Source organism: Elaeis guineensis, chromosome 6 (assembly GCF_000442705.2).
Source record: "Elaeis guineensis isolate ETL-2024a chromosome 6, EG11, whole genome shotgun sequence".
NCBI classification, from domain to species: Eukaryota; Viridiplantae; Streptophyta; class Magnoliopsida; order Arecales; family Arecaceae; genus Elaeis; species Elaeis guineensis.
In genome coordinates, this window is record NC_025998.2 from 64,825,674 (window position 1) to 64,897,762 (window position 72,089).

Genomic DNA, 72,089 nt, shown 5'->3' on the forward strand with positions numbered 1-72,089 from the left:
AGAACTACGATGACAACCAAACTTTTATTCTCTATAGTGCGGGAATGTCATTCCTGATTAAGAGAATGTCATCCACGTACAAGATAAGAAATACCATAACTGGACCATTTGCCCATTTATAGATGCAGGGCTCTTCTCCATTCTTAACGAAGCCATACATTTTGATCACCTTATCAAAATGTATGTTCCAACTCTGAGAAGCTTGCTTCAATCCATAAATGGATCTCTGAAGCTTGCACACCTTGGACTCATCTGTGGATGTAAATCCCTCAGATTGTATCATATACACCTCTTCGATCAGCTCTTCATTCAGAAAAGTTGTCTTTACATCCATCTGTCAGATCTCATAATCCAGATGGACAGCTATTGCAAGCATTATCCGAATAGATTTGAGCATTGCCACAGAAAAAAATATCTCATCATAGTCAATACCATAACGTTGACGATACCCCTTGGCAACCAGACGGGCTTTATAGGTCTCCACCTTTCCGTCTGCACCCCTCTTTCTTTTAAAGACCCATTTACACCCAATGGGTTTAACCCCTTCAAGTGGGTCAACCAATGTCCATACATCATTGACCTTCATAGACTCTATTTCAGATTTCATGGCTTCAAGCCATTTTTTGGAATCAGATATCTGTATTGTATCCATATGGGTGATCGGATCCTCATCGTTCCCATCGAGTTCGATGGGATCACCATTTCGGATCAAAAATCTATAGTATCTGTCTGACTGATGTGGTACTCTATCAGATCGCCTTAATGGTGCAGGTACATTGAGCTCTGGATCTGATCTAATCAAATCCGACTTAGGTTCAGCGGTTGGTGTCGGTCCTTCTACCTGTTGAACTTCATCAAGTTCAACCTTAGAGGCAACGGTTCCTTCACCAAAGAACTTCTTTTCTAAAAAGGTTGTCTTAAGGCTGACAAATATCTTTTGTTCATCAACATGGTAGAAAAAATATCCTTTGGTCTCTTTGGGGTACCCTATGAATGTGCATTTGTCAGACCTAGGTCCGAGTTTATCTGTAACTAACCGTTTGACATAGGTCAGGCACCCCCAGACCCTAAAATATGAAAGTGCTGGCTTACGCCCTGTCCATATCTTTTATGGAGTCTTAATTACAGACTTACTTGAAATCCTATTTAATCGATAACAGGCCGATTCGAGTGCATATCCCCAGAAGGATATCGGCAAGCTGGCAAAATCCATCTTGGATCGGATCATGTCTAACAGAGTCTGATTTTTCCTTTCAGATAGACCATTATGCTGTGGTGTTCCTGGAGGAGTCCATTGGGAGAGAATCTTATTCTCTCCTAGGTATGTGAGAAACTCATCAGAAAGGTATTCCCCTCCTCGATCAGATCAAAGAGTTTTAATACTCTTCCCAGTTTATTTTTCTACTTCACTTCGGAATCATTTGAATATTTCAAATGAATCCGACTTATGTTTCATCAGATAGACATATCCATATCTGGATAGAACATCTGTGAAAGTGATGAAGTAGAAATATCCACCTCTATCATTTGTGCTCATGGGCTCGCATACATCAGTATGTACTAGGCCCAAGAGCTCAGTAGCTCTCTCGTCTTTTTCAGTAAAAGGTGACTTGGTCACTTTACCAAGAAGACAAGACTCACAGGTTGGAAGTGATTCACAATCATTGACTTCGAAGATTCCCTCTTGAGTCAACCTATTTATTCTGTTCTTATTTATATGACCTAGCCTACAGTGCCATAAGTAGATATCTGACACACTATCTAATCTAGGGTGCTTGCCAGTAGAATCGACTACGTTAACAGGTTGTGATAATATATACACACCATTGTTCAAATATCCACAAAAAATAATAACATCATTCATAATGATATTACAAACTTGTTTCTTTATTAAAATTTTATAATCATTTTTGGCCAGAAGGCCTACAAAAATAATGTTTAAAAAGAAACTGGGACAAAAATGACAATCATTAAGAACAACGGTATGGGACTCAAATACAAGTTTCAAGATTTCTAATGCTATAACTAGAACTGATTTTCTATCTCCAACATTCAGGAACCTCTCGCCTTGCTCAAATCTCCTATTGACTTGAAACCCCTGCAACAAATTGCAAATATGGTAAGGGCTATCAGTATCCAATCCCAGTTAGTTATATCACAAATAGAGAAATTGCAAGGAGTTATCATATAAATACCTTCCCCAGCAACAGCTTGCTGCTTTCTCTGCCTGTTCGGATCTAGGGAGGCAATGTACTGAGGACAGTTCCTCTTCCAGTGCCCCCGCTTCTTGCAAAAGAAGCATTCAGCTTGACTCTTATCAGGCTTGATCTTTTTGGTCTAGCCCTGCACTGATGTCCCAGCCTGAACTTGCACCTTCTTCACTTTCTTCTTCTTATTCTTCTTCCCTTTCTTAAAGGGTCGAGAACCAAAAGACGAACCTCCCACTAAGTTCACCGACTCCTTGTTGAGTTGGTGATCCTTCTTAAAGTTCTGAAGCAACCCCAGTAACCCATGGTAGTTTACTTCAGGCTTTGTCATTCTATAATGAGTGAGGAATGGGAGATAAGACTTGGACAGCGAGTTCAGTATTGTATCTTTTCCAAGCTGCTCATACAAGGAAAAGCCAAGCTTGCTCAAATGCTCCATCAGCTCGATCATGTACAATAAATGATCAGTGACAGAGGCACCATCCCGTATTTTGATGTTGAAGATGGCACAACTAGTCTTGTACCTCTCCACATCATCGGGTGTGCCAAAGACACCTCCAACACTTGAAGCATGTCCTTTGGCTGAGTCATCTCAAATTTGCAACTGAATTCATCGCTCATGGCAGCCAGCATGATGCAGCACATCGTGGTCCAGTCACTGAGCCACTTCTGATAAGTATCTCTGACTGTTCCACATGCATTAGCAGCTGGCTCCTCAGGTGCAGGATATGTTATCACATATAGGATCTGTTCATGCTCTAGAACTATCTTCAACTTTCAGTACCAGCTACCGAAGTTGGATCCCACCAACTTATCATTGTCCAACAATGATCGGAGTGATAGGGAAGTGGCCATATCTGCACAAAGGAAAACCATAACCTAATTAGTAATTGATTCATTAAACCTAAAGATTTGGACTTTAATCAAAAGGTTTCTCCCACTATTTTATTCGAATTGGTAGCCTCTACCTCCAATTTGAGGAATTACCCTAATTTCTTAGTGGGTACTAGAATCCACTTAGACTGCACATAAGCCCAACTTTGGTTGGCTAACCCATGTACATTTAAGGGTAGGTTCATAACCAATTATTTTTCTAAATAATTTTTAGTAATTTTAGTTTTGCCCCAGTCCCTAATCAGTAGGCTTTGGCCTCCACTGAAAAGGTCTGGTTAGGTCCAACCATTAACATGACCATACTTGATCCATCTAGCCAATGAATGATTAGGCCCAACTTTGGTTGGCTAACCTAACCACCATTTAGAAAGATGCAGTCAAGAAATCATATTATGAATGATAATTTGATCAGTCGATAAGCACCAGGCCTTTGAGCCTCCAATGATTATCTAACTGATGGACCCATTATCATCCACTTAATGAGAGGCTATGATCTAGTTATTACCATAACTATTTCATTTTAAGGACCTAATAATTTTAGAGGATTTAATTGATTTAGAGGATGAGATCAGATGAACCAGCTTATCATAATCCTCCCACTAGCTTCACCAAGTCAACTTAAGGGGGACCATTAAAAGGGCTGGTCTAGAAGCACCTAAATCAGTCACACTGATTTACCTAGCTGACATGGGTCAGCTCGAATAGTCAAGTGATCCAATCAAAATATAATTTCATCAAGAGGCCAGGTAAGTTCGATCGGTGGGAGGGTCTGCCAAAACTTGCCTTAGACACCATCAGAAATAGTCAGGTAAGCAGGCTCCTAATTAAAAACCATCGGTCTGATTTACCTTAGACACCAATTGGTTTAATTAGTTTCGATTAGATCAACCTAACAGTTCATGCTAGACCACTTAGCCAAGAATCAAGTCCATTTGATTCTCATTAAAGACATAAATTTGACCAACTACAACTATTGTAATTGGTCTAGAGAATCCTTGACCTAATCTAAGACAACAATTGATTAGATTTAGTCAATTCTCTAATTAAGTCCATCTTTAATCTAACCTTAAGTCTAACCCAATTAATGGACCTAATTCTCACTAACCCATTAACCCAATGTGTTATGGTTTGTGTCTTAGGTTCTTCAATTCACAATCCTAGAACCTAATCAAAACAACTTCTTAATTTCCAATTAAGTTTTGGGCTGAGAGTTGGGGTTCGGCTTTTTGAAAATAATTTTCATGTTTGTAAAATAATTTTACAACATGGTTCTACCAATCAAGTTGCATGTTTGATTCATAATCAAGATGTAAATAAAATAAATATAAAACTATTTTAGATCTAATCTAAACAGGTTCATGTAATTGAAACAATTTCAATTTTAAACTGTATAAATTTTTCAGACAAAAATATGATGGTTCTTTGTGTAGGTTATATTAATAAAAAAATTTTATTTTAAATTTAAATATTTTTTAAATCTAATAAATCATAAATTTAATCGAGATTACATCTAACAAATTTATGATTAAAGATAGATCTACACGAACTAGGACAACCTTTGCACTGTAAGGGATAAATCTTACAGCAGGACAACCTTGCAGTTCGTGATTGATCTCAAAATTTTAATTTTAGATTTAATAATTAGATTATAAATTAGATCTAATCTAAAAAATAATCTAAGCATGTATAAATAATCATGTAATAAATAACCTAGGCTCTGATACCAATTGAAGGAATCAGATCTAGGGTTTCAGGGTTAGATCTTGAAACATTTTCAAGATCATGCAGCGAAAGACTACAATAAATCAAAATTTATTTTATAAAATTAAAAAAATTTTAGATCTAAGATCTTATTATCTGATTATTATATAGTATTAAATCAAAAATTAAAATATATAGAGAATGAACTACATGTTGATCATATCAACATGTTTCTATGCTACATCTAATGTATGTAATAAATAATAGATCAGATCTATTACGTTGCAAGTTAGATGTCCTAACCTTTCTGATCCGGGCTTGAGGATGACATTGTGAGCCACACATACATCCAACCTCTAGGAGTCATTCATATGAGCCCACGAATCTCGATCAAAAATTTTGCTCCAGAAAATCAGCATAGTATGCTAGTACTGCACTGATCCTTCTTCGATGGTTGATCAGGCACCTCCTTCTTCTTGATTTAGACTCTTCCAAAGATGAGTAGTAGGAAGAAAAGTTTCAGATCTAAGATGCTCTCAAAAAACTCAAGATGGAGGAAGAAAAGAGATGAACACAACAACCCTAGAAGAAGGCCCTCTTCTTCTTCTCTTTTCTCACTCTAGACACCCTATCTTGTGTCTATTATATCTCCACACCCCAACCTTCTTTCTCTCTGATTTTTGGATGCCCCAAAGTCTCTCTTTGATCTATTTTTCACAAAAATTTTATGAAAAAATTTATTTTATATAGAGGGATATGATAGAGTCCTTGTCTAGGTCAAATACCTCGTCAAGGTTTATCCAAACATGGCAAGATAAGGGGCACCCAACTCTTGGGCACCCCCTCCTTCTTTTTGTGCATGGACTAACAGCAAAGGGTGCCTATCAAGTGCTATAAAAGCTACAAAAATCCTAAAAAAAATTTGGATAAAATCGATGTAAAAAGGAAAGAGTTTTGGATTTCTAAAACTCTATCTCATAGAATTTGAAATCCAAACTTATTTCTACTTTGATTTGATCCACAACCATCTTCCATATAAGAAAGAAGAGAGAAAATCTTTTGGGCATGGTGAAGACCTGGGAGAGGATTTTTGTCGCACAAAATAAGAGAAAATTGGCATGAAATAAGAGAGAGGGCGTGGGGGGCTTATGTGGCGCAAGGTAGAATCCTAGTCTTACTAGGATTCTATCTTATGACTTATTTTAATTTGGTTTCTCAAATCAAATCAAACCAAAATTAGATCAACCCAATTAAAGTAAATCTTAATCCAATTAAGAATCTAATTTAATCAAACTAAATTAAATTTAAATCTATTTTAATTTTTTAATCAAATTAAAAATTAGGTTGACCCAAGTTCTAATTGAACTAGGACTAGTTTTTTCTTGTACTTGGCTTATCCAATAAACCAATTGGACTTGATCCAATCAAGTTCAAACTAAATCTAATTAAATTATATTCAATGATACTTAATCTCAGTCTATTGGCTTAATTAAACTAAGCTAATTAGCAATCAAATTGCTAATCGATCCTCCTGCAACACTTGCACTAGGTTAAATGTCAATCGTATTGATCGTTTAACCCTAGAATGATTCTTAATCATTGATCAACCATCCGATCGGCTCATGAACTCTAATGTATATAATCTCATAGGTCTAAACTTAAGCTGATAGCATAGAAATAAATTTCTATACCAATAGAAGTGACCATCTAGCAATGGTACCCAACAGTCGGATAGGTCAAATGTGTAGAACAACATCCTTAGAACCCATGCAGATATAGTTTCAATATAATTCATCTCCTTGACCAAAATGATCATAGGATACCTCAGAGTTCAACTGTCAACTCTGATCAGGGTGTCTACATTGTATTTCAAAATATCAAATCCATCTGATGGATTATCTTGGTCAAGATTTTGCTAAATTAAATACAGTGACTCATTCTTCTCCATCTCTTGGAGTGGTCAATCCCATCTCGATCACACTCTGACTTTACAAGTACTTGACTATGCCAAGAAGCCTTTCATTACTGAATTATAAATTTAGTTAGTCCAGTACCAAAGCACAGTGAGTTACTTTCAAGTCACTGAGGCGATCTCAGGTCTAAGGGACACTTATACCTATATCCCATCAGAGATATTTTCGACAGTAGAATACTCTGAAGTTGGTCATATTCAATGATGATGTACCTTTATATTTTACCTGTATGCCATACCAGTATCTCCACACTCTTTGGTTAAGAGGATAACCAACCTATATGGCCTATAGTGACCAATGCTCGATAGAAGCTGTCGTCCTTATTAATAGCCTATCATTTGGTCATGAATAATTTTAAGGACTAATCGATAATTTTTTTCTTTATCAAACTTAAATAGTCCTAAGAACTTTATCATAATAATGGAGTTCGTTAGAAGATGAAAACTTATGATGAAAATATCAAAAATATATTTTATTTATTAACAAATCAATTACAATACTTGGTTGCTCAACCATCAACCGTTTGATGATTAATTTTTGAGACATATTTCCCAACATGAGGTGTCTTATGAGTATTTTAGTCAAGGAGATGAATTATATGGAAACTATATCCGCATGGGTTCTAAGGATGTTGTTCTACACATTCGACCTATCCGATCGTCAGGTACCATTGTTAGATGGTCACTTTGATTGGTACAAAAATTTATTTCTATACTATCAACTTAGATTCGAACCTATGAGATCACACACATTAGAGTTCATGAGCCGAACGGATGGTTGATCAACGATTAAGAATCGTTCTAGGGTTAAACGATCAATACGATTGACATTTAACCTAGTGCAAGTGTTGCAGGAAGATCGATTAGCAATTTGATTGCTAATTGACTTAATTTGATTAAGCCAATGGGCTAAGATTAAGTCTAATTGAATATGATTTAATTAGATTTAGTTTGGACTTGATTGGATCAAGTCTAATTGATTTATTGGATAAGCCAAGTGCAAGAAAAAATTAGTCCTAGTTCAATTAGGACTTGGGTCAACCTAATTTTTAATTTGATTAAAAAATTAAATTAAATTTAAATTTAATTTAATCTAATTAAATTAGATTCTTAATTGGGTTAAGATCTATTTTAATTAGGTTGATTTGATTTTGGTTTGATTTGGTTTGAGAAACCAAATTTGAACAAGTCATAGATTGAATCCTAGTAAGACTAGGATTCCACCTTGCGCCACCTTAGCCCCCCATGCCCACTCTTTCTTATTTTGTGCGATGAAACCTTCTCTCCCAGGCCTTCACATATGTCCAAAGCTTTCCACTCTTTTTCTCTTATATGGAATGTGGTTGTGGACCAAGTCAAAGTAGGAATTAGTTTGGATTTCAAATTCTATGAGATAGAATTTTAGAAAATCAAAACTCTTTCCTTATGGCACTGATTTTACCTAGATTTTTTTTGAGATTTTTATGAATTTTATGGCACATATTATGCACATTTTTTTAATAGTCCATTGTAGAAAAAGAAGGAGGGGGCATCCAAGAGTTGGGCACCACTTGTCTTGCCCTGTTTGGATTTTCCTTGACTAGGTATTTGACCTAGATAAGGATTCTTCATATCTCTTTATTTAAGATAAATTTCTTCTTAAAATTTTTATGGATTATAGAGAATTGAGAGTCCTTTGGGGTGTGTGAAAATTAAGGAGAAAGAGTGTTGGGACATGGAGATATAATAGACACAAAACTAAGTGTCTGGGTTAGAGCAAAGAGAAGAAGAAGAGGGTCTTCTTCTAAGGTTGCTGAGTTCACCTCTTTCCTTCCTCCATCTATGAGTTTTCTAAGAGTGTCTCACATCTAAAACTCCTTCTCCTATTTTTCATCTTTGGAAGAGTCTAAATCAAGAAGATGGAGGCATCTGATCGATCATCGAAGAAGGATCAGCGCAGTACTAGCATATTGTGCTGATTTTCTAGATCAGAACTTCTGATCGTGATTCGTGGGCTCGTGTAGATGACTCCTAAAGGCCAGACGCATGTGCGGCTTGTAACATCATCCTCAAGCCTGGATCAACAAAGTTAGAACATCTAACTTGTAAGGTAATAGATCTGATCTTTTATATTTTATATACATTAGATGTAGTATAAAAATATGTTGATATGATCAACATATAGTTTTTGCTCTTTATATTTTAATTTTTAATTTAATGCCTGTAATAATCATGTAATAGGATCTTAGATCTAAGAATTCTCTGGTTATTGCTCTTTGAATTGATTTTGATGATTATAAAGTATTTGAGGGGGTTACTAATGATTTTAGCTTGAAAAAAGATTTATTATTTTTCAGAGGCAAAATTGTAATTTCATCAAGTCCTAACTCGAAAGCCTCAAGAGCAAGAACCAAAGATTTATGATCTATTGGAGATAATTTCAAAATTTTTGGATGTGTATTTTGAAAGAAAATCTTGTTTATAAAATTGAGTCAACCCCATAAGTGTCGATATCAAAAGGGGCTGAACGGCATGCTGATTTTTTAGCTGGCACACCTAATTGAGTCGACCCCATGAGTTGACCACTGTGCATGAATCGACCCTATGAGTCGACCTCTATTGCTATATAAGCCAAAATTATAGAACAGTCATTTTCTGTTCTATGCCATAAAAGTCGATCCCATGAGTCGACTCATGTGCATGAGTCGACCCCTGTGACGAAAAAACTCTGCAACGGCTAGTTTTCAGCTCATTTTGGCTGCATTTAATGCTCATTTAATGATCTCCAATGGCTCTAAATCTATCCAAATTACTCTCTACCATCTCTTGAAGTTATAAAAGGTACTTAAAGGAGGAAATAAAGAAGATTTTTCAAGCATTCATTTCAGTCCTAAGCAAAGAGCCCTCTTGAAGTTAAAGAAGCTTTCATTTCAAGTTCACCAACCCCTGAAGAGCTCATTCAAGTCTTCAACCACTTTGAAAAAAATCAAAAAACCTTCTTTCTTATTGTGTAAAGTGTATTTAAAATTTTATTTGCTTATTAAAGGAGCTAAATTTATATTTTCGTATGATTAACTCACATACTCTGTTTTGTCTTGATCTTTAGTTTTGAAAAGATTTCAAAACTTGGAAAGATTGGTCCGAACCTTGAATCGGATTGTATTGGATTGACTTGTATCCAAAAAATAAATGTTCTAGCTTGAGATAGCTAGAGTCAGAGGTACCGACGTTGTATTCTTGTTGAATATGATTTAGTGGATTTAAATTTCCAAGTAGGAGCTTGGGAAGTGGATGTATGTGCAAAGTTGGCACCGAACCACTATAAATCTTGTTTGTTTGTGTTATGCTTACTTGCTCTCTTTCTAAATTTTTTTATCTACTTGTATTCTTGCATCTAATTTCTATACCTTGCATAAATCACTCTCTACATATATCCTGCTCATTGTTATTTAATCCTCATAGTTCTAAATTAACGTTAAATTCTTTAAAATCCAATTCATCCCCCCTCTTGGGTTGCATAGCTAGACAACAAGTGGTATCAGATCTCGATGCTCTAGCCCTATTTTGATTTAACCATCAAAGAGCTAAAGATCTATGGCAACTTAAGTTGGTGCTTCACTAACCGAGGGGCAGTCCACAAACCGACCTCCACTTTTCAATGGATCAAACTACACCTATTGAAAAGCTCGGATAAAAATTTTTATTCAGGTACTTGACTATGATATGTAGAGTATCATAGTTAATAGACCATACACATCCACTAAGATAATTGATGGTGTAGAATCAATCAAATCTGAAAGAGAATGGGATGAGGTTGACAAGAAAATAGCTCAACTTAATGCTAAAATCATGAATATTTTATATTGTGCTTTAGATGCTAATGAGTTTAATCGTATTTCAATATGCATGTCAACTAAAGAAATATGGGATAGATTAGAAGTAACACATGAAGGCACTAATCAAGTTAAGGAATCAAAAATTAATATGCTTGTGCATAAATATGAACTCTTTAAAATAGAACATGATGAATCAATAACTGAAATATTTACTTATTTTATGGATATTATTAATGATCTAAAAAGTTTTGGTAAGTCTTACTCTAACAGCGATCTTGTGAGAAAGATTCTTAGGGCTTTACCAAGAACGTGGGAGACCAAAATGACCATAATCTAAGAAGTCAAAGATCTGAATATTTTATCCTTGGAGGAGCTTCTAGGATTACTAATGACATATGAGCTAAGCATGAAACTACATCAAGAAGAAGATGTCAAGAAGAAGAGGACAATCATCCTCAAGTCCACTACTCAACTCGATGAGGAATCCGAAGAAACTAAAAATGAAGAGTAAGATGAAGAAATGGCCCTCATCATTAGAAAGTTTAAAAGATTCTTGAAGAAAAAAAGACAAAGGATGAGAAAGAGGCCACCTACAAAAGGAGAACATAGCAAAGAGAAGGATAAGGAGTAACCCCTTATTTGTTACAAATATAAGAGCCAGGGTACTTCAGATCTGAATGTTCATAACTTAAGAAGGGCTCCAAGAAGTACAAGAAAAAGACTATGATGGCTACTTGCAGTGATAGTGATGAGTCAAGCTCCGAAGAAGAAGATTCATATGAGCAAGCCAACTTGTACCTTATGGCACATAAAAATGAGATAAACACTGAAACTCCTGATGACTTTACTTTCGAAGAACTTCAAGAAGTATTTTATGATCTAGTTGATGATTTAAAGAAGTTAGAAGTAAAGAATAAAGAATTAAAATCAAAGAATCAATCTTTACTAAAAGAAAATGAAATAATTTCAAATGAAAAATTGATCTTGATACAAAAAAATCTAAACTTAAAAAATAAAATTACTAAGTTAAAATCTATGATAGAAAAATTTACTCTTAGTTCAACTAAACTTCAAATGATACTTGATAGTCAAAAGGCCGTTTATGATAAAGCCGGTCTTGGCTACAATCCTTTAAAGAAATAAAAATTCTTAAAAAATATCTATGCGAACTCATCAAGCAATAAGTTTTCAAATACTACTTGCTTTAAATGTGGTAAAGTAGGACACAAATCTTATATTTATTTCTCTAACAAATTTGAAAATTCTAATGTGAAAAAAATATGGGTTCCAAAAGAAACCACTGTAACAAACCAAAAAGGACCCAAGAAAGTTTGGGTACCTAAAGTGAAAACTTGATTTTTGCATTCAGGTGTGTCTTGCATCCCAAGGAACAAATCAAAAATGGTATCTTGATTATGGGTGCTCAAGACACATGATCGATGATGAATTTTAATTCATCACACTTGATGCAAAAGATGGAGGGATGATCTCTTTTGGAGACAATAGCAAAGAAAAAATTATCGATATAGGTAACATTGGTATCACTCTCTCCAAGTATATTGAAAATATTTTGTTAGTAGATGGTTTGAAACATAATCTATTGAGCATTAGTCAATTCTGTGACAAAACGTATAAAGTCATTTTTGAATCTTCATTATACATAGTGACTAGTCCCAATGAAGAAGATATTAAATTTATTGGGTATAGACATGGTAATATTTATATGATAGATTTGAATGATCTTTCCAAGATAAACATGTAATGCCTAGTAGCCTTGAATGCCAAAATTAATGAGACTAGTTGGCTTTAGCACCGTAGGCTTGCACATATTAGCATGCATTCACTTTCAAAACTTATTAAAAAGGAATTGGTTATCGATTTACTTAAATTAAATTTTAAAAAGAATAGAATTTGTGATGCATATCAACTAGGTAAATAACAAAAGTATCATTCAAATCTAAAAATATTGTTTCAACTTCTAGGCCATTAGAATTAATGCACATGGATTTATTTGGACCCACAAGAACTACTAGTCTGGGTGGAAAATGATATGACTTTATAATTATTGATGATTTCTCTCATTTTACATGGGTTTTTTTTTTAGCACATAAGGATGAAACTTTTCATGTGTTCTCAAAATTTTATTGAAAAATTTCTAATGAAAAAGATTTTTCAATTCAACATATTCAGAGTGATCATAGAACCGAATTTGAAAATCAAGATTTTGAAAAATTTTGTGATGAAAAAGATATTGATCATAACTTTTCAGCATCTAGAATATCCCAACAAAATGGGGTAGTAGAAAGAAAAAATAGGACCATTGAAGAAATGGCCCGTACCATACTATGTGAAAGCAACCTCCTAAGATACTTTTAGATGGAAGCAATTAACACGATATGTTACATATTAAATCATACTTTAATTAGATCAATACTAAAGAAAATACCTTATGAGCTTTGAAAAGGAAGAAAATCAAATATTGTATATTTACACATTTTTGGTTGTCGATGTTTTGTTTTGAACAATGGTAAAGAAAGATTAAAAAAATTTGATGTAAAATCTGATGAAGCTATTTTTCTTGGTTATTCCTCTTCTAGCAAAGTTTTTAGAGTTTTCAACAAAAGAACTTTAGTAGTAGAGGAGTCAATACATGTTGTTTTTGATGAAACTAATGATCTTCTCTCAAGAAAGAATGAAGGTATTAATAATGCAAATTCTCTTATAGAAGGGATGAAGAAGCTCATCTTAAAAGACTCAACAATTCAAAATAAAGAAGAACATGAAAACAAACAGGATGATGAAGGTGAAGAACAACAAAAATAACCTCAAGGTATAAATAATCTACCTAAAGAATGGAGGTATGATCACAATCATCTCAAAAAACTAATAATTGGTGATATTACACATAGAGTAAGAATTCATTCTTCACTTAGAGATGCATACAATCATTTTGCATTTATTTTTCATCTTGAACCTAAAATTATAGATGAAGCTGACAAAGATTATAATTAGATAAATGCAATGCAAGAAGAACTTAATCAATTTGAAAGAAATAATGTATGGACTTTAGTATCAAGATCTAAAAATTATCCAGTAATTGGCACAAAATAGATATATATAAATAAACTAGATGAATATAAAAATATAATTAGGAATAAAGCAAGATTGATTGCAAAGGGTTATAATCAAGAAGAGAGAATTGATTTTGATGAGACTTTTGCACCTATTGCTAGATTAGAAGTAATTAGGCTTTTACTTGCATATGCATGCTTTATGAATTTTAAATTATTCCAAATGGATGTCAAAAGTGCTTTTCTAGATGGTTATATTACTGAAGAAGTCTTTGTAGAACAACCCTTCGATTTTGAAAATCATGCTTTTTCTAATCATGTTTTTAAATTAAATAAAGCTCTATATGGTTTAAAGCAAGCACCTAGGGCTTGGTATGAAAGGTTAAGTAAATTCTTGCTGAAGAATGATTTTTCAAAAAAAAATGTAGATACAACCTTTTTCATTAAAAAAAATCACAATGATATTTTAGTTATACAAATATATGTTGATGATATTATTTTTAGATCTACTAATGAAACTCTTTGTCAAGATTTTGCAAAGCTCATGCAGAGAGAGTTCGAGATGAGCATGATGGGAGAACTTACATTCTTCCTCGGACTCCAAATCAAACAAACAAAGGAAGGGATCTCCATCACCCAAAGCAAGTACACAAGAGAACTACTCAAAAGATTTGGAATGGAGAGCTCCAAAGCAATTGGTGCACCCATGAGCCCATCATGTAAGCTTGACAAGGATGAAGGAGGTAAAAATGTAGACTCAAAATTTTATAAAGGGATGATTGGTTCTTTATTATATTTAACTGCTAGTAGACAGATATTATGTTTAGTATTTATTTATGTACTCGCTTTCAATCAAATTCAAAAGAATCATACTTAAATGCAGTTAAAAAAATTCTTAAATATTTAAAAGGACATAAACTCTAGAATTATGATATTCTAAGGACTTAATAGGATATTCAGATATCGATTTTGCTGCATATAAATTAGATAGAAAAAGTACTAGTGGAATTTGTCAATTTTTTGGAGTTAACTTAATCTCTTAGTTTAGTAAGAAGCAAAACTCGGTAGCACTATCTACAGTCGAGGATGAATACATTGCAGCCGGAAGTTGTTGTGCTCAGATCTTGTGGATTAAACAATAACTTGAGGATTTTGGTATCAAACTCAATAAAACTCCCATAAGATGTGATAACATTAGTGCTATTAATCTAACTAAAAATTCAATTCAGCACTCTAGATCAAAACATATTAAAATTAGACATCATTTCATAAGAGAACATATCCAAAATAATAATATAATTCTTGATTATGTGTGCACTGAAAAATAATTGACTGACATCTTTACCAAGGACTTAAGTGAAGATAGATTCTGTGAAATTAAGAGAGAACTAGGAATCCTTGATTCATCAGCTTAAGTATCTCTCTGATTCTAAGTTTTTAATGCCAAAAATTCATTGAACCAAATTTGTTGAGCTCAATTCTCATCTTTTCTTTTTCTTAAGACCTCAAAAGCTCAAAACTATCCTTCACATGATCAATCTCTGGGTAAACACCCTTCTCTCAAAGTTTTAAATTTTTTCGAAATTTTTCCATCATTCTTTTTAATTTTTTCGTGCCATGAGTTGACCCCCAGGGTCGACCCTAGGGTAAACTTATAATTTTTGTTAAAATCCTTCGGGCGCTCTCTTTTTAATAGAAAATTTTTCATTGAGCCGACTCTTACCCTTCTTCTTTTTTCTCCCACCGAATGAAAGCTCTCCCTCTCTTCTCTCTTAAATCGAAGGTTTCTCTCAAAATCCCTCTTTCCACCAATCTTCACCCTTCAAATCGCCCATTAAGGAACTAACTTCCTCTCCTCTTTCTTCCTTGTTTGGGTAGTTTGAGCTTGCCCTAGATTCAACCTCTCTTCTCCAAATCGATGATTTACCTCCTCAAAATCTTTGCTTTTTCTTCTAAAATCCTTTCCTCTCTACCTCTCATTTAGTCTCCTAAGCTCCTTGCAAGTCTCTTTTGTTCAAATGGCTCCCAAAATGAAGCTACCACAAAGAAAAAAATCTGTTCGCGGGTTGGAAGAGAGTGTGCGCAGAAAAAGAATAACAGTCGAGCCCTCTCCTGCTCCAATCCCAGCTCCAGGTCCTGCTTCAGCTTTTACACAGTCTCCAATCAATCCAAGCAAGGTACCTCTCTCTGATCGAAAAATAAAATTCGGGAAGAATACAGATTTCAAATTTTTTGAAAAAGAAGGATTTTTTATTGGATCAAAGATTAAAAATCTAGGATGGGAGTTTTACTGTCTATTGAAAGAAAATACTTATGTTGATTTGGTCAGAAAATTTTATTTGAACTTAAGTTACTTCAATGGAACAGTAAAGTCTATAGTGAAAGGTGTTGATATTATTCTTGATCCATTGCATTTGAGATAAATCCTGTACTTGCCTTGTGAAGGCTATACTAATATGGAGCTCCCAATCAAAGAAGAAGGAATTAATGTTATCTTAGGAAGAACTTTTACTGAAAGTTTAAATAGATTAGAAGCCAAGATACTTTCAGTGGAAATAAGGCTTTTGCATCACATGGTGACTAAACTCTTTATCCCTAGGAGTGGTAGGCATGACCTCTTATCTGGTAGGGATATATGCATCATGTACCATGTAATCACCGAGACCCCCTTGAACCTTCCTATTCTGATGATTGAGACTATGAGAGAGATCCTAAATAGGTCTAAGACTCACTTGCCTTTTGGTATGGCACTCATCCTGATCTTTAGGAGGTTCGAAGTCAGTTTTGAGGGGCAGACAGTTGTTGAATTTTCTCATTCTGACACCATCAACCGCCACACACTGCACCGCATGGATTTTTCAAAGACTGATGGTGGTTGGTCAAAGGGTGTTGAGGAGAGAGCAGAGGAGGAGAGACTGTCTTCACCTCTTCGTGATCACAGAGCATCTTTTGATATTCAGTTCATGTCTGATCACAAGGCTGATCCCTCAGTGTCAGTGAGGAGGCATACTTCAGTTCTACAGTCAGGGAGCAAGGTACATCCTTCAGAGTTTAGACTTGCAGATGATCAGATTGAATTGATGTCCTAGCGTGTTGCCTTCATTTTATTTCAGCAGTTTGTCACTTTAGTTTTTGCTCAGAGGTCGACATCTCAGGATGACTCAGATCAGACTTTGATCCCTCATATCTCTATTATTTTTCAGATGCTCACAGCTCAGTTCGTATGACTTGAGGAGCTTGAGGGATGTGTTCTGAGACTAACGGATAGAGTTCTAAATTTACAGAGGCAAGTATTAGCCTTAGCCCATCTCCAGCTGCATGAGGACATCACAGAGGTCTCCAACCTGTCTGCAGAGGCAGCTAGACTTCAGAGAGTTTTGGAGGGTGGATTTGACTTTTTGAAGAGAGGGATCAGGGACTCCAGTGAGGCTGTCTCTACTCAGTTTGGTACCCTGATGCAGTCTGTGTCAAAAGCTTTGGATCTTCTGGATACCGTCAGACTTTCTCTTCTAGCACAGTCCATATCTTCCCCGGCTCCAGGACCTTCTTGCCCCTCTACTCATGTCGATACTTCTACCCGTGATCGAGGCAGATGTGGTCGAGATCATACCCATAGATTTGATCCTACATCACCTCATCATATCTCTGACTCTTCTAATTTTGATACCTCCAACCATGATATATATTAGATCTAGAATAGTTAGTCTTTTATGTCTAGGATCTATCTTGTGGCCTTTATATTTGTTGGCTGATTGACTCTTGGATAGTTATTATCCATGACTTTTATATTTTGAGTTGACTCATATGTATTGAGACACCTATGTATTCAGTCATATTTTGGATATATATATTTATATGCTTTGAATTTCAATGAATGTTTATGATTGGATCAATTGAATTATCTTAATTATAAGATATAAAAAATAACTCATATTTGTGCTATGAAATATTATGAATAGCAATATCTTCTATATGAGCAAATTGATATGTCCTTTATGATTGTTATAATGAGGGAGAGTCGAGAAATAAACAATCAAAAAAGAGGAGTAAAGAAATAAAATATGGTATCAAAAAGGAGGAGTAGAGAAAATATGTCCTTTATGTTATCTTTTTTTTTCTCTTCAAAATCTCTTAAGATCTTAATTAATGCTGTCAAAAAAAGAGAGTAAAGAATTAAAAATCGAGATCGAGTAATAAGCAATAGAGAAATAGAATAGAGAGTAATAAGCAAAATTGTCAAAGCAAATGTGTCATCAAAGAATCAAAATTGTTAGTAATTTTTAATTTAATTTTCAAAGCAAATGATCTTATAAGTAAATTTTAAATTGATCTTCAAACTACTCATGATGCATTTCATTCAAATAACTGGCTATGATGTTTAAGTGATGCATCTTCATAAATTTGAAATTCATGTTCAATGCTTTATATATGTTATACTTTGCTTTTACTCAAGTATTTTGTCATCATCAAAAAAGAAGAGATTGTTACTCCTTGAATTGATTTTGATAATTATAAAATATTTGAGAGGGTTACTAATAATTTTGGCTTAAAAAAAAAATTATTATTTTTCAGGAGCAAAATCGTAATTTCATCAAGTCCTAACTCGAAAGCCTCAAGAGCAAGAATAGAAGATTTATGATCTATTGAAGGTAATTTCAAAATTTTTGGATGTGTATTTTGAAAGAAAATCATATTTATAAAATTGAGTCGACCCCATGAGTCGACTCATGTCAAAAGGGGCTGAACGGTATGCTAATTTTTTGGCTAGCACATCTAATTGAGTCGACCCCATGAGTCGATCTCTGTGTATGAGTCGACCCTATGAGTCGACCTCTGTTGCTGTGTACGTCAAAATTACAGAACAGTCATTTTCTGTTCTGTGTCATAGAAGTCGACCCCATGAGTCGACTCATATGCATGAGTCGACTCTATGAGTCGACTCATGTGCATGAGTCGATCGTATGAGTCGACTCATGTGTATGAGTCGACCCTATGAGTCGACCCCTGTGATGAAAAAACTCTGCAACGATTAGTTTTCAACTCATTTTGGCTACATTTAATGCTCATTTAATATCTCCAACGGCTCTAAATCTACCCAGATTACTCTCTACTATCTCTTGAAGTTATAAAAGATACTTAAAAGAGGGAATAAAGAAGATTTTTCAAGCATTCATTTCAGCCCTAAGCAAAGAGCCCTCTTGAAGTTAAAGAAGCTTTCATTTCAAATTCACCAACCCCTCAAGAGCTCATTCAAGTCTTCAACTACCTTGAGGAAAATCAGAAAAGCTTCCTTCTTATTGTGTAAAGTGCATTTAAAGTTTTATATGCTCATTAAAGGAGCTAAATTTGTATTTTCATGTGATTAACTCACATACTCTGTTTTGTCTTGATCTTTAGTTTTGGAAGGATTCCAAAACTTGAAAAGGTTGGTCCGAACTTTGAATCGGATTGTATTGGATTGGCTTGTACTCGAGAAACAAGTGTTCTAGCTTGGGATAGCTAGAGTCAGAGGTACCGATGTTGTATTCTTATTGAATACAATTTAGTAGATTTGAATTTTCAAGTAGGAGCTTGGGGAGTGGATGTAGGTGCAAGGTTGGCACCGAACTACTATAAATTTTATTTGTTTGTATTGTGCTTACTTGCTTTCTTTCTAAATTTCTTTATCTACTTGCATTCTTGCATCTAATTTCTACACCTTACTTAAATCACTCTCTACATATATCCTGCTTATTATTATTTAATTCTTATAGTTCTAAATTAACGTTAAATTCTTTAAAAACCCAATTCACCCCCCCCCCTCTTGGGTTGCATAGCTGGGCAACACTAGTTTTATAAGATAAATTTGATTTATTTTAGTCTTCTGCTGTCTGATCTTGAAAAAATTTCAAGATCTAACTCTGAAACCCTAGATCTGGTTCCTTCAATTAGTTGGGTTGGTGGATGAGTCTCTATCACCGACGGCTGTGCCTGGCTGTCAATTTGGCTTCCTGCCTGATGAGAGGTGGCGGCATTGGAGAGACGAGATGAAACTCGCTTTGGTGGTATAATGTAAAGATATAGCTTTCTTCTATCTATTACTGCTCGTTTTTGTTAAAGTCGAAAGATGGATGACTAGACCTTGCGCAGTGGTGCCGAAGTGATCTGCAAAACAAGTCCAAACCGAAGGTTTTCACTCCGATGAGGACTCTCCGATTCTAAAGTCAAATTTCAGAGAACAAAGAGAGCAGCAACGAATTCTCTGAGTGGGATTGCTTACTTGAGTCCTTGGGGCTTTAGTTTTTTATAGAGGATGTGGTTGGATAACTGCAAGAACGTGCAATTCCAGGATTATCGAGTTGTTGGACATATTGTTACGTGCAATTATGGATGGGATATTCTAGCCCTTATCTATTCCTGCAAACTTATCTACTCCTGTGAGAACATGGGGAGTTGGTTACCTCCGAGCATATCCATAGGATGGATAGCTATGACACGTGTTAGGGAACTGGCTGGCCAAGGCAACGGAGGGAGTTCACATGCCAGATAGACCGCACAACTGATTGGATAAAAATAGATCTGCTCCATATACCTCAATTCGGTGTTTGAGTCGGCAACTACGAAGATAGCTCAGTAATCGAGGCATCAATGATAGTACAATGATCTGAGGTATCTACGATACCATCGTAACAAATGTTATGTTTCAAAAATACATGCCTACATGATTTGCATCTTATATAGAAGTTCAAAATCTTGGCTAGTCAATAACAAATTAAATTAAAACTGATATCATAATTTTATTTTTTCTAAAAAATAAAATATCACTATTTATGCAGAGGCTTCCTTTAGTTTTCAATTTATTTCTAACTACAAGAACATTTAGTACTTCCTTTGTTGTTATATGTACTTTTTATTTTTATTTAATAATTATATTATATAGCAATATTTCAATTTTATTCCTGATTTTAGTTATCTAAATTCTATTCTTAGAATTTAATATTAATTTATTTTATTTCTTCCTACATTAACATTTTTTTTTATTGGTCATGTACTATAGATGATGAAGTCCCTGCATCTAATTAAATGATTTTTCTTGTTTTGAAAAGGGAGCCGGTTGCCCAAGTTCACCTTTTCGCTCAATCTGCATGGAGTGGTGTATTGCACCAACTTGCATGTGCGTCGCACATGCGGCACGCTTCTAAATAGAGCCTTGTATTTGGACAAGGCCAGATAATTCAAACGCCGCAACGGCTCTTTGTCGGAGCAGAACTCGTTGCACCAGCGAACAACGTAACACTAATGAAAGACACCTGTGTGCCAGCCGTTAGATTCACCCTGAAGGGGCCTATTACGCGTTTCTAAGAACTCATAAACGATTCTGGCGGAACACCAGAGCAGGCGCTTCCCACTTCCCCTCTATTTGAATTCGAGCTTCTCCTTGCCCTCTTTCCGTCCTCCCCTTGCCCCTTTCCGTCCTCCAAATTTCCATTCCCATTTCTCTCGTGCTCACTCGCTTCCTCGAACGGCCAAATGGAAGCCCTACGAATTCTGAAGCCCTCATCAAGAGCGATCTCTCCCCTTCTCCCCACATCGCCCTCCGGTGCCGGCTGGAAGATGAATTCCGGTCGTCATACTGCCAGATCCGGTCGTGAGAACACCCCACCAGTGCATCATAACGTCCAGATCGACCATCCGACCTTGCTGTCGGTTCCCAAGAAGCCTCTGTCCTGGCCGGATCGCTCCCTCTCAAGTGAGAGCCCTAGATCGGACGTGCCAGCTGTTGGATCTGTTGATCCTTCCGTCAAGGTCCCCCTCTGCTGATACCCTAGTTTATTGTTTATGTGTAGTAGTGATAGTTGTGGAATTTCTCTTGGAATTAAAGAAAAATGAATGCCTCTTTCAAGAATCCTAATACAAAATGATTTTGTCTCCGGGAATTTAATGTACTTTCCAAATTGATCTTTTTTTTTTTGCAATTTTGAATTTGATGAAAATTTCGTCGAAGTTTCGACTGTGCAAATAGAAACTGATCAAATTTCCATGATATCTCCATTTCTGAAATCTTAATTTACCCCCTTCATGGTGACGTTTGCCCCCTTTGAGAGATTGACTTCTTGGGCTAATACCAACAGTTTCTAGGTGGAGAAATTTTTTTATACTTAGTTTGAGGCCGGCAATTTTGATGTTACGATTTATACTTGCTCTTTAAATGGGATTTTGATCTGTCTTTTGATTCTTTTGTAGGTTGTTGTGAGAGTGAGGCCAGCAAATGATCAAGAGAAGGAGAGTCAGGTGGTGCAGAACGTCTCAACTGATTCCTTATCGGTTGGAGACCGTATGTTTACATTCGATTCTGTTCTTGGTCCAGATTCCACTCAGGTATGAACAGCTTCCATCTCTGGGATTGTGGAGTACAATATAAATCTAGATTCAGAAAAGCCTGAGCTGATCCATTGTTGATATATTAAATCACTTTTGTTCAGGAAGATGTGTTCAGGTTGGTTGGTGTTCCTTTGGTAAAGAATTCTTTGGCTGGTTTCAACACTTCAATTGTATCTTATGGACAGGTATTATACATGGCAAGCTGGTTTGGGATTGTGATTCTTTTTCTTTTGCAACAATTCTATGTGACAAAGAGCTCAGAAATTTTTTATATCATTTTAAATGTGAAATATCAACAGACTGCAAGTGGAAAAACCTACACAATGTGGGGTCCACCGAGTGCCATGGTTGATGGCCACTCCACCAATAGCTCCTTGGGCATAGCGCCTCGTATCTTTCATATGCTGTTCTCGGAGATTGAAACGGTAGGTTTCCATGTTTTCTATGTACTATTTTATAATTTGGTAGAGCTTACCGGCACCTAAGCTTCTTCTTTGCATGTGACAGCTAAGCTTGATTTTAGATATAATTTTTACTTCTGTGATGGCTGATCATTATATTTTCGTATATTATCATACAGAATCAAGAGAATTCAGAAGGAAAACAAATAAATTATCAATGCCGATGTTCATTTCTCGAGGTGAGTTATTTTCTTTTTAACAAAGTGAGCTACTCTGCTTCATGTATATGAGTTGTTAATCCCACTTTTTTTTTTTTTGTGGGGTTTCTGTTCTATAGGTATATAATGATCAGATAAATGACTTACTCGATCCAACGCAGAGAAACCTTCAGGTAGATGGGTTTTAGTATTTGCTAAAAATACGTCATGTTGGTGTTTTAGTGTTTGCTACTTGTGAGTCTTTTTATATAGTGTGCGATAAATATGGATGAACTTCATCATTGGCAGATAAGAGATGATGCTAAAAATGGTTTCCATGTGGAGAATCTGACTGATGAATATGTGACCACAGTTGAGGATGTTACTCAAATTATAGTCAAGGTATTTTTCTGGTATATATTTCTTATGGGTCCTTTGTATTATGGGATTAGGCTTGCATGATAGGTAAGCTTTTTAGCTATTGTTTTAAGATGGTTGATAGGCGACAACTTTGGCCCTTTAAGTTGACAGTTGGTAGTCAAGGAGGTGCTCGTTGAGTCAATGAAGAAATATGAAATGTTTCTCCCAGTATCTGTTACATAAGTTTGATTTTCTCCTTCAGTTGATGTTCTATGAACCTTGCAAGCAATTAACTCATATGCCTTAAATATTTATTTATTTTACTTTCCTTGAAGGAATGATGAGTGTCTTTGAACTTTAATACATCTCATTAATCTCTTTCCCATAGTATTACATACATATATGCACATACATACAAATATAGTACGTACATACATACATAGATACTGCACACATACATGCATTTTATGCACAAACACAGACACAAGTATATGGGCATGTGCATTGCATGTTGTTTTTGGGTTTAAACTTAGTAGCAGGAAACTTCTACCTAGGGTAGATATCAGTGATTCTCCAGAGACTGTGAGAGATAAGGTAGGTAGATGCAGTTTTTGCTGCATTCGTATATGCATGAGAGAGAGGTTAAAAGATGGATGGGATTGGTGGTTTGAGAGAGAACATTGTCAAGAAAGGTGTAAAAACATGGGACCAGGAGAGAATCTATTAATTTTGATATATCCGCATTACATGCCACTATAACATCTAATATGTACAATAAAGTTTACAAAGCTTTTTTCGAAAATCAAAAATTTGAAAGGTGGAGTATTTTAAATCTTAATTTTTAATATAGTATAGATATTTGTAAATATGTCTTTATGTGCATATTATTCATGTACTACATGACCTTTTTTGCCGATGGATCCTACTTTTGAGACTTTACCATGCCAAAACCTCATAACAATGCCTGTCATCACAGAATAGTCGGCATGTCCTCATTTGCAGTGTTCTTGTTTGATACGACATCAGAAATATACTTCTTTTGCAATTGTCTGCATGTGAACCATAATTGCTTCACCTAATTTTTTGAACTTCAAAGCCAAAAGTAGTATTTTTCATCATTAATAGATTCATGATGATACATCTTCGTGAAGGATCTCTTAGATTTCTCACACGTATTTTAATTAATCATATTAATTAAAACAGATTTCACATGTATTAATTAATTATATTAACTAATTAGAGTTAGAAGAATGAAAAAGATCTAATCTATTTCATTAGCATAGTGGAAATAAAATAAATTACCCAACCCTTTGTGTGAAAGAGAAAAACTATTCCCAAGATCCCAATATATATGGGAGAGAAAGATTTAACAAGTATTGAAAGAAAAATATAATTTTCTTTTATACCTTTGTGCGGGTTGATGAACTTCCTAACTGATAATAGTGGATTAGTTCTTTTCCTTATAGCTACACAAGTGCCTGGCCTCCACACAGAGTTGGAGGGCTGATCTGCAATCAATTGGTTCTCCGGGTTGCTAGCTTTCTTACAAAACCTTTGCTTGATGGAATTCTCAATGCCTTGAGAACAGTAGTAGGGTGAGAGCCTTTTTCAAGATCCTTCTTGCTGAAATCTGATTTTAGCAAGACAAAGAAGAAGAGAGAGAGTCTCAAGGCATGGAGGAGAGGGAAGAGAGGGAGGGGCAGCAGCCTAGGGGTAGGGGATGCTTCTTTGGGGCGTGAGATTCTTATGAACCCTTAGGGCTTGGCCACTTGTTTATAGGTTCAAAACCTTAGGGTGGCACCCCAAGCATTTATGAAAGATAATCTCCTTGAAAGAGTCCCTGACCGCTAGGATTCTTAGAGAGAGAATCCCAGTGCAGCCACCCCATATAATTGAGCTAAAAATTTCTTCTTTGGCTTGGGTGGCTAGGGTTTCAAAAACCCTAATGGTGCTGCCCCAAACTTTCTCCATTTGCCCCTTTGTTGGCACCTAGGGCATTATGCAAGAAACCCTAGGGTGTGGACCTAGTTGACTGATCAAAGTGATGCGAAATTCAGTGCAGCGGTAAAATGATAATTTTAAAACTTTTTCAAAATTATGATTTTACAGCGGAAAAATATTAATTAATCTAATTAATTAACATGAATATGCCCTACACTAGGATCTAAATATGATATATATAGCATGCATGTATTTAAATTTAAAATTCGAATTTGAACAGTAAACACTTTACTGTAATGTGTTCAGAACACAATACCTTTGTGCGGGTAGTAGATCGTCGCAATCTGATCACCGTCGGGAGAGTCTGATCGTCGCGATGCAGCCACACAGCGTGTTTGGCCTCTGCAGATCATCCACACGAAGCTCCCAGTCTGATCGACTCCTTACGAGTGCTAGCTCATTGTAGAGCCCTTTCGACGGCCGATGCTGATTGAACTCCTTCGATCGATGTCTGCCGATTCTTCGGATGCTTCGGATCGTCAGCAGACGTGCTTGAGAGGATGTTGAAGATTTTTCTAAAATTTGGTGGGCTCACGATACTCGTAGCTCACCTTCTCACTTCCCGAACTCCAGGCTGAAACCCTGAAAAACTCACTGAAACCCTGCGCACACTTTTTCTTTCTTTTCTTTCTTTTTCTCTCGGAAAGATATGCTTCACCTTGCACACAAGGATTCCTCACGCCCAGATTTTCTTCAAAAATTTTTCCTGCACATGCCCCACTCTTCTCCTCCTTTTAAAACAACAACAAACGTCTTATCCACGTGAGAGGATAAAGATGAGTAATTGCACATTTGAATTCAAATCAAATTTTGAATTCAAATGGAAATCAATTTATCCCTATCCACTAAGGGCGTGAGAAGAGGAAGGCGTGGCTTAATTTGTGCGTGAGTGATTTCATGAGAAACATTTTTTCGTGTAATAAATGGGGCGTTAAAAGAGGATAAGGTCAAGGCGCTAAGATTGGTTGCTCATTCAAATTCAAACTTTGTTTTGAATTTGAATGGCCAACCAATCATCCTTATCCACTCATTTGGCGCATTAAAGTAAGGCATGAGGAGGGCTTTGCATGAGAAAAAATTCATGAGAACTTCCTTCTCGTGAATTCAAATGGGCACAGTGGAAGTGAGGTGGCGCAGGGAGAATGGATCAAGGTGGTTTCATTATTTAAACCAATCTAATTGAACCAAATAAGTTAGGCCCAATTAGACTAATTTAAACCCAACCAAATTAGGCTTAATTAGGCTCAATAAAATCCTAATCAAATCAGAAATTGATTAAGCTCAACCCCTAATCAAATCAGGGACCAAACCATCTCAACGATTAGGTCAACTCTTAACCTAATCGGGTCAAACCCAACTGAATCCAAAAATAATTACTCAATCAAATTGAGTTAATTAGCGATCAAATCACTAATTAAACCTCTCATAAATATTGAGTCCAAATTCGATGGGTAATCGGGCATCAGAATTCATCGATATGTAACCCTGATCGAAGAGTCCTAAACCAGTGGGACTCTTGACCCCCGGTACCCAAAATGTGTGGAATTCATGATCAGAGAATCCTGATTCTCGATCATAGAATCTCAGACATGAAGGACTCTTCACCAGCTATCAGATCAGATAGAAACCTCTAATGTGTGTGACCCCGCAAGTTCGAACCTAAGCCGGTAGCACAGGAACCAATTCCTGTACTAATCAAAGTGACCATCTAGCAATGGTACCCGATGTGTATAATTCATCCTTTTGACCCCTGTGTTTAGGATGACTTAGGGTTAAACTGTTAACCCTGATCAGATCATCCGAATCGTGCTCAACTCAAACAATCCTGTGACTCCTCACTAGGACTACCTTGGCCAAGATTTTGCTAAATTGAAACACGACTGTACACAACTCCTAAATTGGAGTGGTCAATCACATCTTGACACACGCACCGACAAGTCAAGTACTTGACTACACCCAGCAGCCTTCCGTCATTGAATTAGAAATTCAGGTAGTCCAGTGCCTAAGTGCAGTGAGTTGCTTGCAAGTCACCGTGGCGGTCTCAGGTCGGAAGGATATTTATACCCATATTCCATCGGAGCAAATCTTGACAGTAGAAATAGCTCCGGAGTCGGTCACGTTCAATGCAGATGTACCCTTACATCTCACCTGTATGCCATACCAGTGTCTACACACTCTTTGGTTAAGAGGACAACCATCCTATATGGCATACAACGACCTATGCTTGATAAACGTTATCGTCCTTGGTAACAACATATCATTTGGTCGCGAACAGATTTAAGGACTAAACGACAAATCTTCCTTTGTCGAGTCTAAATAGTCTTAAGGACTTCACCACAACATAGGAGTTCATTAGAAGATGAAACATTTTGTGATGAAAAATACCAAAATAATTTTTATTAATTCATAATTCATGTACATATACAAAAATGAGCACAACCGTCAACAGGCTGATGATTGACTTTGGGACACTATTCCCAACAATCTCCCACTTGGCCTAAAGCCAATCGGTGCAGTATCTAATACCCATCTTCGACTTGTAGTCGTCGAACTCCTTCACCGCAATGGCTTTAGTGAATGGGTCGGCCAGGTTTTCCTTTCCGTCGATCTTTTGAAGGTCGACGTCACCTCGATCCACAATTTCTCGGATGAGATGGTAGCGGTGCAGAATATGCTTCGTCCGCTGGTGTGCCTTGGGCTCCTTCGCCTGAGCAATGGCTCCAGAGCTGTCACAGTAGAGCAGAACTGGACCAACAAGAGAGGGTGCTACTCCGAGCTCGGTGATGAATTTTCTCAGCCACACCGCTTCTTTGGCAGCATCTGATACAGCGACATACTCTGCCTTGCAAACTGAATCAGCCACTGTGTGTTGCTTGGAACTCTTCCAGCAGATAGCCCCACCATTAAGGATAAAAATAAATTTCGACACACTTTTGCTGTCATCGTGATCAGACTGGAAACTAGAGTCTGTAAACCCTATAAGTCTCAAGTCCGATTCACCATAAACAAGCCACTGGTCTTTAGTATTTCTTAAATACTTCAGGATGGTTTTAACAACCTTCCAGTGATTCTCCCCTGGATCAGATTGGTATCTACTCACTACTCCTAGTGAGTATGCCACATCTGGTCGTGTACATGTCATGACATACATGATAGATCTCACTGCCGAAGCATATGGAATCCTACCCATATGCTCTCTCTCTTGAGGTGTTGTCGGACAATCCCTCTTTGAGAGAGAAATTCCATGGCCTGTCGGTAGATAGCCTTTTTTGGAATTCTCCATGCTGAATCTCTTCAGCATAGTATCTATGTACGTAGACTGGGATAAACCAAGTAACCTTTTAGATCTATCCCTATAGATCCTCATCCCTAGGATGTAGGAAGCTTCTCCCAAATCCTTCATGGAGAACTGTGACGACAGCCAAATCTTTATTCCCTGTAATGCAGAGACATCATTCTCGATTAAGAGAATATCATCCACATACAATACAAGAAATACCACTACTGGACCATTAGCCCACTTATAAATGCAGGGCTCTTCTCCGTTCTTAACGAAGCCATACGTCTTGATCGTTCTATCAAAACGTATGTTCCAACTCCGGGATGCCTGCTTAAGTCCATAAATGGACCTCTATAGTCTGCACACCTTAAACTCATCAGTGGACGTGAATCCTTCAGGTTGTATCATATACACCTCTTCATCCAGCTCTCCATTTAGGAAAGCTGTCTTCACATCCATCTGCCAGATTTCATAGTCCAGATGGGCAGCTATCGCAAGCATAATCCGAATAGATTTGAGCATTGCCACAGGAGAAAATGTCTCGTCATAGTCTATACCATAACGTTGACGATATCCCTTGGCAACCAGACGGACTTTATAGGTTTCCACCTTTTCGTCTGTGCCCCTCTTCCTCTTGAAGACCCATGTACACCCTATAGGTTTTACTCCTTCGGATGGGTCAACTAATGTCCACACATCGTTGACCTTTATGGACTCCATTTCGGATTTCATGGTCTCTAGCCATTTCTCAGAGTCGGATCTCTGCATTGCATCCATGTAGGTGATCGGATCCTCATCGTTTTCATCAAGTTCGATAGGATCGTCGTTCCGGATCAAGAAACCATAGTATCTATCTGGTTGACGTGGTACTCTACCAGATCGCCTTAAGGGTGCTTGAACAATGAGCTCCGGATCTGATCTAATCAAATCCGATTTAGGTTCAGCAATTTGTGTTGGTTTTTTCACCTGTCGAACTTCGTCAAGTTCGACCTTAGAGGCAACAGTCCCTTCACCAAGGAACTCTTTTTCCAAAAAGATTGCCTTAAGGCTGACAAACACCTTTTGCTCATCAGCCAGGTAAAAATAATACCCTTTGGTCTCTTTTGGGTATCCTATAAAATTACACTTATCAGACCTAGATCCTAGCTTGTCCGTAATTAAACGTTTAACATAAGTCGGACACCCCCAAACCCTAAGGTGCGAGAGTACTGGCTTACGTCTTATCCATATCTCATATGGCGTTTTGGTTACAGACTTACTCGAAACTCTATTTAGAAGATAACAAGCCAATTCGAGCGCATATCCCCAAAGGGAGATCGGCAGACCAGCAAACCCCATCATGGATCGAACCATGTCCAACAAGGTCCGATTCCTCCTTTCAGATACACCATTATGCTGTGGTGTTCCAGGAGGAGTCTATTGAGAGAGAATCCCATTCTCCCCAAGATATATCAGAAACTCATTGGAAAGGTATTCACCTCCTCGATCAGATCGAAGAGTTTTAATACACTTTCCAATTTGTTTTTCTACCTCATTTCGGAATAGTTTGAACATTTCAAATGACTTCGACTTATGTTTCATTAAATAGACATACCCATACCTCGATAGGTCGTCTGTGAAGGTTATGAAGTAGAAATATCCACCTCTTGCACTTGAGCTCATGGGTCCACATACATCAGAATGTACCAGACCCAAGAGTTCACTGGCTCACTCACCTTTTCCAGTAAAAGGTGACTTGGTCATTTTACCAAGAAGACAGGACTCACAGGTTGGAAGTGATTCACAGTCACCTACTTCAAGAATTCTTTCTTGGGCCAACCTGTTTATCTTGTTCTTATTAATATGACCTAGCCTACAGTGCCAAAGGTAGACTTTTGACATATTATCTATTTTAGGATATTTATCGAAGGTTTGAACCACATTAACAGGTTGTGATAGAAAGTAAATTCCATTATAAAATTGTCCAACAAACATTGTAACACCATTCAAAATGATATTGAAAATATTTTCTTTTATTAAAAATTGATAACCGTACATGGCCAAAAGGCCTACAGAAATAATATTTAATAAAAAGCTTGGATAATAGTGACATTCACTCAGAATTATATTTCGAGAATTGATTACAAGGTTCATGATTCCTAATGCTAGAACTGGAATTTTGCTTCCATCTCCAACATTTAGGAACCTCTCGCCTTCATCAAATCTCCTACTGACCTGCAGACCCTGCATCGAATTGCAAATATGATAAGGGCTTTCGGTATCCAATACCCAGGCAGTAGTATCACAAATGAAAAAGTTGCAAGGTGTTATTATATAAGTACCTTGCTTCTTCTTTGGCCTGTTCGGGTCCAGTGAGGCAATGTATAGAGGACAGTTTCTCTTTCAGTGCCCCTGCTTCTTGCAAAAGAAGCACTCCGCCTGGCTCTGGTCGGGTTTGCGCTTCTTGATCTGACCCTGTGCAGACATCCCAGCATGCGGCTGCACCTTCTTATTCTTCTTCTTCTTGTTCTTCCCTTTCTTAAAGGGTCGACGACCAGAAGAAGACCCTCCCACAATATTTACCGACTCTTTATGGAGCTGGTCTCAATGTTCTGCAGCAACTCCAACAAGCCGTGGTAGTTCACTGCAGGCTTTGTCATTCGAAAATGAGTAAGGAAGGGAAGGTAGGACTTGGGCAGAGAATTAAGGATCGCATCCTTATCGAGCTGCTCATGCAGGGGAAAGCCCAGTTTACTTAGATGCTCAATCATTTCGATCATGTACAGTACATGATCAGTGACTGAGGCTCCATCCCTCATCCGAGCATTGAAAATGACACAACTAGTTTTGTGCCTTTCAACGTCGTTAGGCGTGCCAAAAGAGTCGTTCAACATTTGAAGCATCTCTTGTGGCTGGGCGTTCTCGAACCTGCGGCTGAACTCATCATTCATTGCTGCCAGCATTATGCACCGGACGGTAGTGCGATCGTTGAGCCACTTTTGGTAAGTGTCTCGGACCGTACCTCTAGCATTCAGGGCTGGCTCCTTAGGTGTCGGATCCGTTACTACATAAAGAATCCGCTCATGCTCAAGAACGATTTTTAATTTTCGATACCGCTATCGAAATTAGGTCCCATGAGCTTGTCATTATCTAATAATGACCGGAGCGACAGGGTAGTGGCCATAGATGCATAAAGGAAAACCAGACCTATATTAGTACATAAATTATTAATACTAAAGACTTAGACTTTAGTCTAAAGTTTCTCTCAGTATTTTTACGAATTGGTAGCCTCAACCTCCAATTCGAGGAATTACTTTAATTTCTTAGTGGGTACTAGAATCCACACAGACTACACACAAACCCAACTTTGGTTGGTCAACCCATGTGTATCTATAGGTAGGTTCATAACCAGTTGTTTCTCTAAACAACTTCTAGTAATTGATTTTGTCCCAAAACCTAATCAGTAGGCTTTGGCCTCCACTGAAAAGATCTGGTTAGGTCCAACCATTAACACACAAGCCCAACTTTGGTTGGTCAACCCATGTGTATCTATAGGTAGATTCATAACCAGTTGTTTCTCTAAACAACTTCTAGTAATTGATTTTGCCCCAAAACCTAATCAGTAGGCTTTGGCCTCCACTGAAAAGATCTGGTTAGGTCCAACCATTAACATGACTTGATTTGGTGAATCGGACCAATAAATGATCAGGCCCGACTTTGGCCGGCCAACCTGACCACCATCAGAAAGACTCAAACCAAATTATCATATTATGAATGATAATTCCATTAGTCAATAAGCACCAGGCCTTTGGGTCTCCAATGATTATTAAACTAATGGACTGATTATCACTCACTTAATGAGAGGCTATGACTTAGTTATCACTATAACTTAATCATTTTAGGGACCTAATAATTTTGAGAATTTTATTAAAGGATAGATGAGAAGAAAATATCATATCCAGCCAATTTCAATCCTCCCACTGACTTCACCAAGTTAAATTAAAAAAGATTTAATTAAAGCCGGCATTAGGAACACCTAAATCAGTCACACTGATTTACCTAATGACATGGGTGAGCCCTGATCACCAAGTGACCTAATCAAAACTTAATTCACCAGGTTGGCCAGGTAAGTGAGATCAGTGGTGGGGATATGCCATTAACTCGTCAGAGATCGAATCACTGCAAGTAGCTCCCGTTTAAAAACCACTGGTCAAACTGCCAAACTTACCTTAGACACCAATCGGTTCATTAGTTTTAATTTGATCAACTTAGTAAATTGGGTTCCACCGCGTAGCCATGAATTAAGTCCATCTTGGTCTAATTAAAGACATGGACCCATTCAACTACAACTATTGGAGTTGAGTCTAGAGTATCCTTGACCTAATCTAATTCAACTTTTGATTAGATTTGACCAATTACTCTAATTTAGTTCATTTCTTTAAGCTAACCTTAGGTCTAACCCAATTATGAACCTAATCCATCTAACCCATTGACCCACAAGTTTATGCAATTGTCTTAGGTCTTAATTCACAATTCTAGACCTACTAGACAATACTTAATTTTTTTAATTAAGTATTTGGGTTGATGGGTTAGGGTTTGGCATTTCGAAAATAATTTTTAAATTTGAAAGATTTTATTTTCTGTTCACCAAATATGTTGACTCATTTCACAAATAGATCAGCACATTTCATAAATAGCAATCCTATTGCTAATTACATAACAGAAAATAACTCAATCAAAATAAATCATGAATATTCCTTTAGTTCTAATCTAACATATTCATGATAAATTTCACAATTGAACCTATACAATTAATTCCTTTCGCTGCTTCATCTGCATAGGATATAATTGTAGCGGCACCCCAACCGCCATAGGAGACCCCATCGAATGGGAGGAAAGGGCCTTTAAACCCTACTTTTCTCCTATGACCGGACGACCATGGCAACCAACCCAATTCGATTACTTGCTACTTGGATCAAGTATATCTAAATATACCAATTTCAAAATTTAAATTTCAAATTTTAAATTTTAAATTTTAAATTTTGAATTTTAAATTTCAAACAAATTTTAAATTTTAAATTTTAAAATTTAGAATTTCAAATTTTGAATTTTAAATTTTAAATTTTAAATTATCAAATTTCAAATTTTGAATTTCAAATTTTTGAATTTTGAATTTTTAATTTCAAATTTCAAAATTCAAATTTCAAATTTTGAATTTCAAAATTTGAATTTTGAATTTCGAACAACTTTTAAAATTCAAATTTTAAATTTTGAATTTCAAATTTCAAATTTAAACTTTTAGATTACAACTTAATCTACATATGCAAATATATATATCATATCTTAGAACCTTGCTCTGATACCATTTGATGGGAAATTCAGTGCAGGGGTAAAATGGTAATTTTAAAATTTTTTCAAAATTATGATTTTACAACGAAAAAATATTAATTAATCTATTTAATTAACATGAATTTATCCTACACTAGGATCTAAATATGATATATAGCATGCATACATTTAAATTTGAAATTCGAATTTGAACAGTAAACACTTTACTGTAATGTGTTCAGAACACAATACCTTTGTGCGGATAGTAGATCGCTGCAATCTGATCATCGTCGGGAGAGTCTGATCATCGCGTGTAGCCACACAACATGTCTGACCTCTGCGGATCATCCACACGAAGCTCCCGGTCTGATCGACTCCTTACGAGTGCTAGCTCGTTGTAGAGCCCTTTCAACGGTCGATGCTGATCGAATTCCTTCGATCGATGTCTGTCGATTCTTCGGACACTTCGGATCATCAGCAGACGTGCTTGAGAGGATGTTGAAGATCTTTCTGAAATTTGGTGGGCTCACGACACTCGTAGCTCACCTTCTCACTTTCCGAACTCTAGGCTGAAACCCTGCGCACACTTTTTCTTTCTTTTTCTCTCAGAATGATATAGACCTTCACCTTGCACACAAGGATTTTTTACGCCCAGATTTTCTCTCAAAAATTTTTTTTGATCACGCCCCACTCTTCTCCTCCTTTTAAAACAACAACAAACGTCTTATCCACGTGAGAGGATAAAGATGAGTAATTGCACATTTGAATTCAAATCAAATTTTGAATTCAAATGGAAACCAATTTATCCCTATCCACTAAGGGCGTGAGAAGAGGAGGGCGTGGCTTAATTTGTGCGTAAGTGATTTCATGAGAAACATTTTCTCATGTAATAAATGGGGCGTTAAAAGAGGATAAGGTCAAGGCGCTAAGATTGGTTGCTCATTCAAATTCAAACTTTGTTTTGAATTTGAATGGCCAACCAATCATCCTTATCCACTCATTTGGTGCATTAAAGTAGGGCGTGAGGAGGGCTTTGCGTGAGGAAAAATTCATGAGAACTTCCTTCTCGTGAATTCAAATGGGCGCAGTGGAAGTGAGGTGGCGCAGGGAGAATGGGTCAAGGTGGTTTCATTATTTAAACCAACCTAATTGAACCAAATAAGTTAGGCCCAATTAAGACTAATTTAAACCCAACTAAATTAGGCCTAATTAGGCTCAATAAAATCCTAATCAAATCAGGAATTGATTAAGCCCAACTCCTAATCAAATCAGGGACCAAACCATCTCGACGATTAGGTCAACTCTTAACCTAATCGGGTCAAACCCAACTGAATCCAATTCAATTGGGCTTGATCCAAAAATAATTACTCAATCAAATTAAGTTAATTAGCGATCAAATCACTAATTAAACCTCTCATAAATATTGAGTCCAAATCCGATGGGTAATCGGGCATCAGAATTCATCGATATGTAACCCTGATCGAAGAGTCCTAAACCAGTGGGACTCTTGACCCCGGTACCCAAAATGTGTGGAATTCGTGATCAGAGAATCCTGATTCTTGATCACAGAATCTCAGACATGAAGGACTCTTCACCAGCTATCAGATCAGATAGGAACCTCTAATGTGTGTGACCCCGCAGGTTCGAACCTAAGCCGGTAGCACAGGAACCAATTCCTGTACTAATCGAAGTGACCATCTAGCAATGGTACCCGATGTATGAATAGGTCGAATAGTCACAATCGCAACACTCAGAACCTACGTGAATATGGTTACTGTATAATTCATCCTTTTGAATATGGATGACTCAGGGTTTAACTGTTAACCCTGATCAGATCATCCGAATCGTGCTCAACTCAAACAGTCCTGTGACTCCTCACTAGGATTACCTTGGCCAAAGTTTTGCTAAATTAAAACACGACTGTACACAGCTCCTAAATTGGAGTGGTCAATCCCATCTTGACACACGCACCGACAAGTCAAGTACTTGACTACACCCAGCAGCCTTCCGTCACTGAATTAGAAATTCAGGTAGTCCAGTGCCTAAGTGCAGTGAGTTGCTTGCAAGTCACCGTGACGGTCTCAAGTCGGAATGACATTTATACCCATATTCCATCGGAGCAAATCTTGACAATAGAAATAGCTCCGGAGTTGGTCACGTTCAGTGGAAATGTACCCTTACATCTCACTTGTATGCCATACCAGTGTCTACACACTCTTTGGTTAAGAGGACAACCATCCTATATGGCATACAACGACCTATGCTTGATAAATGTTGTCGTCTTTGGTAACAACGTATCATTTGATCGCGAACAGATTTAAGGACTAAACGACAAATCCTCCTTTGTCGAGTCTAAATAGTCCTAAGGACTTCAGCACAACATAGGAGTTCATTAGAAGATGAAATATTTTGTGATGAAAAATGCCAAAATAATTTTTATTAATTCATAATTCATGTACATATACAAAAATGAGTACAACCATCAACAGGCTGAGGATTGGCTTTGGGACACTATTCCCAACACAAAGATCAAGTCAAAATAGGTTATTTTGGCTAGGCACAGATGTCATACACCTGATGTATCCAAACTCATTTGGGTGCATGCGTCCTAGGCCCAAATTGATCCAAGCCTTTGACCCAAATTCAATTGAACCAAATCCCTATTTGATTCAACTTGAATTCAACCATAATTAATTTGATCCAATAAAATTAAGACATGCAACATTTGCACATTTATCCTTGAACTTGCTAATCTTTAGCAATGAAGTCCTCACTACTTGTAACAATTACAAGTTGATCCAATAATCAATCGCATTAATAATTTGGATTCCAACCATCCGATCAATCTCAAACTCTTTATGTATGTGACCCCATAGGTTCTATTCTGTCTGGTAGTGAGTTATGTTGTGATCTCCATCATAACATCATTGAAACTCTTTTAAACGAATTTGAACACTTCCAATTCTTTCCCAATAAAGAATCATTTGATCATCTATTTAATTTTTTATGGACCCCACAATCTACCAGTGACACCTAGCAGTATATGATGGTAGGCCAGCAAAATGAAATGGAATGAACCTTTAGGTATAGTTACCATATGAAACAGTCCTTCTATCTTGGGTTCCAACAAGATGGAGGTTATGAATTACTCGTTAAACCATAATATTTGTTATATAAAATTTACTTGACTTGAGTTCCTGATGTGAAGTACGTGAAACTTTTTTTCTACTATTCACACTACCTTGGCCAAGATCTTCTGAACTCAGTCTCATAAATTATATGAGACTATCTTTCTTATCTACTAAGGATAATATATTCCATTTTGGTGCGCATCCTGTTCCTACAATGAATCTATTATAGCCAACAAGCACAAGCAAAGATCCATATGGCTAGGGATCAAGTATATATACAATCAAATCATAGAAATCTCACTATGAACAGTCGAGACACCTCAAGTCTAAGGGCTAGTCACATTATTATAGCATCGAGTAAGTTACTGACAAGTGGATAGTCATCCAAGTGATTTTTCATAATGGTCATGCTCGGTATTTTTGTTCTCTAACATACACTTGCACTTTCACTCCAGTATCCCCACACTGTAGACTCGAGACTCGTCTATCCTAAAGAGAAATGATTTGTGCATCGATTGGATCAATCACCGTCTTTATCAGTATCTATTGACTGAGAGCACTTAGGAATTAATTATTAATAACACATACCTCAAATTCTTTACACCTGAGAATATATATCACCTTCTTATTAACTCCTTGGACAATTCATGGGCACATAACACAACATGAATGCAAAAATAACCCAATTTTATTTATTTGAAAAATTCAATTATAAAATTATGCTTTTAAAAAGTTTACATGTGTTAGCCTAGTTGGCTTCTAGAGCATACAACACTTCTATCATAAAAATATTTGGTAGATTACTTTATCGACTTGTGTTGTTCATGTTGTTCTATAAAAAATCAAAATTCTATATCTATCTCTTCTTTGAATCATTTCTACTATAGCTTGAGTTTATCTTGCCATATTACAAGCATACATCTCATTTCTTTAGGTTGTCTTATATATCAGTTTTCCCCCAAGTGCTGTCTAGATGTCACTGGTGTTAAAAAAGAAAAACATTGATTTGTATTATGTAGTGTTTGCTAGCTTGCAATTTCATCTTTGGTTGCATCGAGCATGCTCTGCTTGGCTTTTTCTCCCTTTTCTAAGATTTTGTTTATGCTGCAGGGGCTCTCAAACAGAAAACTTGGTACAACAGCTATAAACTCCAAGAGTTCACGTTCTCATATAATATTTACTTGCATTATTGAGTCCTGGTGCAAGGTATTTTTTAATTATTAGAGTTGAATTGATCATTTTTATGCCTAAGAATGACAATCAAAGTAATTTTCTGGTTATGATGACATGAAGATGTTATCAATTTTTTGAAAATGTTTTTTGCTTTGAATTGGGGTATGTTTTTCTTTCATATGATCTCTCTAAAAGGGATTATGTGGCATATGTGTCACCTGCTTCTTTGTGAATATAATAGAGCATTATGCTTGCGTTGTAGGGATCACCATCAAATTGCTTTAGTAGTTTAAGGACTAGCAGGATCAGCCTCGTTGATCTTGCTGGATTGGACTGGGATGAACTTGAAGGTCTTGGAAAACAATGTATAGATGAAGGAAGACATGTTAAACGTTCTCTTTCAAGACTAGGGTAAGATTTTCTTCCTCTCGTAATGGTTAAGCTGGGAATCCTGGAGAAAAAATCAATTCTTTAACTCTCTCATTTTGCTCCATGCTTATTAATAGTATTGCACATTTAATTTTTATCAATTTCCAGCTTATGAAATATTCTTTGCAGATTGGTTAGTATGCCCAATTGATTGATCAATTGGAAACAATTTATTTTGAATAAATGTTTTTTAGAGACTTAACTTGCAGATGAGATCTTGGGGCATAGCTTATAGAGATATAGTTGACACTGGAAATGGTACTTCTTTTTATTTTTGTTTTGTCTTATGCTAAAAATTGGTGAGTGCAGACCATTTTCCAAATCATATTTTTGCTCATTCTCTTTTGACTTTAAAGGAGAGAAGCATCAAAAGTCATCTGAAATAATAAGTCAGGATATAATTGAATATGCATAAACAAAAAAAAGTCCTACATGCAATTGGACTCCAAACATCCATTAAATCAAACCAACCATTAAATACATCCTAATCTTGAATCAACCACATATATCACATGTGCAGGACTATTAAAACCACTAATGTATCCAAGAATCCTTTCCATGTAGCTGCAAATCCTAATCTTTTCTAGCAGGAGAAAGTTGCAAACAACTTGAACTATGTCCTATTGGCTATTAAGGGGCGCTTATTCATACTCCTAAGGCATCTTTCATCATTCAAACTATAGGGGCATAACCTGAAAAGGATTAAACTATTAAAACCTTTTGAATCAACTGCATCTATGGCATGTGCAGGACTATCAAAACCATTACTGTAACCAACAAGCCTGTCCTAGTTATAAATTCTCACTACACATTTAGTTTTTCAGAGACATGGTGTGAATACTGCCATCCAAATTTAGACCCGAGCCTTTTTTAGTGAGAGAGAGGTGCGAATAAGGTGAATTAGTTCTTGTTGGCTATTAGGGAGCACCTTTGTGGTGCTTCTAAGGCATCTATGGTTATCCACACTACTTATGCATTATTTTGAAAAAATTCAAACTACTGAAAGATTTTGAATTCATCATTTAATAATTTAGTTATCATTAAAAATGATGTTTAGGAAGTTCAGAAATGCTACATAACATTATCTTTGTAATTGATGGTTCGTTATGAAAATCAGAAATGCTATATATGTATTGGTTTCCTAAAAGGAGAAAAAACAAATCCTGCTATCCTACCTATGAAAATCAGTTGAAAAATTTGAAATCTGTAATTTAAAAGTTGCTTCCGCCCCATGAAGGAAAAAAAATTGCCACCTATATAAAAATTGTAAATACTAGGGAAGATGTACAAATTTGTTATCTATTCTTATCAATTCTATCCCTTTAGAATTAAGTGTAGTTTTGAACTTTTTTCTTAGCTAAGCACATGCAAGGCACTACTTGACAAAAATAATAATTATTATGATAAAAGAAATACAAGAGATAGCATGACATATATTGAGATTCCTAGATTGATATATATTTTTCTCTCTCCTTTGTTTGCTTTGATCTTTTGGATGTAATAAATTATTAACTCCACATAGTCAAGTTGTAATGATCTAGGACTTCATCCAAAAGGACTAGTGTTGTTCAGTTAGACAACCCAAGAGGGGGGGTTGAATCGGGTTTTCAAAGATTTAAGTATATGCTGGTTTTTCAAAACAACCTAAGAAGATGCAGTAAATGTGCAGCAACTTGGTGCCCAGTTAGACAACCTAAGAGGAGGGGGGGGGGGTGAATTAGATTTTCAAAGATTTAAGCAAGTATGTGCAGGTTTTTCAAAATAACCTAAAAAGATGCAGTGAATGTGTAGCAAATACAGTGAATAGTAGTAAAAATAAATTAGTAAATACTAAACAATAAGTAAAGCAAGTAAACATAAGCAAGCCACACAAATACAAGAGATTTTATAGTGGTTCGGTGCACTCCAAGCACCTACGTCCACTCTCCAAGCTTTACTTGAAAATTTTCACTATAATCCACTGATTATGGTGCATTTGTTTTAGCCAGGATTACAAAAAAAATTCAGTTGATTTTTTGGGCTCACCAACCACAATCTTACAGCCTTTTTTTAGGCTTACAATCTAATTTTCAGGCTTGGATTACACCTACTCCCCAAGTTTCAATCCTTTAAAACTTATTACAATAGATTTCAGCAAGAATAAAAATTACAACACACAAAGCTCCTCAAAAGAGCAAATAAAATACTTTGAATGCAGCTTGAAGATCGCTTGAATGTTTGGCACAAGAATGCTCTCTCTTCTCTTGATGATTAGCCTCTTAAATATTCAAGAACTCTTAGGTTTGGAGGTGGAAAATACTCTTCAAGGCATTAGAGGCTGAAAATAGGCTACTTCCCTTCAATAAGCTATTCTTGATGGTCAATTAGGCTTTTTCTTCATTAAAATAACTCTCCTTTCCATTTAAAGTAATTTGAATTAAAAAACTAGCCATTTTTAGACATTGGGGATGGATTTCAGTCATTTGAATGACTTTTGGATGCTTCTCCAACAAATTCTGCATATTCTGTTATGACTGTTAGAAATAATTGAGTTGACTCGAACGTCTATGAGTCGGCTCGGATTCAGCATGAGTCGACTTGAAATATTTTGGAGTCAACTCGGTCTCAGTATGTAGAAAATAGCTCTCTATCTTGTGAATCGAGTCAGCTCGAAATATTTTGGAGTCGGCTCGAAAGTGTGCCAGTCTTGCGTGCCACAATCTGTTTGTGCCAGAGTCGACTCGAAACATACTGGAGTTGACTAGAACTCCTCCATTTAGCCTTCCTCATTCAATTTCCATCCAAACTTGATTTTTGAATTAAAAAACTAGCCATTTTTAGACATTGGGGATGGATTTCAGTCATTTGAATGACTTTTGGATGCTTCTCCAACAAATTCTGCATTTTCTGTTATGACTGTTAGAAATAATTGAGTTGACTCGAACGTCTATGAGTCGGCTCGGATTCAGCATGAGTCGACTTGAAATATTTTGGAGTCAACTCGGTCTCAGTATGTAGAAAATAGCTCTCTATCTTGTGAATCGAGTCAGCTCGAAATATTTTGGAGTCGGCTCGAAAGTGTGCCAGTCTTGCGTGCCACAATCTGTTTGTGCCAGAGTCGACTCGAAACATACTGGAGTTGACTCGAACTCCTCCATTTAGCCTTCCTCATTCAATTTCCATCCAAACTTGATTTTTGATTTTAAAACTTTCCAAGTGTTTCTAAATGACTTCAAGGCATATCATAAGGGTTTGCTTTCTACAAAAATATTTTTAACCAAGCTTCAAAGACATTAGTCCCCTTTTATGTTTCAATGTTATGTAATCATCAAAATCATTTTCTTAGATCAACAATCTCTTCTTTTTTTATGATAACAAAATATTGAATATAAAAATAAAGAAATAAAAGCTCAAGCTAATATAATATACCACTTTTAATTTCAGCAAATCATAAGAGTATCATAAGATAGAAAATTCAAATATTTAAGACTCAAATATGAGATATTGCATAACAGTCAAGAGAACTAACATCTCTTTAATAATTTTCTCTTCCATTTTATAAAAAATTCAGAATAAATTAATCTTTCCTTTAATGTAATGTTGGAAACTTCTAGTTATACAAGATGCAAAAACAAGATGCTTCCTCTCAATTTATTGCTCAAATTTTTCTTGCTCAATACTTTTCTTTTTTTTTCGTCATCAACAAAAAGAGTCAAACAAGGATACCACAAAAACATCAATAATAAAAGTGACACCATAAAATTATATCATTATAAATACAATAGGGATAAGCATAAGTAAGCATACAAATGATACCAAAAGATTTAAAAAGGATCACATATTCTTAATTCTCCTCTAATCATATAAAATATGTCCTCATTTAAAGATTTAGTAAAAATATCCACTAATTGATTATCAGTGCAAACAAAATCCAGCACAATATCATTATTTTGCATATGATCTTTAATAAAATGATGTCTTATATCAATATGCTTTCAATATGCTTAGCTCTTGAGTGCTGAATTAGATTTTTAGTTAAGTTTATAGCACTTGTATTATCATATCTTATAGAAATTTTATTTTGTTCAATACCATAATCCTTAAGTTGTTGCTTAATCCAAAGAATTTGAGCACAGCAACTTCTGGCTGCAACGTACTTGGCTTCCGCCATAGATAATGCTAACGAACTTTACTTTTTGCTAAACCAAGAGATTAAGTTTAACCCAAAAACTAGTTAGAATGTATTATTTAGATTTCTTGACCTTGTATAGATACCCAAGACCTCCTCAACACACAATCACTGTGGGAATAAATATATGCCTGAATGGATCTTCACATACTCCCCCCAATTTAAGCCCATGCATCCTCACCAGTATAAGAGTCTAAATCCAATCAAATTTAATCACAGGCACCACAATTGGCTCATGATTAGTCCCAAAAATCCGTATGCTATAGTGTCTCTTAGCTTGGGCCATGGGCTGGGTCCACTCTAATCTATTATAATAGCCCCGAACCTTGCCCAAAAAGATTAGCCAAGATCTATCACTTAGTTTCCTTGGCTTTGTATAAGTGCTTAAGATCTTCCTAGTGTACAACTAATATAGGACTAAACATACTCCCACACTAGTCCTCACACTAGTATGGGCAAATGAGCAAAATTCATATAGGTGGAGCTTTCTTGAAAAAGGAGGAGAAAGAAGGGAGAAATCAAGGCATAGTGGCTCTTGGAAGAATTTGGACCTATTATGAGTTATGTGATGACTTCTAAACAAATTCAAACCTTTCAAGCGTAGGTAATTGGGTCTTAACTTAGTGGGACATGGTGTTTCTCTAGTTTTTTCCCATATAGGTAGGAATTTGTTCATGGGTGTGAAAAGACATTCTCCATTTCTGAAATTTGGTGATGCTCTGGTTCAAATCCAATGGGTTGGACTACTTTGGTATTCTCACACCTTGGTGCCAACTACCTATATACTTTGTCTTTGGGCGAGAATATGTTGATGCATCATCTCCAAGGGCACATTTAACATGGATTGTTTATGAATAAACATGGGAGTTTACTATTGAAGAATGCTGAGTACACTTATCTTTTTTTTTTTCAATCTTCTATAGTTTAATTCATTTGCTGATTAAAAGCTTTGGCAGCTATAGGGGCAGTTTATAGTGAATGGATTGAAGTTGGCTAGTTTCTGAGGATTTGGATTTCAATTGGCCAATGACTATTTGATCATGACATACAGTCAGAATTCTCTTTTTCATAAGATAGCCATATATGATATGCTTTTCCAATTTATTTCCTTCTTTCTTTGTTTTCTAGTGAATATTGTCATCAATCTTATGATACATTGTTCCATATTAAGTATCACATGTCTGCATCATTCTGTATCATGCTGGACTCGGTATGACATAGCATAGTACTTCATTTTGCATTGCTCAGCTTGTGTTGCATTAATCCACCGCATGGCTCACTTCTTAAATGGCATGTGCCACTCTGAAAGTCGCATATGTGAGCGGCATATTTGAGTCTCAAGCTTGGTTTAATGTCTCGAATATCGCACTTAGAATTATGCAATTATTTTAAATTTAGCTTGACTTTTGTGGCTTTTCTTCTTTGGATGCATCATACAGGAAGCTAGTAAACGTTCTTGCAGAAGTCACAAATTCTGGAATGGACCAGAAGATTCCATATATGGATTCCTGTTTGACACATCTACTGCGGGAAACACTTGGTGGCAATGCGAAAGTTACATTTATTTGTACCATTTTCCCAGATGACAGGTGCTGCATAAGAAATATTTATAAGAACAATTTATTAATTTCCAGAAATAATTTTTTACGGTGATAAATGCAGATGTAAGGCTGGCACATTGAGTACGCTAAGATTTGGAGGCCGAGCAAAGCATATACAAAACAAGGCAGTGATAAATGAAATAACAGAAGACGATGTTAACGGTTTGAGTGACCAGATTCGTCAGTTGAAAGTAAGCTTATTATAGAAGAGTATAAGTATTGTACTATACAATTTGCTGAATAAAAATAACATTCATTTATGTCTTCTTGCTACAGGAAGAGCTAATAAGAGCAAAATCATATGAAGGCAACCGTATTGCAACTACTGGTGGATACTTTAAAGGACATAATGCTCGTGAGAGCTTGAACCTTTTGAGGGTGAGTCTCAATCATTCTCTGGTTCTACCTTGCATTGATATCGATTCAGAAGAAGACATGGAAGTTCATGAAGAGGATGTAAAAGATCTGTGTCAACAATTAAGCAATCTTTGCTCATCATCTGAAGATACCTTGGAGGATATCTTGGAAAACAAGAATTCCTTGAATGTTAATCCCTCCAAAGAAGGTCCAAACACAGAAGTTGACAATAGTATAGGCACATGCTCGGTCAATCATGAATTTAATGTTGGCTTTTTTCCAGCACAAAGTAGACTTGATGAAGTGCATTCTGAAATATGTGAGCCTCCAAAGGTCAGCAATGGCAGTGCTGTATCTGCTGAGAGTCTAATTTGCCAAAATGTTTCCAGTAGCGCAGGAAATGATCAGCTCCATTCTAGAAAGTTCATTCTTTCAGTCATTCCTGACCAGCAATTTCCCATACTCCAAGACCCTACTCCATGTTCATCTCCTAAAATCAATAATAACTTGAAGAAAAGCATCATGTCATCAGGGTTTTCAGCTGAAAGGAATGACGCATCTGAGACCTTCGGGAAGAGTGACCTTATCCAATCTTCCTTACAGTCAAGCAAAGTCAGCCCAACCGAGTCATTGGCTGCCAGCCTCCACAGAGGGTTGCAGATTATAGACTATCATCAGCAGAATTCATCTGCAAAGAGTTCATTTGCTGGCTTTTCCTTTGAGCACTTGACATCAATTTCATGCCAGTCAGTGGACAAGGTTGACACTGGCATGCAAACATTTTCAGAGCATGGAGGCACATCTCCAACTTTCCTGTGTTCAGCCTGCAAGAAGGTAGTAGACGTTAATGGTATCAAATCAGTTAATGATAACACAGATATGCAGATTGTACCATTCAATAAAGCAGGCACTACTGAGGTATTGTAGAAACTTGTGCTAGAGGACCAAGAAACTCTGTTTGTTAGAATTCGCCATTTTGGCTAATCTGTTTCTCTTGGTGAATCAGGATATTGATAAATTTTCTGGAAGCACTGCCACGAGGGAGGTGGTACTTGAAACTCTTTGTTTGGAGCAGGCAGCTACAATCAAGCATCTGAATTCTCTTGTAATTCCTTTATTTAAGAATGCCATTATTAATCAAGGTCAATAATACTTTTTTATATTAGACTTTGATGCAATTATTGCTGACAAATTATGCAGGTTGATGAGTATACAAAAAAAAAGGAGCAAAGCTGGAGTAGCGAACAGAATCGGGATGCTATGAGCTCAACTGATGGCGTTATGGCAATTATGGAGCTTGAAAATGAAGATCACATGGTTGGTACCTCTAGTTCATCTTCTTGCAACCTCCGCCTTTTTTTTTGTTTTTTTTTCTTTTTTTTGTTGTTGATGTCTGGAACTATTGAATGGTTGCAGCCTTTGAACCACCACTCCAAGAACAACACCGAGGTCTTGAAGGAAAAAAGTCTATTGAAAGAACTCCAGAATGACATAGATTGGGTTAATAATACTTCTTTTGACGTGAGAGAGAGAGAAGCACTTCTTATGGAAATTCAAAGCTTAAAAAGCCAGTTGAAGTCCTATAAAGATGCGTCTACCAATTATTCTCTCCTCGAGCATATTAGAAATGGTGACACACCTTCTCCAGATAAAGGAGGGAACGGGCTTGAGAAGGAAAGACAAAGGTGGACAGAGTCAGAGAGCAGGTGGATATCTCTAACTGAAGAGTTGAGACTTGATCTTGAATCCAACCGTAGGCTTGCAGAGAAGAAAGAAATCGAGCTTAGTCTCGAAAAGAAATGTACGGCTGAGTTGGATGATGCACTTCATAGAGCTGTCCTTGGGCATGCTAGGATTGTTGAACACTATGCTGAGCTGCAGGAGAAGTACAATGACTTACTTGAGAGGCATAGAAAAGTAATGGAAGGTATAGCAGAGGTGAAGAAGGCAGCTGTGAAAGCAGGGCGGAAAGGTTCCGGTTCTGCTTTTGCTGCAGCTCTTGCCGCAGAGCTCTCCACTGTGAGAATTGATAGAGAAAAGGAGAGGGCATATCTAAAGGAACAGAACAGGAAACTAAGAATTCAGCTTCGGGACACTGCAGAAGCTGTACATGCTGCGGGAGAACTTCTTGTGCGACTGAGGGAAGCGGAGGAAACAGTTAGAGTCACCGAGGTTGGTTTAACAATCAATTTAGTTTTTCTGGCTACATGTGTAGTCTCTAAATGCTACACTTCTTTGTTGATTGCTTATGTCACTGGAGCAATATTTTGATTTGGATATTTGTTGCATTAGGAGTTTTAACAACTGACCAAAGACTTATTTACTTGGACTGAGTGTGGTTGTATTTATCAAGTTTAACTTCCTGGCAGGAGAAATATGGGAGAGCCCAGCAGGAGGCGGAGAAGCTGAAGAAGCAGATGGCGAAGATGAACAGAAAGCATACAATGGAGATGGCTACTATGAAGCGTTATCTTGCAGAGAGCCGATTACCAGAGTCTGCTTTGGAGCCCTTCTACCTCCACGAATCTGAATTCGAAGAACACCGACGAGCTCCACAGCCAGATGACGATGAAGCATGGAGAAATGCATTCAGAACTTCATACCTGTAAAGCTACGCTGCACTTTACCAGAAGTTTGGATTCCACAGTTGTGTAAATTGAACGGGGTATGAGGAAGATCTCAGCTCTGTGATGCAGTGCTGAAGATAAATTGATGTCCACAGGTTTGAGGCTGGCCGGGGATCTGGCTCGGATCCCATTGTTTCTGAGTTGTTAGTTTGGCTTTGTTCTGTTTGCTATCATGTTGCAGGACCATTCGTAGCACAATTTAGTGAGTATTCATCATTTCTTAGTTCCTGGTGCTTGTACTCCGTCTGTTTGTAATAATGAAGAACTCAGGTCAAGCTTTTATAAATTGCTGTGTGATCATATCTGGAGTACTTATTTGGAACTGATCAGAATTTAGGATTGGATTGACCTGTTCTTGATTAGCAACTGATCCTTATAGCTCGGTCCCATCTAATCTAAAGTTAGGTGCATCAAACTTGGATTGAAAAATATAATGTCATGAATACTGGTTGGATTTGGATCAATGAATATCTCAATTTGAATCTGAATCAATCTGAAATGATCCAACACTACTAAAAACATTAAACATTTCAAAATCCTCTTGAATTTAAAATAAAAATGTTCTCTTAATAATAAATTCAAATATAATAATTAGCCATTTTACTGTCGATGATAAACCTTGCGCGAAATAGGTTGTTGATAATGCATATAAGCTTTTCCTGTTATATTATTCAAAAAAATGACATACTCAGGTAATCAGTTTTTACATGTTTACTCTTATTTGTGTTTTGGAACTACTTTTCATTAGTCTGACCTGAAAGACCTAATGGATCAACACAATGAATTATAAACTTTATGTGCTCCAACTTGAATGAAAATAGGGTTCAATTCTTTGGAACCAAATTGAATATGGATTGGATATAGGTTTGCAAATTCTTAGTCCAACACAGTAGGGTGGTTAAATGAATGAGTTACTTGTGAATAACTCATCTTTAGCTTCAAAATTAGCTGGATATTAGATCGATTAAAGTGGGATATCTTGTTGGGTTGGCTAATGTAAGGATGAAAGGATATTATTGCTTGCCTCCATGAATATCATAAGTTGAAAAAGTATAACAAATGTTGTCCGAGATATATGAATAACGGTAAATTTAGTATAACCAACAGTAATAATAATTTTAGACTTTGATTTTTAATAACTATGAAATTTATAATCTAAAAAATAAGATAAGAAAATGGGTGAAATTAAGAGACGACCATGCCATGTTTGGCCTTTACATGGTTAGCTTTCCGTGTTTTATCCTAGACATAGTGTAATACCCAGCCCAAAGAATAAACCAAGCTCAGTCCAAATGGCCTAGAAAGACCACACGAATTTTAAAGTAGAGGGGAAAAAATAAATATTTTACTACAGTACTCCATTTATATTATTTTTTTATCAAAGACATTCAAGACATTATACTATTATTATTTTTTATATTTTATTATTTTTAATTGTTTTTCTTCTTCTTCGTTTCTCCTGGCTGCACCTTCGATCACCACCCCGCATCCTCCACCTCCGCCCGCCTCCCATCGCCACCTCCCTCCCATATGGTGCCACCCATGGCTTCTCTGCACTCACCCCACTGCTCATCTTCTCACTGCCGGCCTCTCCACTGCTTGCTTTCCCACTGCAAGCCTCCCCACCACTCGCCTCCTCAGCACCGCATGTCTACCCCTTCTCCATCCGTCTCTCTGATGCTCAGCCCCACCACTATACGTCGCCCATCTCTCTGTTGTTCGAGCCCACTGCTGCAATTGCTCCCTTTCCTCTTCTGTGCACCTCTTTACTACTCAGGCAAACTGCCGCGGCCACCCCCTTTCCTCCTCGCCGCAGCCATTGGCCTCTTCGCCGATTAAGCCCATTGAGCACCTCTCCACCACCGCCAATCACTTCCCTACCTCCTTCCTCCGCCGTCGCTCGAGCCTGCCACCCTCTTCCTCCTCATCCTTTTCTGCTGCTCGTCTTCTAGGAGCCACCTCCCCGCCCCCTTTCTTCCTCCTCCTCCTCCTCCTCCTCCGCTGCTTGCCTCCCCACCACCACACGCCAACCCCTGATGGAAAGAAGTGGTGCTTTATCAGAAGGAGGAAGGAGGGATATGGGGTGGGACCACTAACTTTTTTTGTTTTAGGATTGCACCTAAACTTTAAGTTATTTACCATATTAGTTATGTACATTGCTAGTTGCTGATAAATAGATCACTGCTATCCATCTTTAAATGGATGGTTAGAAAAAAAAATCTATAATAAAATGGCTAAAATAAGCTTTGGAGTACCGTAGCAAAACCCAAAAAACAAAGAAAGAAGGCAAAGATGGGGAGAAGACTCCCGATCCCATTTCAATCAGAAGAAATCGATGTCGAGGAGGACTCTGCTCCTCTTTCTGCTCTATTTAAACACCATCGCCCCACCACCTCCCCCCTATTCTTTCAAGCTTTACCATCATCAGCCATAATTCGTTGTAGGAGAAGCCATTTTCCTCTCTTCTTCTTTGAGGAAGCTCATACTGTGCCCATCGAAATCACGGCCTTAACACCTCTGAAAAGCTAGGTGAGGGGCTGGAATCCTTCAATCAACCCTTTCTTCTCCTTCCTCATCCTTTAGAAGCTTTGATTCCGGCTGGCTATCATCAGATTTTTATTCAAAATCTGTGCCTCCGATTTCTGCTGTGTGACTGTGAACTTTTATGGATTTTTTGGCTCCAATTGTTGCCGTCGATCGTCAAGAAGGAAACCTCCAGCTGCACCACTGTTGTACTGACGTCCTCCGACCACTGCCACCGTCGGTGAGAGGCTCTATTATTCTGAGAAATAGGGGCGATAGTGTCCTCTATTTCACCGAAAGAAGAAAAACAAGAGAAGAAAAAAAAGGAAGAAAAAATAGAAAAGAAAAGAAAAACAAAAGAAGAAAAAAAAATGATAGAGAGTTTCTCTCTCTTCCCTCTCTCTCTCCTCTCTTTCTTCACTTTCTTTCTAACTTTTCTCCCTAGATTATTTCTTTGAGAATTTTTAGATTTTCAAAAAGACTCTCTTAATGACCTTGATTGATCTTGAAGGGGTTCCAACCCATGAGCACTGAGCTACATGCCAAGCCCCAACTTAACTGTTGCTAGACTGTTAGATTTAGTTGTCTTTGGTTACTATTAAGCCACTCATACCTGATGAAGTTGTTTTAATCGAACCAATTCATACCATCAGCACTACTGCCTAGTTAATGCTATTTCATCCTCTTAATTTCTCTCTCTTCTTCTGCATCACTCTCTCCAATTTGATCTATGAATCCATTGAAGGGTTCTGAGCTCTATTGCTTTGAATATGAGTTGACCTCAATGGAGGGACTTAAACCACTATTAATCAGATAACATATTGCACTATTTGAGTCTTTGTTGAGCATCATAGGATCTAGTCTTTATTGGTCTCTGTCAAATTCTTGTATCTTAAGTAATCTTAATTGAATAAAGTTATTTGATCAAACTGACTTCTAATCATTGGACAGCGTATCGATCTCCATCTTGGCTTTTATCGGCATTACTAATTTGATCACCCTTGATTTTTGTTGAACCATTTATATCCTAAACTAATTATATGATCAGATCAAATTATCTTGATTAGATCGATTGGAATGTTGGATGCTACCATTTCACCAATCTTGTAAGGATGTTAGAATTTAGAATTTTTTTATTCTCAAATATTTAAGATTTTGAAGGACCTTTCAAGATTGATGAATCTATCTATCATTGTTTTTACAAAGATAAAAAATGAACCATTTTTTTGAGATATTTCATTTAAATAGTTTTATTTTGAAAGTAGATAAATTAGCTATTGATTTGTATACAAATTATGAAACTATATTTTGAATGGAAAGTATCATGCAATTGTGAGATTCTTGCAAAATGATGATTTATTGATTTGTTAAAAAAACATGTATATGTTGTCTGAAATTATAATACATATATTATCTTGTAAAAGTGCTTTCATATGCATCAGATACGAGCTCTCAATCTAACTATGTTCTGAACCTTTCTAGTGGGATTTATGAAAGGTCGAGTTGTGCACCAGATCGATTCGGATCAGAGGCAGTGGATTTCAAAAAAAAAAATTTCACTGATCCGACATGCAAGATATAGATCTAAATCAGAAATACATAAAAAAATCAGCATGCAAACATTAAGAGAAAGAGTGATCACATCACCTTGTGCGGGTAGATGATCTCAGCAATCTGATGATCATGGTTTTGTCAAGGTCCACTATTGAGCTACGCATGTATCCGATCTCTACAAGTATCTACTCAAACCTTCATTTAGAACTCTTTCTCTAGATCTGATCCACCTTTTTCAAGGTAGATCTGGGGGCTCTCGATCAGCAATAAACTGATCTCTGGGACTGTCGGATCAACACTTGCCACAGTCTTTCTCCTTTCTTCAATTGGACGATGTCTGATCTTCTTCAAGCGCTCTTCGAGGATCAGCTCCACACCTTTTGGGCATGGGATATGGCAGCCTACTCTAGGTGTGTGAGAGGGAATTGGAGGTGGAGGAGAGGCAGAGTTTCAGGTCTAATGAAAGGATGCTGAACCCTTTTGCAAAGGGTCCTTTTATAGATGCGAAGCCCTAATCCTCTCCAACCAACATGGAACGGCTCCCATTTGAAATCAAATTTTAGATGGGGCGTCCCTTAGTCTCTCCATCAAATTTTCTTCGTAAGAAAACTCTAAAGAAATCAAAAGGGTGTGCGCCTCATCCAAGTGATCTCTTCTTTAGGACATGCATAACAACCCATTTAAATTCAAGTAGATCCTATCCAACAACCCAAATTCAAAATTGAATATTTCAAATTTAATCTTCAAATTTAAATGGTAACCTCCCTAACCTCTCATCTTTATCTATATGGCACACCTTTGGATCTCATCTAGAAGGGGCGTGCATCTTTTCTCTCTCAAGAATGCACGAAAAAAAGAAGGGAGGGGGTGCCAACACTTGGCACCCTCCATCCTTATCTCTTATGGGCGTGCACCCCATTTGAAATTAAATTTCAAATGGGGCGTATGCCCCCCCCCTTTTTTTGTGCATGGAGAAGTATGAACAAAAGAGGAGGTGTGCTCATCTCTTCTCCCATTCCTCCTACGCTCATCTGACTATCAAATGGGCATGGATCTAATAAAATTTGAATCAAATTCAAATTTGATTGAAGAAAGTTAAATGCAACCAACTCTTGGTGCCAAATTAAGAGTCCAAATAGATTAGGCTAAACCCTATCTAATAGGAAACCCAATCCAGGAGAAAATTAGGTCTAATCATGTACTAGCATGATTTCTTTAGACCCAATTAGACCAATTGAGTCCAATTTAACAATCCTAAATCAAAGTCCTTAGTTGTGTGACCCCAAAGGTTTAATTCTGCATGATAATGAGATATGTTGTGATTTCTATCAGCAATATCATCGAAACTCTTTTTGATGGATCAAAACTCTTTTCAATTCAACCAATTAGAATTATTGATCATCAAAATAATTTTAATTAGTCTCACAATCCACTAGCGACACCTAACAGTATGTAGTGGCAACCCACAAAACTGAAAAAGAATCTCTAGGTGTAGTTACTGTATGATCCAATTCTTCTATAATGAGTCCCAACAGGATTGAAGTTAAGGTTAACTCATCAAACCTCATTCCTGTCATATGATAAAATCAATCGATTCGAGTCTGATGTGAAACCCAATAGAAATATTTTTCTATCTTTCACACTGCCATGGTTATGGGTTTTAAGACTCAATCTTATGATCTTTATAGGACTACTCATCCTCTACCGAAGTCGATAGATCCAATCTTGGTGCAACCCAATTCCTACAATAAACATACTATAGTCAATATACACCTCAAGGCTCCGTATGGCTAGGAGATCGAGTTATGATGTAATCAAACTATAGCACCCTCAAGGTAAATGGCCGATGCACCTCAAGTCAGAAAACTAAACATACAACCGCAGCTATGAATATATCACTGACGAGAAGGTAAATATCCTTGTGACTGCTCATGATTGATCACGCTCAGTACCTTATTCTTAACAAGTACCTATACTTTTGCTCCAGTGTCTCTACACTATTGATTCAAGACTCATCTATCCGAAAAAAGTAATCATATATTAATCTTTCAGATCAATCACCATCTCTGTAATGATCCTATGACCAGAAGTAATTTATGAGTTAACTATAATAACACATGTCTCAAATTTTCAACTCTTGAGAATATGTATTATCATATCCATTAATCCAATGGATGATTCACAAACACAATTAAACATAGTGAGAATGGAAATAATCTAATTTTATTAATATCAAAGTCAATTTTATAAATTATGTCCTAAGAATATTTTACAAGTATTGGCCAATCTGACTTCTAAGGCATACATCCAACAAACTTTCACTTGCACTAAAGCCAATTGGCTACAAATCTAAGTTCCATCTTCTCAAGATGGGCTTCAATCTTTTGCTAGCTCAATTGCTTCATTAGTGGATCAGCTACATTATTCGCAGTGTCGACTCTCTTCATCTCGACATATCCTTTCTCAAGATAATCATGGATAAAGTGGAACCGCCGCTCGATGTGCTTGAATTTCTGATGAGACTTCGGCTTCTTAGCTACGGCTATGTGCCGTTGTTGTCGTAGTAGAGTGAAACGGCATCTAATGGCATCACACCTAGCTCTACAATAATTTTTTGAATCAAAATGCCTCCTTTGTAGCTTCTGACATGATGATGTATTATGCTTCCATGGTGGAGTCTGCAATCACAGTCTGCTTGAAATTCTTTTAGCTAACAGCACTATCATTGCACAAAAAAATACTTTCTGATGTTGACTTTTGATCATCAGTATCAGACATGATGTTTGAATCAATATACCCCTACACTTTAAGTTCTCTAATTCCAAAGATCAGAAAAATATTCTTAGTCCTTCGCAAGTACTTAAGGATATATTTTATAAAAATTTAGTACTTTTTATCTGGATTCAACTGATATCTGCTTGTGATACTCACAGCATGACCGATATCAGGTCGCATATAAAGCATAGCATACATGAGGCTCCTATTAGTCGAAGCATAAGGGATCTTGCTCATACATTCAATCTCTTCCGATGTATTGGGGCACATTTTTTTGAAGAGATGAATGCTATGTTTGAAGGGTACCAGACCCCTCTTAGATTTTTCTATGCTGAACATTTTCAGCATCTCCTCAATGTACATCTTCTGTGACAATCCTAGCATCCTCCTAGATCCTTAATCCCCAAAATGAAGGATGCCTCTCCTAGATCATTCATGAAAAATTTCTTAGATAACCAAACTTTGATTGAGGTTAATATAGGAATATCATTCCTAATCAGGAGGATGTCATCCACGTATAATATGAGGAATGTGATAGTACTCCCATTAACATTTTTGAAGACACACGGTTCCTCCTCATTTTTAATGAAACCAAATGATTTGATTATATTGTTGAAATGAGCATTTCAACTCTGAGATGCTTGCTTGAGTCTATAAATGGATATTTGCACTTTACAAACCCTGTGATCACTATCACTGAAAGTGAAACCAAGCGGTTGTTCCATATAGACTTCTTCCTTAAGATATCCATTCAAGAACGTCGTTTTTACATCCATTTATCATATTTTGTAGTCAAAATATGCTACAATAGCAAGCAATGTGTGGATAGATTTAAGCATGGCCATAGGTGAGAAGGTACTCTGATACCCAAATCTTCACACTGACTATACCCTTTCCCCACGAGTCTAGCTTTAAAGGTCTCTACCTTTCCATCTGCATCTATCTTTCTCTTAAAAATCCATTTACACCCAATAGGTACAATATTTTTAGATGGATCTACCAAGGTCCAGACTTGATTTGAGTACATTGAGTCAATTTCTAACTTCATTGCCTTTAACCATTTCTCAGAGTGGATATCTAATATTGCTTCATTATAGGTTTTGAGATTATCTCCATGTACCCCATTCTCTGTGAGGAATATTTTCTCTACATCTTTTGAGATAATACTTAAGTACCTCTGAGGAGGATGGAAAACTTTACTGGACTTACAAGGTGGAGGAGGAAGTATGCGGATAGGCTCTGACTGAATTGATCCTCAGGTTCCAAGGTTCGCTGTTCTTCAAAGATTTTCTCATCGAGTCTAATCTATTTTCTCATGCCTCCATCTTAAATAAATTATTTTTTAAGAAAGACTACATGTCAACTCACAGTCACATTATGGTCTTCCGAAAGATAGAAATAATATTCTAAAGATCCCTTAGGATATCCAATAAAACGAGCTCTAAGGGACCTAATTTCTAACTTGTCTGCCTATTATCATTTGACATGATCTGGACAACCCCAAATCTTGAGATAACTTAGACTCGATTTCTTATCATGCCATATCTTATATGGTATGGTAGGAATAATTTTAGATGGAATCTTATTCCGTACATAGATGGCAGTCAAAAGGCTATATCTCCAAAGAAAAATAGGAAGGTTTATGAAGCTCATCATGAGTCGAACCATATCTAATAAAGTCCGATTTCTTCATTCTGAAATTCTGTTAAGTTGAGGTATTTCAGATGGAGTCTACTGTGAGACTATGCCAAGTTTCTTGAGATAATTTAAAAATTTTTCACTAAGATATTTACCTCCTCGATCTGATCGATGAACCTTAAGGGGCTTTCCAATTTATTTCTCCACTTCATATCCGAATTCTTTAAATTTTTCAAAGACCTCAGACTGGTGACACATAAAGTACATATATCCATATCATAAAAAATCATCGATAAAGGTAATAAAGTAAAGAAAATCTTCTCTAACCGGTATATCGAATGGGCCACAAATAGATTGCACTAGAGCAAGTATTTCTATGGTTCTTTCTCCATATCCTACAAAGGGTAGCTTAGTCATTTTTTTTAAGGCATGATTCACATACGATATGACTCCAAAGTCAACAGCTCAACAGTCCAATTTTTTTCAATCTGTTAATCTTGTCTTCTCCAATATGACCTAACTTTAGGTGCCACAAATATTTTTTATTTACATTATCTCTAGGATATTTAGAACATATGGCATTCATATTTTGCTCGACATAATTCACAAAAACATCTACATGTAACTGAAAGAGACCATTTATAAGGAAGCCACTACCAACTTTATTATTTTAAAAATAAATATTATAATGGTCCTTAAAGAAACTAATTACACAATCTTCTTGTATTAAGTAAGAGATAGAAATTAGATTTCTACTCATGGTAGGTACAAAATAACAGTCTTATAATAATAAAATATTCTCTGATGGTAGTCTTCGAGGATACATTTTCATAGCCATGGCAGCAACTTTTACTCCATTTTCTATGCATAAGATCATTTCACCATCCCTCAGCCTCCTGCTATCCTTAAGACCCTACAAAGAAGTACACAATGAGCACAGATCTAGAGTCAAGCATCCAACTGGATGCAAAAGAAATCGCTAGATTTATTTCTATGATGAGTATACCTTCAGAAGGTCCACTTTTCTTTTTGTTCTTCAGTGCCGCCAGGTAACCAGGACAGTTCAACTTTCAGTGGCCATCAATATTGCAATGAAAATATTTTTCTTTATCAGTGGCCTTCTTCTTTGGAATCACCTTCTTCTCTTTCTTCTTTTCCTCTACTTTTTGTTTCTACACAGACCTTTTTTCCTTCCCAATAGACTCTCTTGGAAGAAATCTACTCCATAGCAAGTATAAAGCCCCTTGAACTCTTCAAGATTTCTTCAATTGTGACCAGCATGTTCATCAACTCGGCCACAGTGCATTAGATCTTATTCATATGAAAGTTTACAATAAATTGTCCATATGAATCGGTCAAGGACTGCAAAATGAGGTCAATCTATAAGTCCCTATCCATTGACATCTCGAGCTTCTCAAGCTCCTCAAGATCCTTGATCATTATCAAATAATGATCATAGATTGACTGTCCTTCATGCATCTTCACTTTGAAGAGCTGTTTGGATACTTCATAGCGAGCTGCACAATTCTGCTCATCATACAACTCTTACAGATGAGCCAGCATCTATCTAGTAGTCATCATGTCCTCATATTGGCATTGTAATTTGTTAAACATTGATGCTAACATGTAGCACCTAACCTTGTTATCGTCATCCAACCACTTCTCATGAGATGCTCTTTGATCAACGATCGGATGAGCTGGAAGAGGGGGAAGGTCCTTGTCAAGAATATAGGCTAATTTTTTAAAACTCAAAATAATTTTTAAATTTTGAAGCCAATACTTAAAATTCAGTTTGGTCAACCTATTGATCTCAAGGATTCTAGCCAGAAGATTGAAAGTAGACATTGTTCCTATAGAAAGTCAAAGTTTTTAGTTAGATTTTATAATTGACTTAATCAATTTATTTTAAAAATTTTATTTTAAAAATAAATTTGGGCTCCTAATATTATTCTCAAATCCCCATACTTTCTAGGTAGAGAAAAGAAAATCTCACGATCAAAGATTTCTAGTGGATGTTGCGGTCTCACCGATTGGCTCACCACCTCATCTAACAGTTATTGGTGATGGGTCAGTCGATGAGTGGATAACTCTTATCCAATATTTCTCCAAATATATTGTAGCCATCTCTGATCTCTAATTCATGAAGCCTCTATTGGAAAATATGTCTTAAAACCAATCATCTAGGTTGTAGATGATTGTACTCCATACAAGTATATGAATTATAAATATTATCTGGCATATTCATCATAAGGAATACATCTTTCAAAATGGAACTCATATTTTATAATAAAATTCTTAGAACTACTATCAAAATGATAAAGAGAGATTTATCATGTAGTTCTTAAATCCTGTCTGTGATCAAATGATACAATTGTTACAAAGATGATAATTGTATCAAGTATAGGTCATTGTGTGCCATATTAGTTGGTTGTCCTCTTAACCAAGGCATGTGGTGACACGGGTATGGCATACGGATGATTTGTAGAAGTATATTTCACTGAGCATGATCACTTTCGAAGCATTTTACTGTCAAGAGTTGCTTTGATGGGATATGGATATATGTGTCCCTTTGATCTGAGACTGTCTTGGTGACTTGCAAGCAACTCATTGTGCTTTGATGTCAGACTATCTGAATTTTTAATTCGATGACGAAAGATTTTTGGGTACAGTCAAGTACTTATGAAGTCTGAGTGTGAGTCAAGATGGGATTGACCGCTCCAAATAAAATTAAAGATGATGTATCACTATATTTCAATTTAGCAAAACTTTGACCAAAGTAGTCCTAGTGAAGAGTCATAGGATTTTTAAAGTTGAGACACAATATGGACCACTCTTCCTAAGTAGACAGTTTAACCCTTAGTCATCCTTGAGCATCAAGTATTAAAGGGATGAATTATATGATAACTATATCCATATGGGTTCTAGAGTATTACTGGGCATATATTCAGCATATCCGAACATCAGATCTCATTGCTAGATGATTACATCAATTAGTACAGAAATTATTCTTGTACTATCGACTTAGGTTCGAATCTATGGGGTTACACACATAGAAGTATCTGTCTGATCAAATGGTTGATCAATGATTATGAATCATTGAAGGATTTAATTATCAATTTGATTGATGATTAATCTTGTGTAGAGATTGTAATAAATTATCTACTAATGGTTGGTAAATTAAAGAAATAATTAATTAATAATATGATTGTTAATTGATTTAATTTGATTGAGAAATGGAGATTGGATTAGATCTATTGAATTAGATTCAATTAGATTGACTTTGGATTGATTGGATGTAGTCCTATTGGATAATAGGACTTGTTCCAATTGGTCTCAAGGATATAAATTAAATTTTGAGTTGAATGAGATTCAATTTAGTTTTCTATATATTTTGATTGGTCAAATCCTATTGAATAATAGGCTTGATTGGATCAAGCCCTATTATCAAATACCTTCCCTAATATCCATCAAAAAATAATCCCTGGTGTTGATGTGTGCCCTAGATGCCAGATTGACTGACACATTCCTGCACAAATGTAAGGACAAATTTATAATTTTGACTATAAATGAATAAAAGGATTATGCTACTATCACATTGTGTACATTATGTTTGTGATATATCCTTTGAGTTAGTAGGAATGTTAATTCATATTTTCAAGAGTTAAAAATTTAAGACATGAATTTACATAACTAACTCATAAACAGCTCCTGACCATAGGATCATCATAAGGATGGTGATCGATCCAGAAGGTTGGTATACGATCGCTTTCTTAGGGTAGATGTGTCTTGAGTCTATGGTGTGGAGACACCAGAGCGAGAGTACAGGTATTCTTTGAGAATGAGAGTACTGAGCGTGACCACCTCGAGCAGTCATAAGGAAGTCTACCTTCTCGTCGATGACTAGCTCGATGCTGCAGCTGTGTGTCTAGTTCTTTGACTTGAGGTACATCGACAGTTCACCTTGAATGTGTTATAGTTTGACTATACCATAACTCGATCTCCTAGCCATTCGAAACCCTGAGGTATATGTTGGCTGTAGCATATTCATTGTAAGAATCAGAGTGCACCAAGATGGGATCTATCAATCTCGATAGATAAGAGGAGTAGTCTTATGATGATCGAAAGATTGAGTCCTTAAGCTCATGGCCATGACAGAGTGAAATAATGGAAAAAGAGTGTTCATTAAGGTTTCAAATCGGACTTGGATCGATCGATTGATTCATATGACTGATGTTGGGTTTGACGAGTTCACCTTAACCCTAATACAGTCGGGACTCATGATAGAGAAACTCAATCACACAGGTAGCTGCACCGAGAGGTTTGTCTTCATTTCTGATGGGTTACCACCATATACTGCTAGATATCACTGATGGATTTTGAGAGCAATTAGAATGATCTTGATAATCGATCATTCTAATTGTCTGAATCAGAAGAGTTCTGATCCATCGAAAGGAGTTTCGATGATGTCGATGATGAGATCACGACATGTCTCATTACCATACAGAAATGAACCTAACTGGATCACACAAACAAGAGTTAGGATCTGGATGTCATCAATTGAGCTAGCCCAGTTCGATTGATTTGGATTAGATCCAATTAGGTTCAAGAAAATCGTGCTAGCACACGATTGAGCCTAACTTTCTCCTCGTATAATCTTTTCTATCTCGACTGAGCCAAATGTGATTTGGCTCACCCAGAGAATCTTGAGAAGATTTTTCACAGTCTGACTAGAGCCAGTCTAGCTTAAAAAGGACTTATCTTAATTCATAAGATGAATTTAAGACAACATCTGCTAATTTCTGTCACCTGCCATTTCTCGTTTTAAGACATTGGTCAAATGTTGACCCATGGACCTTGGACTGAAGGCCACTTGGCAAGAGGTCATTGGAGAGTTTTTGTGGAGTGTCCACCTACTAATTTTACCCTCAAAGTGGGTGCCATAATCAGATATGGCATGCACCCCAAGTGGATAAGGATAGAGTCCCATGAGATGAGGACTCTGATCCCTTGATCAACTTGGACTGTGGGGCACCAATCTCACTGTGCTTATCCAGTGTTGGTGCCAACAGTAGGAGGGATTATGGGGATTCTTATCTGATATGATCAGATGATATCACTCCACCAATCAAAATTTTTTCAGAATTAATTAAAATTTTTTGATTGGTCAAATGATGTGGCACCGCATGGTGCAGCAGGGTCTATTTAAACCCTGTCTGCGCCTAAGCGAAAGAGACTCTGCTCAATAACCAGCAAAAGCCTAAATCTTCTCCATTTCTTTATGCCCCCTCTGCTCCTCTCCCTCCCTTCTTCATGTCCAAGAGGTTGGGCATCCATCTGGTGCTTATCCAAGGCGTGGTGGCTTCCTGATTAGAAGGCTGTAGAGATTTGTCGAGAAGCTGCTGCTCTAGCTTCAGAAGATCTTTTGAAGATCTTCCAGATCAGATCCAGATTTGATTTTTGGAGCAAAAATTTATGAAGAGAAGATGATCTAAATCTTGCTCGAGTGGATATCGATAGAGGCCAAGCGACTGTGTAGCTATTTTAGAACCTCGGGCATTGCTACGATCATCTACAGGGTAATCTAGTTATCCTAGAGGTATTTCTCTATTCCTCATGATTTTATATTTAATTTTAGATTTAATATTAGATAATAAAAATTAAATCTAATAGATCTTAGATTTGAAATATTGTAGGATATTTTTTTTTGAAATATTTCATTCCAGATCTCATTAGATCTGGAAGATCCTACAAGAAAAAAGGTGGTTTTTCCTTCAACTGGTATCAGAACCAGGTTGATGGCTCTATTTCAGATCTAATTTAGATATAATTTTTATTTTTATTTATTTGATATTAATAAATTTTAGATATCATATCAGATGTGATAGGATCTGAAATCAAAAAAATTTAAAATTAAATCTAAGTAGATCTAACATGTATGAGATACATGACTAGACTAGGTATAGTTTAATCTATGAATAGTCTTATAGTTTTATATTTTAATATGATTAAAATATAAATTAGATTTAATTTATTTTTTGATTTTTTGATATTATAAATATTATATTGAGATCAAAAAATAAAAAATAAAAATTTAATTAATACATAAGATTGATCTGTTGCATGCCAGACTAGTTATAGAATTATTCTAATAACTGTCTAGAATAGATTTTATATTGAATAGTTCAATTTAAATCTTATTTTTCAGATGTTGCATGTGATGTATCAGATCTGAAAGCATACTAATTAGATTAGATTTTAATACATGAGATGTATGCAAAGCATGTATAAGTTAGATCTGAAATTATATATGTGATATGTAACTTAGATCTAACTAGTTTTGTAGTTAAATTAATATTTTTGATTAAGGTATTCTTCATGGCCGTCTGGTCATAAGAACAAAGTAGGATTTAAGACCCTCTCCTCCCATTCAACGGGGTGTTCTTATGGCGTGTAGGGGTGCTACGCATTCATCCTTAATCAGAAATCAAAATTTATTTTTTTGCAAAATCCTAGATCCTGAAACCCTAAGATTTATTTATATATTTTGTTTATAAATTTAAGACTTAATTAATGAATTAAGCTTATGAAATTAAATTAGGTCTAAAATTGAGAATTTCAGATCTAAGTCATTTTTATAAAATTGGGTTCGGACTTGGGTAGCTCAATTAGGTCTAGCGGTTGATCAAACTGAATCAAAAGTTGATTAAGTGGGATCATGAAAGCTAATAATTGACCAGCCTAATAGGATTAAGTCTAGGCAAGGTTAAATCATATTTAGATGTGACTCAATCAAGTTAAGACCTAATTTGGCTTAGTGGTTAGAGCCTGGATTGTAGGCTAACCTAATTGGTTCTGGTTCAACAATTTCGTGTCTAAGGTAAGTTAGGTAGATGCGACCGACTGGTTTTTAATTGAGAGCTACTTGATTCGAATGCATTCTTGTCAAGTTAATGGCATATCCCTCCCACCGATCTCACTTTCCTGGCTATATGTGTCGACCCAGTTCTGATTTGTGGTGGCTAACAATTCGAGCTAACCCATGTCACTAGATTAGTCATAATTGTTATGACTATGTCAAGTCAAGTTTAATGAGACCTAAATCAAATTTTTCTAAGAAAATATTAAGTCTAAGGTCTTCCACCATTATGGATGTGCGGGCCCTTCTCGAGATTGATTGTTCTCGACTGGTTACAGTGGCTCAGTTGCATCGAAAAGATGCAACCATGTCCATTAGGCATTGGATGCTACGGATTAGAGGATGGGTTGTACTCAATATTTCGGATACAATGAGGGACCCAATCAAGAATCTAGTTCATGCAAATGGTGGGTCTGACTTAACTAAGGATTGGAGCAATATTCTGGGCACGATGAGCTTCATGAATTAGAGATCAAGTTTTGGGTGCACCATGATTAGAGAATCATTGGACAAGAGTTGTCCACTCATCGGTTGACCCATCACCAATAACTGTTAGGTGAGGTGGTGAGCCAGTCGGTGAGACTGCACCACCCATCAGAAATCACTAATCACAGAGATTTTCACATCTCTACCTAGGGAGTGTAGGGATCTGAGAAAATAGTGAGAGCCTAATTTGTTTAAAAATAAAATCTCTAAACAAATTAGTTAAGTCTGATTACAAAATCAAACTAGAAACTCTTGACTCTCTTCAGAAAACATGTTTGCGTCCAATCCCCTGACCAAAATACTAGACACCCACAGATTGACTGGATCTAATTTCAAGGACTAATTGAGGAACTACAGAATTATTCTGGGTTTCGAAAAACTAACTCATGTCTTGGACCAAGACCCACCTGCTGACTATAACAAAGACTGATGACTTGCAGTGCCAGCGTCTCTGAAAAAGTGGATGGATGACAATAACAAAATCAGGTACTATATGTTGGGTGCCATATCTGATGACTTACAGCGTCAGCATGAGAATATTATGACTACCCGCCAAATATTGGCTCACCTATAAGAGTTGTTTGGTGAACAAAGTTGCGCAGCCAATATCAAGTCTGCCAAAGGCTTTTTAAGGCTAAAATGCATGATGGACAGTCAGTCCAAGATCATTGTTTGTCAATGATCAAGGACATTAAGGAGCTTGAGAAGCTCGGTGTCATCTTAGACAGGGATTTTTAAATTGATGTGATTCTTCAGTCCTTGTCTGATGCATATGATCAGTTCATCATGAACTTCCATATGCATAAGATGCAATGTACCTTGGCTGAGTTAATGAACATGTTGGTTACGGCTGAGCTTTCTTTGAAAGGTTCAAAAGGCTCAGTCCTTACTGTGGAGCAGACTTCTTCCAAAAGAAAGTCTTTTGGAAAGAAGAAGAAGTTTGCGAAGAAGCAGAAAGTGGATGAAAAGAAGAAGACGGAATCGAAGAAGAAGGCTGCTGAAAAGAGAAAATATTTCCACTGCAATTCAGACGGCCATTGGAAGCGAAACTGTCCTCAGTACCTGGCCACCCTGAAGAATAAGAAGGATGGTCCTTCTGGAGGAATGCTCGTTATAGAATCTAATCTTACGATTTCCTCTGCATCCAGTTGGGTACTTGACTCTGGTTCTAGTGCTCATTTGTGTACTTCTTGTAGGATCTTGAAAAGAGCAGGAGGCTGAGGGATGGGGATATGATCCTACGCATCGAAAATGGAGCAAGAGTTACTACTGTGGTTGTGGGAACCTACCCTCTGTGATTATCGTTAGGATTAGATTTAGTTCTTAGAGATTGTTATTATGTACCTGCAGCAAGAAGGAATTTGATTTTTGTTTCATGTTTAGCACAAGAAGGCTATGTGATTAGCTTTCATAGAACCATTGTAACATATTTTATGAAAATAATAAAGTTGCAAATGGTTTTCTTATTAATAGTCTCTATCAGCTACATATTGATGTATCTGTATTTCATATCGAGCAAAATGTGAATGCCATGGAAATTAAAAGGCCTAGAGATAGTCTAAATGATAGGTATCTGTGGCACCTAAGGCTAGGTCATATAGCGGAAGACAGGGTTAACAAATTAAAGAAATCCAGACTATTGAGTCTGTTGACTTTCGAGTCATATCCAATTTGTGAATCATGCCTTCAAGGCAAAATGACCAAGCTCCCTTTTACAGGACATAGGGAAAGGGCCCCAGACCTAGTTGCCCTAGTACATACAGATGTGTGCGGCCCATTTGATGTGCCGGCTAGAGGCAACTATGTCTACTTCATTATCTTCACTGATGATATATCTAGGTACGGGTATGTGTTTCTAATGAAACACAAGTCTGAAGCCTTTGAAAAATTCAAAGAATTCAAACATGAAGTAGAAAAATAAAAAGAAAAGCCCATTAAGGTTCTTCGATCAGATCGAGGAGGCGAATACCTTAGTCGAGAGTTCCTAGACTATCTTAAGGACAATGGCATAGCCTCTCAATGGACTCTACCTGGAATGCCACAACTCAACGGAATTTCAGAACGGAGGAATCGGACCCTATTAGATATGGTCCGTTCCATGATGAGCTTCATGGACCTCCCTGAGTTTCTTTGGGGATATTGTCTCATGACAGTAATATATGTATTGAATAGGGTTCCCTCTAAAATCGTTCTTACCATACCGTATGAGATATGGCATGATAAGAAGCCAAGTATGAGTCATCTCAGAATTTGAGATTGTCCGGCTCATGTCAAGAGACAGCAGGAGGACAAGTTAGAGTTCAGATCTTTTAGAGCTCGGTTCATAGGATTTTCTAAAGAGTCATTAGGATACTATTTCTATATTTCGAAAGATCACAATGTGATTGTGAATCGACATACTATTTTTCTTGAAAAATAGTTTATTCAAGATGATGGCATCGAAAGAATAATTAAGCTCAAGAAGAATGTTTTTCAAGAGCAACGAGCTAAGGAATCTGAGGAACCCAATCAATTAGAATCAGTCCTAACACAACCTCTTCCACCTCGTAGATCGACTAAAATTTTTCATCCTCTTGAAAGGTACTTAGGTACTATACAAGAGAAAGTAGAGAAAATGTTCCTCATAGAAAATGGGACTCATGGTGATGACCCCAAGATCTATGACGAGGTGATATCAGATATCGACTTCGAAAAATGGTTAGAGGCAATGAGATTAGAAATTGACTCGATGCACTCAAACCAAGTCTGGACCTTGGTAGATCTATCTGAAGGTATTGTACCTATTAGGTATAAATGGATCTTCAAGAGAAAGATAGGTGCAGATGAAAATGTGGAGATATTCAAGGCTAGGCTTGTAGCGAAAGGTTATAGTTAGTGCGAAGGCATTGACTATCAGGATACCTCTTCGTCCGTAGCCATGCTAAAAACCATCCGCACATTGCTTGCTGTTGCAACCTATTTCGATTATGAAATATGGCAGATGGACGTAAAAACGACATTCTTAAATGGATATCTTGAGGAAGATATCTATATGGAACAACCACTTAGTTTCACATCCAGTGATGATGATCACAAGATCTGCAAGCTGCAAAGGTCCATTTATGGACTTAAGCAAGCATCTCGGAGCTGAAATACTCATTTCAATGATGTGATCAAAATATTTGGTTTCATCAAGAACGAGGAGGAACCATGTGTGTTCAAGAAGGTCAGTGGGAGTGCAGTTGTCTTCCTTGTACTGTATGTAGATGACATCCTCCTAATTGGGAATGATATTTTCTTGTTGATCTCAGTCAAAATATGGTTGTCTAAGGAGTTCTCTATGAAAGATCTAGGAGAGACATCCTTTATACTGGGTATTAAGGTCTATAGAGATAGACCAAATAGGATGCTGATCTTTCACAAAAGATGTACATAGAGGAGGTGCTAAAAAGGTTTAGCATGGAAATCTTCAAAAGAGGTTTAGTACCTTTTAGACATGGCATTCATCTCTCCAAGAAGATGTACCCTAGCACACCTGAGGAGGTTTAACGCATGAGCAAGATCCCTTATGCTTCCGCAATAGGGAGCCTCAAGTATGCCATGCTATGTACATGATCTGATATAGCCCATGCTGTGAATGTCACAAGCAGATATCAGTCGAATCCAGGCGAAGAGCACTAGACTTCTGTGAAATGTATCCTTAAGTACTTGAGAAGGACTAAGGATATGTTTCTAGTCTTTAGGAATGAAGAACTCCAGGTTCAGGGATTTACAGGCTCAGACTTTATGTCTGATATAGATGATCGAAAGTCGACATCTAGGAGTCTGTTCATCTACAATGGTGGTGCAGTTAGCTGGAAGAGTTTCAAGCAGACGGTGATTGCTGATTCCACCATAGAAGCAGAGTATATTGCTGTATCGGAAGCTGCGAAGGAGGCATTCTAGTATAAAAAGTTTACCACAAAACTTGGAGTGATGTTATCGGATGCCGTCCCTCTTTACCGTGACAATAATGGCGCCATAGCCCTAGCTAAGGAGCCAAGGTCTCACTAGAAGTCCAAGCATATCGAGCGGTGATTCCATCTGATCCGTGATTACCTCGAGAAAGGTTATGTCGAGGTTAAGAGAGTCGACTCCACAGACAATGTGGCAGACCCGCTGACAAAGCCATTAGACCAGTAGAAGATCAAAGCCCACCTTGAGAAGATGGGACTTAGATATGTAGCCAATTGGCATTAGGTCAAGTGGGAGTTTGTTAGATGTGTGTCCTAGATGCCAGATTGGCTGACACATTCCTGTACAAATGTAAGGGTAAATTTATAATTTTGACTATAAATGAATAAAAGGGTTATTCTACTATCACATTGTGTACATTATGTTTGTGATACATCCTTTGAGTTAGTAGGAATGTTAATTCATATTTTCAAGAGTTGAAAATTTAAGGCATAAATTTATATAACTAACTTATAAACAGCTCCTGACCGTAGGATCATCATAACGATGGTGATCGATCCGGAAGGTTAGTGTACGATCACTTTCTTAAGGTAGATGTATCTTGAGTCTATGGTGTAAAGACACTAGAGTGAGAGTACATGTATTCATTGAGAATGAGAGTACTGAGCGTGACCACCTCAAGCAGTCATAAGGAAGTCTATCTTCTCGTCGATGACTAGCTCGATGCTGCAGCTGTGTGTCTAGTTCTTTGATCTGAGGTACATCGACAGTTCACCTTGAGTGTGTTATAGTTTGTCTACACCATAACTCAGTCTCCTAGCCATTCGAAACCTTGAGGTGTATGTTGGCTGTAGCATATTCATTGTAGGAACTAGAGTGCACCAAGATGGGATCTATCAACCTCGGTAGATAAGAGGAGTAGTCCTATGATGATCGAAAGATTGAGTCCTTAAGCCCATGGCCATGATAGAGTGAAATAATGGAAAAAGAGTTTTCATTAAGGTTTCACATCAGACTTGGATTGATCGATTGATTCATATGACTGATGTTGGGTTTGATGAGTTCACCTTAACCTTAATACAGTCGGGACTCATGATAGAAAAATTCAATCACACAGGTAGCTGCACTGAGAGGTTCATCTTCATTTTTGATGGGTTGCCACCATATACTGCTAGATGTCACTGGTAGATTTTAGGAGCAATTAGAATAATCTTGATGATCGATCATTCTAATTATCTGAATCAGAAGAATTCTGGTCCATCGAAAGGAGTTTCGATGATGTCGATGATGAGATCACGACATGTCTCATTATCATATGAAAATGAACCTAACTGGGTCACACAAATAAGAGTTAGGGTCTGGATGTCATCAATTGAGCTAGCTCAGTTTGATTGATTTGGATTAGATCCAATTAGGTTCAAGAAAATCGTGCTAGCACACGATTGAGCCTAACTTTCTCCTCGTGTAATCTTTTCTATCTCGACTGAGCCAAATATGATTTGGCTCACCCAGAGAACCTTGAGAAGGTTTCTCACAGTCTGACTGGAGCCAGTCCAGCTCAGAAAAGATTTATCTTAATTCATGAGATGAATTTAAGACAACACCTGTTAATTCCTATCACCTGCCATTTCTCATTTTGGGACATTGGTCAAACATTGACCCATGGACCTTGGACTGAAGGCCACTTGGCAAGAGGTCATTGGAGAGTTTTTGTGGACTGTCCACCTGCTAAATTTACCCTCAAAGTGGGTGCCATAATCAGATATGGCGTGCACCCTAAGTGGATAAGGATAGAGTCCCATGAGATGAGGACTCTGATCCCTTGATCAACTTGGACTGTGGGGCGCCAATTTCACTGTGCTTATCCAGTGTTGGCACCAATAGTAGGAGGGATTGTGGGGATTCTTATCTGATATGATCAGATGATATCACTCCATCAATCAAAATTTTTCCAAAATTAATTAAAATTTTTTGATTGGTCAAATGAAGTGGCACTGCATAGCGCAGCAGGGTCTATTTAAACCCTGTTTGAGCCTAGGCAGAAGAGACTCTGCTCAATAACCATCCAAAGCCTGAATCCTCTCCACTTCTCTATGCCCCCTCTACTCCTCTCCCTCCCCTCTTCACATCCAAGAGGTTGGGCATCCATCTGGTGCTTATCCAAGATGTGGTGGCTTCCTGATTAGAAGGCTGCAGAGATTTGTCGAGAAGCTGTTGCTCCAGCTTCAGAAGATCTTTTGAAGTTCTTCCAGATCAGATCCAGATCTAATTTTTGGAGCAAAGATTTGTAAGGACAAGATGATCCAGATCTTACTTGAGTGGATACTGATAGTGGCCAGACGACTGCATGGCTATTTTAGAACCTCGGGCATTGCTGCGATCATCTATAGGGTAATCTAGTTACCCTAGAGGTATTTTTCTATTCCTCATGATTTTAGATTTAATTTTAGATTTAATATTAGATAATAGAAATTATATCTAATAGATCTTAGATCTGAAATATTATAGGATAATTTTTTTTGAAATATTTTGCCCCAGATCTCATTAGATATAGAAGATCCTACAAGAAAAAGCCGATTTTTCCTTCACCTGGATCAATAAAATTTTTATCTAACTAATTCTTAATTGAATTGGAGCCTAATTAGTTTTATAATTGGACTAGGACCCAATTAGTTAGTTTATTATAACTAATTTCTAAATTAGTTAGGATTAGGTTTAAGAATTAGTTAGAGTTTGACTAAAATCTTGAGTCCTATTTGGAATAGGACTTAACCAACTTAAAACCCCCATGTGCTATTTATTCCTCATGCCCCACTACCTCTTCACATTGAGAAATCTCATGCCCCACCAGATGTGTGCCCCTCTCCTCTATTCCTTCCGTGAAAAAGAGGTGTCCTCCCTTCTCTTTTATCGCAAAAGGAAAAGAGGGTGGGGGCATCCAAGAGTTGGATGCCCCAAGCTTCACACGCCCACCCCTCCTCTCCTTCTATCTTTATGTGATTTTGTGAGGTTTTCCTTGTTGATTTTTGGGCATCAAATAGAGGCTTCTTTGCTGATTTTATAATAAAAAATTAGAGAAAAAAGTTCTTTCCAACGAGAGAAAAAGAAGGAAGAAGAAGGATCTTCTTTCTTGTGTGCAGCCTTGAAGAAGGAGTTCTTTTTTCAGATTTTTTTTATTTTTTTAGGATAAAAAATAGATTAGATCTAATTTTTAGTATAAAAATTTTTAAAAAAAATATCAAAAAAATCTGGTTGGATGTTTGGGGATTCCTAGAGTTCTAGATCAAGAAAAAAAGGAGAAGAAGAGAAAAACGGTTCTTCTCTTGGGTCTCTCTTTTGAATTTTTTTAGGACTCAAAAATTTATATAATTTTCAGCTTGAGAAATCAAATTAGATCTAATTTTCATCATGAAAAATTATAGAACAAAAATTCTTCTTAAGGGCATGAAAGGAAGAGAGAAAGATTCTTTTTTATGTGTGAGAAAATTGAGAAGAAAGGGTTCTTCTCTTGATCTCTATTGTAGAGATCTGATGTGTGGATCCAGAAAGAAAAGGAGAGGGTCTCCTTATTTTTCATCTTTTTCATGATTCTTCTTAGATCAGCCAAAGCATGGTGTCCTCACGAGCCAGCACTTTCAAGGAGATCGATCAGCATAAGGGCTTCATGTGGATACCCGAGAGGTCGGACATATGTGGGGCTGCCAAGCATCATGAAGAACCAAGTATCATGGATTTTGAATGTGGTGATCTACTACCTACACTCAGATATGAGATTTTAATCTCAATTAATATTTAGATGTGATCTAAATATAAATTAGATATGATCTAATTACATATAGATATGATCTATATTTGTTAAATTTTAGATTTTAGTTTTGGATACATGCATATTAGTTCATATCATAGATCCTGTTTGATGATTTTAGATTTGATCTTTAGATGCATTGTAGGTTAAATTATTTAATCTATGTATGTTCCACTGTAAATTTTTAAAAATGCATATACCAAACCCACCATGCTTCCCTTCAAATGGTATCAGAGTGAAGGTTCATTATGACATAAACATATATGCATGTAGAGTTGAAATCTAGATTTAGCAATGCATAAGATGTGTTATGATCTGATTTTAGATATGATCTAATATAAAAATTAGATCGAATATAATTTAGATTAGATCTAAATTTTTGCATATATGATATGTGAATTAGTTTAGATGTTCTTAGTAGTAAAGTACTCGGATTGGATAATTACCAGGCTGTCGATCGTAAGAGCAAGGAGGGTTACATGACCCTCTCTTCTCATTCAATGGGGTGTTCTTCATGGTGTGTTAGGGTGCCACTGTAGGATCTCATAAAGAAGAACATAAAAAGAAGAACTTACTTTTCTGCAAAACTCTAGATGTTGAAACCCTAGAATTTGTTGTATATGATACAAAGCATGAATTGTATGAAAAATAAAATATCTAATCTATATGATTAAAATTATTTTAATCATAAAAATAAAATTTAAAATCATAAAATATTTAGATATGATCTAAAGTTTATAATGATTGATTTTATTTCAGTTTATGTGAGAATTTTCAGATCTGAAACTATGTGATACCTATTGGCATGCCAACTGAGCCAACTAGTTTTGAATTGAGTCGACCCAGTCTCCTATTTTAATTGGTTCAGTATTGACTGACTCGATACAATTATCTCAAGCCAAATAGTAATGGTTACTATTCATGATCAGTTAGTCGATCAAGTATCAAACTTAGTCGACCCACTGAAGTGAGCCAACTTAGTTCAGGAGTGAGCTGATCTAGTTTTCAGAACAAAAAATTTTATATAAAAATAATATAAAATTATTTTATAAAATTAAAATGGTTTTAATTAATAATCTTAACTCATGTTAATGCTATACTTAATTAAAAATTAAAAAATATATTTTAGATCTAGAATTGTAATTAAAGATCTAATGACATTGCATAAAATATGGAGCATGGATTAGCTCAAATCAGATCCTTTTAATTGGGTTAGACTTGAGATTAGAATCAAAGACTTAATGGACTAAAAATAGTAGTTGATCCAATCTAACCAATAGTTGATTTAGATTAGATCAAGAGTACTTCAGATCAAAAATAATAGTTATAATTGATCGAGTCCATATCTTTGATTAAACCAAATGGATCTTGATTGAGGCTCAAAGGTTGAGCCTGAGTCATTAGGT

General features: G+C 36.7%; 1 protein-coding gene across 1 annotated transcript; it reads left to right on the top strand.

The window, feature by feature from the left end:
• The first annotated feature begins 21,102 nt into the window (after positions 1-21,102).
• On the top strand, positions 21,103-47,365 carry LOC105035635 (kinesin-like protein KIN-12C). The gene is made up of 16 exons (XM_010911254.4): positions 21,103-21,445; positions 21,884-22,018; positions 22,123-22,206; positions 22,321-22,446; positions 22,602-22,661; positions 22,760-22,813; positions 22,929-23,021; positions 37,809-37,904; positions 38,134-38,282; positions 43,908-44,057; positions 44,131-44,260; positions 44,346-45,344; positions 45,433-45,531; positions 45,627-45,743; positions 45,843-46,598; positions 46,796-47,365. The coding sequence occupies exons 1-16, from the start codon at positions 21,170-21,172 to the stop codon at positions 47,033-47,035; spliced, it is 3,564 nt and encodes a 1,187-aa protein (XP_010909556.1). The 5' UTR covers positions 21,103-21,169; the 3' UTR covers positions 47,036-47,365.
• Positions 47,366-72,089: the final 24,724 nt, after the last annotated feature.

Bases quoted from the DNA above. Each gene is read 5' to 3' on its own strand.
- LOC105035635 (XM_010911254.4), top strand. From the start codon at position 21,170: ATGGAAGCCCTACGAATTCTGAAGCCCTCATCAAGAGCGATCTCTCCC. The intron at 22,447-22,601 runs GTAGGTTTCCAT...ATTATCATACAG, and splicing joins TGTTCTCGGAGATTGAAACG to AATCAAGAGAATTCAGAAGG. The intron at 45,345-45,432 runs GTATTGTAGAAA...TTGGTGAATCAG, and splicing joins ATAAAGCAGGCACTACTGAG to GATATTGATAAATTTTCTGG.